The sequence below is a fragment of the Lucilia cuprina genome, chromosome 6 (genome assembly GCF_022045245.1).
Source record: "Lucilia cuprina isolate Lc7/37 chromosome 6, ASM2204524v1, whole genome shotgun sequence".
Classification (NCBI taxonomy): Eukaryota; Metazoa; Arthropoda; class Insecta; order Diptera; family Calliphoridae; genus Lucilia; species Lucilia cuprina.
Window position 1 is genome coordinate 19,099,758 of NC_060954.1, and position 72,089 is coordinate 19,171,846.

The 72,089-nt window shown below is 32.2% G+C and overlaps 2 protein-coding genes across 2 annotated transcripts; both read left to right on the plus strand.

Annotated features, from left to right (window-relative positions):
- Positions 1-17,073: 17,073 nt before the first annotated feature.
- On the plus strand, positions 17,074-21,288 carry LOC124420500. Its single transcript, XM_046953468.1, has one exon. It carries the CDS (start codon positions 17,074-17,076, stop codon positions 21,286-21,288), a length of 4,215 nt encoding a protein of 1,404 aa, XP_046809424.1.
- A 1,710-nt stretch (positions 21,289-22,998) lies between these two features.
- Positions 22,999-23,907, plus strand: LOC124420501. The gene has a single exon (XM_046953469.1). It carries the CDS (start codon positions 22,999-23,001, stop codon positions 23,905-23,907), a length of 909 nt encoding a protein of 302 aa, XP_046809425.1.
- The last annotated feature ends 48,182 nt before the right edge of the window (positions 23,908-72,089 follow it).

Sequence of the window (72,089 nt, forward strand, 5' to 3'; positions counted from 1 at the left end):
GGACAATAGCGGATTCATCAAAAAGAAGACAAAGCCGAATGTTTTTAATTATCGACGATACAATGTTAACACTCATCGGAGCGATTACTTTAGTGAATTAGTAATGTTACATTATCCCTGGCGAAATGAGGAAATCGATATATTGAAAAATTATAATGAAGGTTTTGCAATACTTACAAGGATGTCATTGAATCCAATCGAAAAAAACTACGCCTTTGAGAAAAGAGAACTTAGAAATCTAAGACTTGAATCTGAATTCGAAAATAGTGATCACGGATAAGATGACAATCTATCTATTGATAATGAGTTTAGAGTTCTTAGGGTCAAATCATTAAATTATAAGCAAAAAAATTATTTGCCCTATTTATTAGATAACATAAAATTGGTGCAAGCATTTTATGAAAAAAGTAGATTAATATCTGCATTATACCAGTTAGTGTATTACAGACAAACTTATATACCTGGTAATGACCCCAATACGATAAAAGTCTTGATTTACGCACCAACAGGAAAAGCAGAATTTAGCATAGGTGGAGCTACACTTCGCTCAATGTTTTCACTGCCAACTGAACTTAGACCGTTAAACAATGACACAACTAATGCAGCTATTGTATTCGAAATTGTTAAACTTAAAGCTCCTTATTTTAGATGAAATATGCGTTTGAATCGACTGAACCATTTGGAGAAATTTCTGTGCTAATGTTTGGAGAATTAAGACAACTTCCCTCCGTAGGTGATAGTTGGATATTTTCTCTACCCACAAATGATCCGTGTAGTGTAATATACGGATCTAAACAAAATAATGCGCCAAAGAGAATACCACTGGCATGCAAAAATTTCTGAACTAGATATATTTCTTATGAAATCAAGAGAAGTCCTTGAATCGTATGTTCCAGATGAAGCAATTCATTTGCTATATACAAATATTAAAGTTGACAACTGGAACACGATTACATTAAACAGAATAGCCATAGAATAGATAACATCATATGTCAATGATCAAGTGAAATCAGTGGGGCTATCACGAGAAGATAGAGGTCGCATTATGGAAAATGTTAAATGCTTTAAAACATCCGAGACTCAAGGATGATTTGAAGCTAAAGACAACTGTAAAGTACATGATTACGGTTAATGTCTACACTAGCGATGGCTTTGTAAATGAAGTCATTAGCCAGCTTATGCAAATTAACTTTGATAATAATCGAAAACCATTGACCATTTGTCGATTAAATTTCCTGATGCTTCCATTAGTGTTTTAGTTCGACCACAAAGGCGACATCCAAGCGAAGCTTTAATTTTAATTTAATTATGTATAAATATGAAAGTTATATATTTTAAAGTATATAAACTTATTATTTCTTAAAATATTACATTATTGAATATCTAAGCACTCCTATACTTTAAATATCTTCTTCTTTACAATTGCTATTCCGTCATGGTGACTATGTGGCGTAAGTTGTGGTCACAAATGTCATTAGTATTAATATGAGTTGTTTTTAAATTTTAATTCAAAACACAATCCTTGAGTCCCCGATGTTTTCATTTGAATTATTTGAGAATTCAATAAACTCCCTTTTCGTTGAGAAGATAAAAAAGTCCGTATTTTAATTCGTTATTATAAGCATTGACCTTAATTTCGTCGATGTATGTAAATGACTGAATGGATTTTTATAGACCGCAGTAGTTATAGTATTTTTTTAATACAAATTTGTAATAGGTTAGTTTCAGTTCATCTTCAAAAATGATATCTATGAATCTTATTTCATAAACAATTTTAAAGTCATGATTTGAAGATTAATTTTCGTAGAGATTCAATCTGCTCGTAATGATTGTTTTTATTTTTTAATGTTTTATTTTGTTTTTATTTAAATACATGGAATCAGTATCGGATTTTTTGAAATCTGTTGTAGATATCCAATTTTTGTTTTTATTTTGTTTATAATAAATTAAATTCCAAATTTGATTTGATTTTGCAATAAATTATATTCCAAATTCAAGAATTTTGTTTTTTAATTTCATCCTTACAAGTGATGATCAACGCTTTAAATATCAATCTCTTTTTTTGATTAATATTTTTCTAATTTTACGGACAGTGATATCTTTCGGCCATTAATCCGTTTCGAAGGACAAAATGCAACAAATGATACATGCGCTGTTTACAGTTAAGCATTGTAATCAATTTTGCTGATCAATGGTGGCAAACGAATTAAAAGAATATCTTGGTTATGGTCAATACTGTCATTATGTATGTTATTAATGTTGACATTGTTACTGATTTGTAACTCTAAACTCATCGCCTAAAAATTCAATAGATGATGTGTTGTCATCAAGATCAGTTTCGATAACATTTACCTCTGAATAATTTCTTCTAGTTCAAAAAATTTAAATTTTTACTTTATGGATCGTACACGTTTATTCATTATTATTATCTAGATGTTCTTCACGTATATTTCTCCATGGCAAATAAGTAAATCATCTCCAATGAATTGTAGTTCGCTGCAAAATAACCTCCGAACTACTGCACTGAGATAAATGCATTCCCAAAATATTATAAGAAGCTTCATGAGCTGAAAATAGAGCTGGAAAATTTCCAGCTCTAATATCTTCCATGACTTCTTGTAATATCCTGAATACTCCCCCGTTAGATTTATTAATATAGTAAACTGGTTAACTATGCATTAAGCAAATCTTGAATATTTTTAAAATTGTTTCTATGTCTAGATTCGTCTGAATTTATATCTTCAGGAAGTGCTAGAAAAATTTCGGTATTTTGCAGAATTTTTTACCACGAATTTCTAGTTGACAGAATCTGCTGTAATTGTGCTGTTTATAAGTAATATGGTCTTTTACGTCGTCTATAGTAGAGTCCATAGAAGTGCACCTATCAATAAAATTTTTTATTCCCGGAAAGGAATTCTAGATATATTTAATTGAGGAGAGTTTTCAATCCAATATATTCCCTCCAGATTGGTTGAGCCTCTTTGCTGAAAATATATCCCCAAAAAATATATAATAACATTATATTCGTCGAAAACTCCACCGCTAACTTTAAAATGTTTAAACTCATAACAAATCCGTTGATCAAAGTATCGAGAGCAGGTAATAGGATCCAAACGAATTCAGTTTTTCTTTTGTTGGAATGTGTAATTCATTACCTCTTCTTGGAAAAAATTACCTAGAGTTCTGGACACTAGAATTCAGCGGCTGACAATGTTATAAAGAAAGTGGGCAAACCTAATTGTCTAATCATAGTCAAAACTTTCTTCTTCTCTCCTTCCCAATGTGCTGGTGATGACCAAATCCTTTAACTATATAATTAACACGTTCTCCTGGAGCTATTACAATCCTACAATCGTGGATACTCCGCGGTTAGATATATTATAGTTAACTATATAACTAACACATGCATACGCATCCATTAAAAGTTGTATATCCATATTTGCTCTTTGCATAGTTAAGATTTTGGAATTGAATGGCTTTATATATTTGTCTTTAAAGGATCTCTTTAAAAATATGTTCGTCTGCTTTAATGATGATCTAAATGCCAAAATATAGTTCTCGTATGATATATTTTTTATTCTTTCATCAGATAAAAATCTTTTTAACGAATTCAATTCCTCCTCTTCCAAACTGGTTAACTATGATTAAGCAAATCCTAAATATTTTCAAAATTGTTTATATGTCTTCTAGATTCGTCTGGATTTATATCTTCAGAAAGCGGTAGCAAAATTTCGGTATTCAGTAGTGAGGCATGTGGTATTCCAAATCTGCAGAATTTTTTACCACGAATTTCTAGTTAACAGAATCTGCTGTGATTGTGCTGTTGATAAGTAATATAGTCTTTTACGTCGTCAATAGTAGAGTCCGGAAATGAATTCTGGATATATTTAATTGAGTAGAGTTTTCAATCCAATATATTCTATGCACATGTAGTGAACCTGTTTGCTGGAAATCTATCTTCAAAAAAATTTCATAACTTTATATTCGTCGACATGACAAATCCGTTGATCGAGAGCAGGTAATAGGATCCTAACGAATTCAGTTATACTTTTGTTGGGTGGTGTAATTCATTGCCTCTTCTTGGCAAAAATTACCAAGATTTCTGAGATTTTTTTCTTCTCTCCTTTCCAAAGTGCTGGTGATGACCGAATTTCTTTGAGGACAAAGTTGTCATCTAAAACGTCTCTTGCCGTGTAACTACTAGGTCCAATTTTTTGTTAGACAAGTAGAAATATTGCTCTTTATTCTGGATATCTCCAATTTGTTATATGAGAACAATACTTTATCCACTCGAGCACATCATCTGTCATAACTTCTAGCGTTTGACTTTACGACTTTTCCAATTGTGGGGATACAAGTTCTTTTTACGCCACAATATATTGACGGAAATGACAACTTTTCAGAGTCTCAAATCCAAAAGACGTTGACGTTCTCCTGGAGCTACTACAATCCTACAATCCTGGATACTCCCCGGTTAGATATATTATTATTATAGTTAACTATATAACTAACACATGCATACGCATCCATTACAAATTTTATATCCATATTTGCTCTTACATGGTTAAGATTTTGCAATTGAATGTCTTTATATATCTGTCTTTGAAAAATCTCTTTAAAAATATTTTCGTCTGCTTTAATGATAATCTTAATGCCAAAATATAGTCCTTGTATGATATAATTATTCTTTTATCAGATAAAAATCTTTTAAATTAATTCAATTCCTCTTCTTTCAAACTGGTTAACTTTGCATTAAGCAAATCTTGAATATTTTCAAAATTGTTTCTATGTCTTCTAGATTCATCTGGATTTATATCTTCAGGAAGTGGTAGCAATATTTCGGTATTCAGTAGTGGAACATGTGGTATTCCAAATTAGCTGCGATTGTGCTGTTTCTAAGTAATATAGTCTTTTACATAGAGTCCGGAACGGAATTCTGGATATATTCAAATGAGGAGAGTTTTCAATCCAATATATTCCATGCACTTGTAGTGATCCTGTTTGGTGGAATTCTATCTTCAAAAAAAATTTCATAACTTTATATTCATCGAAAACTCCACCGCTAACTTTAAAATGTTTAAAGACATGACAAATCCGTTGATCAAAGTATCGAGAGCAGGTAATAGGATCCTAACGAATCCAGTTATACTTTTGTTGGGTGGTGTAATTCATTGCCTCTTCTTGGCAAAAATTACTAAGAGTTCTGGGATTCAGCGGCTGACAATATTATAAAGAAATTGGACAAACCAAATTGTCTAATCATAGTCAAAACTTTCTCCTTCTCTCCTTCCCAATGTGCTGGTGATGACCGAATTCCTTTAAGGATATGGTAGCCTTCATCAGGTTGGATTAAATTTTGAACAAAGTTGTCATCTATAACGTCTCTTGCCGTGTAACTATTATGTCCAATTTTTTTGGTTAGACAAGTAGAAATATTGCTTCCAATTATTCCAATTTGTTATGTGAGAACAATACTTTATCCACTCGAGCACATCGTCTGTCATAACACCTAGCTTTTGATTTTATGACTTTTCCAATTGTGGCGATACAAGTTCTTTTTACGCCACAATATATTGAGGGAAATGACAACTTTTCAGAGTCTCAAATCCAAAAGACGTTGACGTTCTCCTGGAGCTATTACAATCCTACAATCCTGGATACTCCCTGGTTAGATTTATTAATATATTAAACTATATAACTAACACATGCATACGCATCTATTACAAATTGTATATCCATATTTGCTCTTTGCATAGTTAAAATTTTGGAATTGAATGTCTTTATATATTTAAACATATGATCGTCTGCTTTAATGATGATCTTAATGCCAAAATATAGTCCTCGTATGATATATTTATTCTTTCATCAGATAAAAATCAATTCAATTCCACTTCATTCAAACTGGTTAACTTTGCATTAAGCAAATCTTGAATATTTTTAAAATTGTTTACATGTCATATTCGTCTGGATTTGTATCTTCGGGAAGTAGTAGCAATATTTCGGTATTCAGTTGTGGAGGATGTGGTATTCCATATCTGCGAATTTCGCGTTGACAGAATCTGCTATGTTTGTGCTGTTGGTAAGTAATATAAGTAGTCTTTTACATTGTCAATAGTTGAATACGAAGAAATGAACCTATTGATAAAATTGATTAGGAGAGCTTTCAATCCAATATATATACATGCATAGTAGAGTCAATCCAATATATTCCATGCACATGTAGTGAACCTGTTTGCTGGAATTCTATCCTCAAATAAAATTTAATAACTATATATTCGTCGAAAACTCTACCGCTAACTTTAAAAAGTTTAAACACATGACAAATCCATTGATCAAGGTTATACTTCTATTGGGTGGTGTAATTCATTGCCTCTTCTTCTAAAATAGTTTTATTTTCAACAAGTTTGGCAGAAACTATCAAGAGTTCAGTCCACTGAGATTCTGCGGCTGGCAATGTTATAAAGAAAGTGAGCAAACCAAATTGTCTAATCATAGCAAAGACATTCTTTTTCTCTTCCCAATAGTAGACCTCACCACGTTGGATTAAATTTTAACAAAGTTGTCGTCTAAAACGTCTCTTGCAGTCCTATGTCCAATTTTTTCTTAGACAAGCATAAATATTGGTCTTTATTCTAGATATATCCAATTTGTTATATGAGTACAATACCTGGACCATTGGAGCACATCGTCTGACATAACGTCTAGCTTCTGTCTTTTCGAATTGTGGCCATAATATTTCGTTTTCGCCACAATTTATTGAGGGAAATGACAACTCTTTAGAGTCTCAAAACCAAAAGACGTTGACGCTCTCCTGGAGCTATTACAATCCTACTAAGTGGCATATTTTCTATTGGAATAACGTCTATTAGAGTCTCCAGAAGGTTTAGCTCAGTAACATCATCTGGGTCAGAATTGTCTGGAATTAATCGTTGTACTAATTCTTTGTCCCATATATTCGAAATGAAAGGAACTTTGTTATTTTGACAAATACAGTTTAACCATTGCTCTGAAATTGTAATAATATGACCTCTATATAAATCAGTGTTAAACAAATAACGAGCTATTGGGTATTAATCGTTTTTGTCATAAAGCTGTGATTAAATTCCAATCTTCGTCTGAAATGTACCTGAATAACTTCCGTCTTATCGAAAGTTCTTGGTAAAATATCTACTGTTTTCCCTAAACAAATTGGAACATTAACCACAGCTCCCCTTATAGCATATTGCTAATTATACCTTAAGGAAATTATTCTCATGAATGGTATTCTTGGAGCTACTTCTAAAGGAGTCAAATCTTTCAATTCGTTGGGATTTATTGGGAAATGTAAATATTAAAAAAAACATATTGTTGATACTTTACCGCTATTGGCAACATTATAACAAGTGTTGCAAAACTAGTAGATATTTGTTTCGGAAGAAAATTTGTCGGACAAAAAGAATACTTCGGATAAATTTGAGAATCATCTTAAAAGAATATCATGATTTATTTGGTTTGGAAACCAAAGACCTCCACAACATACACAAATATCAAGCGGGCCATTCTTAATTTTGCTGTCCTGCAGAATTCTATCAGTGTATCTTTGGGAATCTAATGTCAGATATTCAGCTCCTGATTCTGTGGACATATTACCTGGAGTTTCTTTACTCCCAGCTGCCTGTCGCTCGCTTTCCCTTGCACAATTATCGAGGTTAGTTCTGTGCATTATTATTATACAATTTTTTAGTCGCTTTAAGTCATGTTCCTGGGTTCTAGCTAATTTTCGGGCATCTCAGCACTGATTCGTATTATGAGCTTGTTCAGTAGTTAATGTTCCATCTTGAACATTAATCTTCTCCAATAGATCTTCTTATTCTATTGCATCTCTTCGACGTTCAGCTTCTCGACATTGAGAATCTTCGCGCATTTTTGCATTTTTCCTTTTATGTCTTACCTGCTCAATTGCGCGATGTTGTTGATAATCTTAATTATCTCGACGTATAGCATGTTCCAAAGTATTTCGCTCCTGTTCCATGCATCCTATAGTCTTTCTCCACTGCGTGCAATGGGATGTCATCTTCTTGTAGAATGATATTCATAGATTTAAAACATTTTTGAGTAATTTTCTTAAGAGGAGTATTTCTCAGCAGATATTTTATACGATTGGAGTAGTGTGTTTACAGTGAGTCAAGTTTGAAGGCAGTGTCGCTGGAAATAGGTTTAAGGAGCTTAATTATAGAAATTTACTACAAAAATAATTTCCAAAAAACATTTTTGTCTCTTTCCGAAGAGTTTCAGGAAAGAGACAGTAGTTGGACGTTAGTTCAAATAATTAAAATTGATTTAAATCTAAATAAAAATTACCAACTGAAGGGCTCAAGTTTTGGGGAGAGTGGCAAAAAGGTATGATGAGTTTTGCTTTAAATGGACTCTCGGCGATTGGAGATGTAAAAAAAGATGCACATATTACATCAAAATACAAAATAAATATTTTATCTAAACTAATAAGACTAAATGGTTACAATTTAAATTTTAATCGGTTATTCTTCCCGGTAAAAATAAAAGACATTTAAATATTTGAAACCAACAACCCAACATTTAGTATAAATGTTTTTGGGTATGATTGTAAATGCGATTTAGATTATGATGACAAATTGCCTTTTAAATATTTAGCATATTTAGATGCTAACAACTTAACAACTGAATCTTTACCAGTGGGTAACTTTAAGTGGGTGGCAGATGTCGCCAATATTAATGACATTCCCTTTAATTCTGATACTGTATATATTTCAGAGGTAGATTTGATATATTCAGTAGAAATTTAAAATAGCCACAACAATCTACCATTCATTTTGTGCCGATAACAATACCCCTTCAAATTTAAAATTTCAACAAACTTGTTGGCTTAGAAAATATATATCATTGATTAATTTCCATAGAACAAATGCTAAAAATGTATTCGAAAAAAAACTTTTTCAAATTGCTCAATAATGCGGTATATGGTTGACGAATGTTAAAATTGCGAATAAATGGGAAAATGTAGGTAAAAGACTAAGAGCACGCGCTTTAAAAGCAAGAGCTGAATTTTATTCGATCAGTATTTTCAAAGAAAATATGTTAGCTGTTGAGCTAAATAAAACATATTACTTTAAAAACAAACCTATCCCTTATCTACGATTTACGATTCTAGAACTATCCAAATGGCAGTTGTATGATTTTCACTATGATTATTTTGTCCTAAATACAATTCAAAAGTACAACTTAATTACGTGGATATCGACTCATTCATTTACACTATAGAAACAGATGATTTCTATAATGAAATTATAAATGACATCGATTTAAGATTCGACACTTTTGAATATTATAGTAATAATCGGTTTGGTGTACCAAAAAATAATAAGAAAGTTTTAGGTATGATGAAGGATAAAAAATGGTGTAGTTATGAAATAGTTTGTAGGTCTAAGGTTAAAGATATACAGCCGGTTTCTCTAAATGTGAAAGAACATTTTCATTCTTTTCATAAATTAAAAATTGTGTTTTTGTTTTCAATATATTTATAAGAAAGAAAATGTTGTTACGATATGGTGAAACAGGTAGATACTCATTCAAAACATAAGATCTAAAAGAAACTAAAAAGGCTAAAAGCCGTGATAGACGGTTGTCAGATCTTACAAAATTGTTAGTAAAATATTCAGAAAATGTCTAATAATTGTCGGAACTAACAAATTTTCTTTTGCAACGTTGTCAGAAAAAGCATTGCCTAAAATATTCTAAGACAAAATATGTAAGTTGACAGTATCATTAGACATTTTCTGCACATTTTACTACCAACGTTGTAAGATCTAACAACCGTGTATACCGTATATATAACATAAGTGTGTGAAAAATATTGTGGTCAGAAATTAAAGTATTTTAGACTATAATAAAATTGTTTATTTAAAATTATATTAAGTATTAAGTTATTGTTTTTAAATCTAAATTACAGGTTCTGTATGCTGCACATATAAATAAAATTAGTTTAAGCTATTTAGATAATAAAAGATTTATATGAAGTAATAATATAAATAGCCTTGCATGGGATCATTATAAGCAAGAATTTTTAAGAAATAATGGTGATCATTTTATGCTACATATAGACAAAGAAGATGAAGAAAATTTGTAAGAAAAATTTATTAATGATATAGATGGGGATAATTTATTTAAAAGAAATAGATCAAATTAAAGACTCGTCTATTAATGACTTCAATAATGGTGAATATTTTATGGAAACAGAGTAGGTATTAGGTTTTTTTCTGATTTATATAATACATAAAAAATAGTTATTTAAGCTTGTAGTTGCTTTTCGCTGGATTTCAAAAGATTTTCAATATAAGTACAGACTTTAGACAATCACCCTTATCGCCAATCATCATGTCATGTGAAATATGTTCCCTTTTCATTTTTTTAGTTCACTAAGACCTGGTTCACACTTGGAAACTTTCGTTGAGAAACTTTTGATTTTGTGTGTGAGAGAAAGAGATGGTTGATATTTTTTTCGTTTTCTCTCACACACAAAAATTAAAAGTTTCCTAGTATAAACCAGGTATAACTTTTTTGTCATGTAAAAATTCCCCTGTTGTTAAATTTGTTGATGGAATTTTGTAAACATTGAACAGCTGTTCCATACAAAATCAACTATTGTGAATGGGAAATGAAAGTTTCAAGGGAACAATTTTTTCACTTTTTTTTGGCGATAGGGGTGGATATGAATTTTCTTTTACACCACACAAATAATAAAGATATGGTTTACAGAGTTGTATCTTTTGGTATCTAGCCAGTAATCTATATAATGTAGTTATTTAACACATTACCTGGCAATGAGTGGTAGTTATGAATAACATTATTTAATTTTTTTAATGGGATTTATAGCCACTATCAAGAGAATTAGGCCAATTATCTAAAGCATCTATCCAATGTTTGTGGTTCGAATCATATTTGATATCAGTATAAACGTCGATTTATACTAATTATGTAAAAACTATTCCGGATAGTAATATAAAATGACTTGTTAATGGAGCATTGAGTAAGCGGAAAAACGAATAAATTTAAAAAATAACTGTAGAGCCAGATTTAAACCTGGGAAAGTTGAGTAAGTACATTGTAACCATTAATTTTTAGAACCTCGTCGGACATAAATAACTAGTTATTCACCCCATAAGTAAGTACTTCCACATTGCTTCAATGTTACTTGCCTGCTTACCGGGTAAGTAAAGTTTTTCCTGGGTAAATAACAATAAGCTTTGTAATAAAAACTAATAATCTTAAAAATTATCATAAACATTCTCAACAGTTTTAAATAATACAATCAGTTTTTATACACAATTTCTGTAATAGCTCCGGAGCTCCTCTTAGATGTTTGCGCAAAAGGTCTGCAATTTAAAATTCACTCCTAAAAAAAATTCTATAAAAGTTCCTCGGTAGAAAAATTTGTTTCTTTTGATTGACTAGATATCTATATGTAGCTTATTTTGATGAATTTAAGAATGCACCCTCGTAAATTATAGTGAACGAATATAATTCATTTTCCCATAAAAAGCTAATTCTTTTAGTTTTCAGTTTGTTTTTAGTAATAATATGTTCTAAATTGTGATTTTTCCTCTTTCTATCCACATGAATATAAATATTCATTGTATAAAATTTGTTTATGGTATGAATATATTTCAAATTCCACAGTCAAATATAAATCTGTTACATTTTTCAAATTTACATACTCGGCAGTTCATGGGTTTCGGTGTGTGTGTAGTTTATATTTCCTTGGGTTACTTATAAGGATTAACGATTAACGTAGGTCTCAATTTACGAAAAGTATTACTGGAATAATGAATTTTCCTAGAGTTCTTAATAAATTGTGGGAGAAACATTGTGACTTTTTATATAATTTTCAAAATTCATTTAATACAGCGTTGCGAAATATAAAGTTTGATGATGTTAACTGATAGATTTAAAACTGCTGGGTAATTACTTACATATGACCATAGTTATGGTCATATATTACAACATAGTTCTGTGAGTAACAATGTGTTAGGAAAACAAGAAAAAAATGTTGGCAAAAATGCAAAAAAAAAAAATACGAAGAGACACACTCCACATTTGGCAGGTTGTATCATAAATTTTGAACTATTTTCATACTTTTGTTCTACAAATACAAATACACATAGATACAATCATATATAGTACCACCATGTACGTTAATTTAAATACTGGAATTGTTTCTGAATGTAAAGCATTTGCAATAGCAACAACATGATCTATTTCCCCTTTAGATGTGTTGTGTTGGCAACACTGTCAAGGATTTATGACCACTACTGCAACTGCAATTTTGCATCATTTCAATTTAGTTCGTGTTTAGTTTTATTTTCTTTACTTGTTTTTTTCATTCTGCATTGTTTTATCTTGTATATAGTTTTTCTTTTTTTAAACTTTCTTCACTCTTAAGCCAAGTGTTATGCCGCAATTTCGTGTAATTTTCAGCTATCAAATGTGAGAAATAATTGCTGTAGCTATGTACGTCTGATAGATGGCATTATTGTTGTCAAAATTTTCGCGTTGTAGATTTATCTTGTAAATTTTCTTACTGCTGTCATAAGTTTTTTTGGTTTGTTAGTAATAAGTGGTTTTTTGTTCAAGTGATAAGCTCTTGTTTTTTTTATTAATTGCAATTTTTTCTAAATATTGGTTAAAAAATTTGTTGTATCCCAGCAGTTCGACAAAGAGTCAATGCATACGAAAAAGACAGCAATTTCCACTATTAGTTAACCACCTGGATGATCGTAATTCGTATGTTTTGGGTCATTCATCACGAATGTACCCTTTGTTATCGAGAATAAAGACAGTCGTCACTTTAGTGTCCTCTTTGTAAGCGGGAGCGGAGACAGTCGTCTCTTTACTGTCCTCAGGTAACCTAGAGATTACACTCTTAAAAGTAGTTTTTTTTGTTGTACTTCCGAAAGTAGTTATTTTACCCATCTTTTGGAGAAATGATTATTACTTTCTACTAATATGCCACCAACTGGTTTACTCAAATTTATATCTTTCGGTTCAATAGTCACATTATTGTCTCATAGTATTCTAGAGAGTAGACACTTAAAATATTTAAATTTTAGTTCCATTAATATCTTACCACCTGACTCTAATTCGTATGTTTTTGGTCTTTCGTCACAAATAAACTCTTTGTAAAGGAGAATGAAGACAGTCGTCACTTTAGTGTCCCCTTTGTAAGCGAGAGCGGAGGCAATCGTCTCTTTACTGTCTTTTTGTAGGGTGTAGAGTGACGATTGACTTCCTCGTAGGACAAGCCCATGTTAAAATAGTTGGTCACCTAGGTAGTCAGGTGGCTAGGGGCCACCACAAGTGGTAGGTTAAGTGGTCAGTTCGGGACTGTCCCGTCGAACTGCTGGGATAAAACATTTCTCTTCAGATTGCAGTTAACTATGTATATCATACATTGGCAGAGCGTAAAATTTTCTTCCACACTAACACTAATCCACTTTGTGTTTTTGTATTCCATGCACTGAAAAAAAGTTTCTAGCTCTAATAGTTTTTCAGATGTACAAAATTTTCTATTAAATATTCATCTGTCATATGAAAAACAGATGAATATTAAAGTAATTTGTGCAAAATTTTAAGTAGCTAGTTCTTTTAGTTTCCCAGATAAACATTGTTTCTTTAATTCATATGGGAGGTGCCAAGTACCCAATTAAAAATACTCCCCTCATGTATAGTCCGACAATTTATTACCTAAAATGTTTAAATTGATGCTATTCATGCAAAATTTTAAGATTCGAACTGTAATGGTTTCCAAGATAAAGGAACTTTTGTATTTAATTTATATGGGAGGTTTGACGCCCCTAATGCTAGTCCGCCTACTTTTTGTTCTAAATAATCACATTGACACTAACGTGACTCCGACAAAATTTGAGAACTCTAACTATTATATTATCTCAAATAAATGATTTTAAAATTTTCTTAACGTGAGCGTTACTCCTCGCCCACTTGAAATTTCAAAACAAAAAGTAGTCTATTACCTATTCCATACGATGTGTTTAACAAGAAAATCTGTTTAGCCGGCTAGAAGTCTACAATACATACAAAACGAGGGCGAATACAATCGTCATTTTATAGTCTCCAAGTAATCTAGAGACTGGACAGTTAATAAACAAACTTAGCAAAAATTTTCATAGTCATGCATTGACTTCTTTGGACTAGCTTTTTGATTGCTTTTAATTATCTATAGAATTATGAATAACTTTCTTGTAGTCCAAACACATTCTAACCCTAAATGGAAAGTTAAATAGGTAGTTCCGGACTGTCGCGCCCGACTGCTGGTGTATTTTCTTCAGTTATATTGAATATTGTTCCCAAATTTTATTAATATTTAATTAAATTTTTTGCAATTATTTAAAATATTGGAAGTCATAGTTGATCTATAAAAGTTGCTGAACAAGAAACCGTTACTAAGCAATATTCGCTCCACTCTTATTCAGACCTTTAAAGCAACAAGACCTCTATTAATATAAGAAAATGAGGTATTCTTAAATAACCAAATGTCAAAGAAAGACTTCTGATTTATAAAATATTAAAATAGGTACACATTAATTCAGATAGTTATCCTTTCGATGATTTAAATGTAAAATATTTATATAATTTAAATATAATCCTATTGCTCTAAGTGATATCTGTAATCTAAATGAGTAATATTTTTATCATAAATAATATTTTTATTAAATAATTATTTTGAAATCCTCTTTGTTAAATCTCAACTTTCCACAGCCTTACAGCATATTGATGATTATGTATCACCTATTACAAAAATTTTTCGTTGATATTTCAATAAAACAATTCTCATAAATGGAATTTTCGGAGCCACGGATCTATACTTATTCCAAAATTTGGCTTGTTTTTTTATATCTCATGCACCGGTGGAGCTTGAAGCTTTTTAAGAAAGCGAAAACAAAGCGACAGTACAATTCCAGATGAAGAGGTAGACGAAAGTGAGGTTATAGTAGATGTAAGGTGACGTTCAGATCGAGATCGGCGGCAAATAATTTTGTGAATAGTAAACAATTGGAGAGTGCAGGTTACACCCCAAGAATCTTTGCCCACCTTTCGACGAAAACGGGAATAGTCTTTAATATACCGGAAGAGATGTCAATGAAGGAACTATCAGCCATGCTATCATCACCAGTGCCTATAGTCAAATTGATAAGAATGACGAGAAAGAATGGGAACGAGAGAAGTGCTACTATGAAGGTAAAGATTGTGAAAGCTCCACGAGAGCTGGAAATGGCATCAATGCCAGAACAGGGTTCAAGAAACCAGGAAAAACTCCACTTGAGTTAAAAAGAGCTCCAAGAGAGCATAATGAAGACCGTTGCGATGAAAAGAAGGAGGTAACGGAAAATAAATATGATGATGAACAAACGGTGGTTGCCGTGAAAGACGATTATCTGTATGAGGAAGATACTGATCCTAAACAACAAATTGAAGAGTATACACAAAACACAGAAGTGTTTAAGAAGGTAACATTTAATCTATGCACGTGTTGCTGTCGTGGTGAACATGAATTTCAAGAAAGCCCAAAATTTGCGTCTCTTTCACATAAGAACAAATTTTTGGAAGATTGAAAAAAAATGGAACGATCAAGAGAAGGGATAAGCGGAGTTATAAATTTGTATAATTCTGTAAGCGATATTGACGAAAGAATTATAGAGTTGAGCAACTATATGAAGCAATTGAAATATTGCTATTCTCAGTGCGGTTCGAAATGGACATAATGATTCAGTGGCACAGATCAAATGTCAAATACGAAGAAGTACTCCAATTACTAAAGCAGAGGAGAGCTGAAATAATAAAAGAAGCAGAAGACGAGAATAATGAATCTTTTTTACAAATACAAATTTATTTTAACAATTCAACACTCTGAAGAAACCGATTCAGTTAGTGGTTTGTCTAATGTTCCTGTTTACATTTCCCCGGCAAGTGCTCACTATGGAAGATTTTATAATGGGGACAACACATACTTGGGTGCTTCTACTTACAATGATACTATAGTTGAAGAAAAAGATGCATTAGATAAACAACTCAGTAATATCAACACTGAAGCTAAATATGCCGCCAATAATTATTCTGATGAAGGGATTAAAAATGAAAATGGATCTATCGTTGATGAAACTAATGCTATTGATAACACGACTGAAGCCAATATATGCGATGTGTCTTCTACTAAAGCCAGTGCAAATGTGTGTATTAATACCAATAATAAAAATACCGATGATGACAATGATGCTGACTGTAATAATGACGATGATAAAATGGCCTGTGATGAACTTTGGGCTATCGATATGGAAGGAAGTGATGATAATGAATTAGCCGAAGATGTTACTACCGATACTGGTGACGAAACATTCTCTTACGTCAAAAAGTGTTCAAACTAATTGAACATACACACTTATACATACATAAGTATGTATACTTCATGTGTGTTTTACATAAAATAAACTCTTTATTAGGAAAATATGTTTGTAATAAAAACAAAACATTTGTATTAATAATGTTTGTATTTTCCTTATTCTTAAGTATTTAGTTTTAAATTTCAGTATAATATTATCTTATAATAAAAATAATGTGTGCATGGGTAAAATATATAAGAAACCCAAATCAGTTCACACTTACGGTCTTATCACATGTATAGATAATAAATTTGTTATGATAAGACATACGCATGTGCGTTGGGATTTTACACATGTGTAAAACAACCCTTATTTCTCGCACATGTGTTTAAAACATATATTTAGTTTAGTTTTAAGATTTTTGTTCTTAGTTATTAAGTTTTTGGTTTTATAAATAAAGTGAGTGTCTTACAAACATTCAAAGCGAAAAGTTATTTCGTACATGGTCCTTCGACAAAAAATTGAACCAGAAAATAAAATAAAATTAGGTTTTTATTAACAAATTTATTTTTGAGAAAAAATAAATACAAATTAAAATAAGCGTTTATCTTGGCTTTAACAAAGATAAGTTTAAGAAAAAAAAAATATGAAAGGAAACACAATCATCATGGCAGCTATTCCTAAAATTTTGGAACGTCAAAAGGTTATTGGGGACGAAATTGTATGTATACATACAAAATTGGACGATCGACCAATTCGTCTACCAAAATTAAATGATTTTAAAAAACGTGTTTTAAAGTTCAAAGATGAATTTAGAGCCAATAATGAAATGTTATCAAAATATGGAAATAAGTCCGAAGATTACTTCACACAAGGATATTTTGACTACATCACAACAATCATCAAAGAAATAGATGAAATCATCATAAACGAAGAGAGTAGAACTGAAAAAGCGACTGAAATATCGTCAATAAATAAGGACACAAAAATAATGGAAGTACCTTATGTGACAGAATATGCGCAGAAGCACACAATTAACGAAGAGTTTTCTAAGATGGCAAATTCACTCAAAGAATTATGTGATGAGCTGATCACAAATATAGAAACACTATCTATAACCAGTCTACCAATAAAGCAAAAGCAGTTAGAAAGTAGATATCAGCGCATGTTGAATAAATTTGAAAAAGTTCCCGAAGCAATGAACATAGATGAATTATTGACAGAAACCGAGGATTATTATTATAAAGCTTTAATAATAATTAATAATAAAAAAGGAGATGCAGAAAGCACTCCCAAATCAGCAAGTAACATTGATTTTTCCAGTTCTGCGAACCTCTCAAAAATAAAAATACCCGAATTTGAAGGGAATATAAACGACTGGGCATCATTCTACGACTTATTTAAAAGTTTAGTGCATGATTGCCATCAGCTTTCCGACGTAGAAAAAATGTACAGGCTGACGACCTCACTTAAAGGCGAGGCAAAAAAGTTGATTCAGCATTTAAATATTACTTCCAATAATTATGAAGCTGCGCTGGAGATCCTTAAGCAAAGGTACGAAAATAGAAGATTGCTGTTCACTAACCAGGTTGATATATTGCTGGATCAACCAATAGTGGATAGTGAATCTTCGGCTAGCCTTAAACAACTGTTGGATACAACAAACAGTTGCATTTACATTCTTAAGGGGATGAATCTAAAATTAGAGGATGCCGAACCTTTTATAGCCCGCATCATTATCAGGAAATTAGATAAAAATGGACTGCGGCGTTACGAGCAAAATATAAAAAAATCCAAAGAAATTCAAAGTCTAGAGGATGTGATGGATTTTCTGGAACAAGAGGTTCAAGCCTTGGAAGCAGTTTCGAAAGGAAAGTTACAAAATAATTTCAAAAGAAAAACAAGTGAAATGAGCAAATCATCAAACTCATTTCACTCAATACAAAAATCATGCCTTCACTGCAACCTAAACAACCACTCCACACCGGAATGCAGGAAGTTTTTGGCTTTGTCTACGGCTGAGAGACGAAAATTAGCTTATAACAACAGATGGTGCTTCACCTGCATTGAACATAAAAGTAACAAGTGGTGCTCTAGCAAAATAAAATGCTGTCATTGTGGAAAAGGTCATCATAAAATTCTTCATCTTATCGAAGAAAATAAAGACAAATCCCAAACATCATCAATGACCACAAAAGGATCTACTACAACATCAGTACTTCTGGCAACAGCACAAGTTAAAGTACAAGCGGCAAATGGGGAACAGTTGATGTTGAGGGCGCTAATTGATCAAGGTTCACAAATAACAACATTGTCAGAAGAGGCATCTCAACTTTTACGTCTACCAAAAACCAGATGCAAAACGGAAATCCATGGTCTCGGAGGTGCAGTAGTTGGAGTCTCAAGCGCAAAAACAAAACTAGTATTAAGGCCAAGATTCTTAAGCAACAACTTGGTGGAAACGGAAGCATTAATACTGCCTCGTTTAACAGGAGCTCAACCAAGTCAATCATTTGAAAATGACATCGAGGAATGGAAGAACTTTATTCTTGCAGATCCTTCCTTTAATGAATCAGATAGGATAGATATTGGCGATATAATTCCACATATCATTAAAGAAGGCGTTCATAAAAAAGGGGCGTGTTGGCGCAATCAACAATATTTGGATGGATACTCTCAGGTGTTATTAATAAAAAGACAAAACCTGAAAAAGTCCACCACCAACCTAGAACGCTTTTGGGAAATAGAAGAAACATCATTAGAATTCAATAACCATGAAGAAGATGAGTTTTGCCAGGAACTATTCAAAACATCAACCAAAATTGATGACTCCAATCGGATTGTGGTAAATCTACCGATTAAAAAAGATAATAACGAACTTGGTGAGTCAAAAAAGCAGGCAGTAGCTAGACTGCTCTCTATGGAGAAAAAATTTTATTCAAATCCTAAATTGAATGAACAATATATACAGTTTATGGAAGAATATGAAAGATTGGGTCACATGAAATTAACAACAAACAACAGTGGAAAATATTATCTTCCTCATCAAGCTGTAATCAGAGAAAACAGCTTAACCACAAAATTAAGGGTGGTATTCGATGCATCAGCAAAAACAACAAATGGTAAAAGTCTCAATGATGTGATGTATACGGGACCAAGGCTGCAAAAAGACATATTTGATATTATTTTAAAATGGCGGCTATGGAGATATGTAATGATGGCGGATGTTGAAAAGATGTATAGACAAGTGAGAGTTGCAGAAGAAGATCAAAAATATCAACACATATTATGGCGAAAAAATAATAACGAGCTGATAAAGGAGTATAAGTTAACAACAATTACGTACGGAACAGCCTCAGCTCCATTTCTTGCAGTGAGGGCGTTATTTTATATTGCTGATACCTGTCCAATTCCGGAGATTAAAAATATTATTAAAGAAGATTTTTACATGGATGATCTCATAACAGGAGCCGACACTATTAAGCAATGTAAATATATTCAGCATAGTGTTTTAAATCATCTTGCAAGTTATGGTTTTAAATTGAGAAAATGGCTGTCAAATGAAAAGCAAATAACTGAAGACGTATGCAGTTCCATAATGATTCAAATAAAAGATGATGAGTCAATAAAAACATTGGGATTGCAGTGGGATCCAGTTTTGGACAACTTTAAATTTGGTATCAACTTTTCAAACAACGATAAAATTACAAAAAGACATGTTTTATCAGAAGTGGCTAAGATTATTGATCCTTTAGGGTGGTTGTCACCAGTTACAGTTCTTGCAAAACTGTTTATACAAAAATTGTGGTTGCTGCAGAATAAATGGGACGAAGTCATACCCGATGAGCTAAATAATGAATGGCAAGTGTTCAAAAATAATATATCCTCTCTACAAGAAATTCGTGTGCCAAGATGGGTGCAGTTAACAACTAAGTCTAGATTTGAGCTGCATGGTTTTGCGGATGCATCGGAAAAAGCATATGCAGCTGTAATATATATAAAAAAAGAAAACTCGGTGACGCTTCTTACCGCCAAAACAAAAGTAAATCCAATAAAAAATAGGAAGACTTTGCCGAAATTGGAACTTTGTGCTGCACATCTATTAGCAAAACTACTACAAAAGGTATCTAACATTGTTAAAGGCCAACATACGATATATGCTTGGAGTGATTCAACAATAACTTTAGCATGGGTCAAAAATAAAACAAACAAAGATAAATTCGTCCGAAATCGGGTAGCAGAAATAAACAACATTATACCTAATGCGATATGGAATCACGTAAGCAGTAAAGATAATCCAGCAGATATTGCATCACGCGGTATTTGTGCTTCACAATTTAAAGCACATTCTTTATGGTGGAATGGCCCTCAATGGTTGAATAAATCATCAGAGTATTGGCCTTGCAAAGCAGAAAATTCTGAAATAGTGGTCACTGCAGTCACAAGGATAAGGAGTTCTACCTTGCTAATGGAGGTGATCAACAAGTATTCAAATTATACAAGACTTCAAAGAGTGGTGGCATACATCTTAAGATTCATCAATAAGCTGAAAAAGAAGCCCCATGAATCTCAACACTTATCTGTAGGCGAATTAAAAGCAGCAGACAAAATTATAGTAAGATATCACCAAGAAAATGAATTCAATAGTGAGATATCAGATCTTAAGAGAAATGGAGTAGTTAATAAATGCTCCAAAATAGCGAATTTATTTCCTTTCATAGACAATGATTGTTTACTGCGTGTGGGTGGTATACTACAAAATTCGAATTTACCATATAATCAACAACATCCAGTCATATTGATGAAATCATCCTTAGCATCAGCAATAGTGCATATTCAAGGTGCATATTCAAACGTTGCATGGTGGAAATCGCATAGTTGAAGCCACTCTAAGGCGAAATTATTGGATTATTGATATGAAAAATATCATTAAGAAATTTATAAGAAGCTGTCCAACTTGCATTCGATACAGTCAGGAGAAATCTAAACAACTGATGGGGAATCTTCCTGAAGCAAGAGTTACTATCTCAGCTCCATTCAAACATGTCGGTATAGACTATGCTGGCCCTATTCAGATGAAATATTCTAAAGGCAGAGGACAAAGGTCATATAAAGGTTATATAGCTGTATTTGTGTGTATGACCACTAAGGCTATTCATCTTGAAGCAGTAAGCGACCTAACTTCAGATGCGTTTCTGGCTGCGTTAAAACGATTTTTTTCAAGAAGAGGTGTTAGTTCTGACATTTATTCTGACAATGGAACTAATTTCATTGGTGCAAATAGAAAACTTGACAAGGATTTTAAATCTGCAGTTCTAAATAATAAAACAGTAATACCAATACTAGCATCACAAAAAATTCGTTGGCATTTTATTCCCCCGGCAGCTCCTCACTTTGGAGGAATTTGGGAAGCTGGAGTCAAGTCAGTAAAGTTTCACTTAAAACGAACAATAGGGGAAACAAAACTAACCTATGAAGAAATGAGTACGTTGCTTGCTCAAATTGAAGCAGTATTAAACTCCAGACCTCTGGTTGAGTTACGCGATGATGAGGTAGATCGTATTGATGTATTGACTCCTGCACATTTTCTTATTGGAAGACCATTAAATGATTGCCCGGAACACATTGAGGAATGTAATATAAGCTCACTGAATAGATGGAAGTTAATCCAAAAAAATAAGGAAAGACTTTTGGAACAGATGGAGAGATGAATACCTTACTACTCTTCAACAACGCAATAAATGGAAATTTTCTGAAGAAAACTTAAAAGAAGGTGCAGTCGTTATAGTCAAAGACGATAATACTCATCCAGCTAGTTGGTCGCTGGCAAAAGTTATAGAAGCTCATAGCGGTAAAGATGGAAAAGTACGAGTTGTTTCATTAAAACTCCAAAATAACATTTTGAAACGACCAATAAATAAATTATGTCCTTTAATGTCTACATATGAACAGAAAGAAAAGTTACCACCAGTAAAAAAACTGCTTCATGAAAGCAGAAAAAACTAAGAAGGAAGAGGTATGCTGGATAAGACTTTTATTAGTCTTAATGGTGTTGATAAATCCAGTTAAAAGTCAGCCGATAAGTGGAAAAGATGCAGTATCAATCAAAGAGCTATCTCCACATACAGCGATTTATCTGGATAAAGTTGGTCAAATAAACTCCATTAATTCAAAATGGAATCTTGTGGTGTACTATAACTTGTCACTGCATTATGAAGAAATCACCAAAATCGGAATAATAATAAAGAAAGTAAAGGATGAATGCCCAAAATTGGAGATATACAAGGAATCCTGCGAGATGGTGATGACTGCAATGGAGAGGAGATACAATATTCTCACTCAAAACAATGAACTGCTCATTAACAAACAGCGAATTAAAAGATCTCCTTTTGAATTTGTTGGATCTATTTACAACATTCTGTTTGGTATGATGGATGCAGAAGATCGCGAAGAGATGGAAAGAAATATGCGGAGTATCTTCAGCAATCAGCAAGACCTGAATAAGTTGATGAAAGAACAAACTTCCATAGTCGATTCAACAATAAATATTCTAAAGAAAACGACAGAGGACGTAAAAAAGAGTTTTAAGCAAATGCATAGTCAACTAAAACTCTTTTGTGAAGAAGTGAATAAAGAATTAATTACGCATAGGTTGACAGTATTCTTTAATGTCATGACAACACAATTGAATCTAATGATTGACGAATGTTTCAACATACAATCGTCTATAATCAATTTGCTGATAGATGTCAACCACGGTCATATAAATACAGATTTATTGACACCCTCACAACTTCAAAAGGAATTAATGGATATCGAAAAAATATTGCCCAATAATCTTATGCTTCCCGGAAAGGCAACTGGAACTGAACTAAAGGAGGTTTATCATGAACTGAAAGCAAAGGGTACGATAATTGATTCGCGACATGTTGTTCAAGTGGAAATACCTCTAATACAAACTCATAGTTCTGAGGTGTACGAGATAATAATGCTTCCTGTAGATAACGAAGTAACCGCTGTTATGGCAATAGTACAAGATGATTTTATTGTATACAATTTTGCAACGAACATGTACTATTTAATGTCTCAATCTCAACTTAACAAATGTGAGAAGAATCTTCAAGGGCAGTACAACTGTTTAGGAAATATGCCTTGGAAGCCAGCTATTGAACGTGCGTGTGAAGTGTCTGCATTAAAACAATCCCGACATGCTGATTGCTCTTTTAAAGCTGTCCCAAGGAAGAGTGTCTGGAAACAACTATCTTCAGAGAATCACTGGATATTTACAGTATTTGATAACTTAATTCTCACTGTTGATTGCGGACTAAGTAATCGAAGTTGGATTACATTACCACTAAAGGGAATATTACAGTTACCATACGGTTGTACAGCTGCATACGAAGGTATAACATTAACTGCATCGAAACAATTTACTTCCGAAAAGAAAACAACGATTCAATCGTCATCATGGGAACTGGATTATAAGAAAATAAACAGTTAGTTGGTGAAGCCTTTTGATGTCACAATTATAAACAACACGAAGTATATAGAAAAACTTCAGAAGGATGTCGAGATAATGAAGGCCAAGAATATTGAGTTAAGAGAACTAAATTTTCACACTGCACCTGGACATGCCTCATTTATTATAATTCTAATAAGCATCATAGTTCTCATCTTTGTTTACATTAAGTATAAATGTTGTAATAAAAATGCAGTTGTTAAATTAGACTTTTCTCCTCCGGTGTCTTATAGCGCCCGGCAGAATGTTCAAACTAATTGAACATACACACTTATACATACATAAGTATGTATACTTCATGTGTATTTTAGATAAAATAAACTCTTTATTAGGAAAATATGTTTGTAATAAAAACAAAAATACCAACATTTGTATTAATAATGTTTGTATTTTCCTTATTCTTAAGTATTTAGTTTTAAATTTCAGTATAATATTATCTTATAATAAAAATAATGTGTGCATGGGTAAAATATATAAGAAACCCAAATCAGTTCACACTTACGGTCTTATCACATGTATAGATAATAAATTTGTTATGATAAGACATACGCATGTGCGTTGGGATTTTACACATGTGTAAAACAACCCTTATTTCTCGCACATGTGTTTAAAACATATATTTAGTTTAGTTTTAAGATTTTTGTTCTTAGTTATTAAGTTTTTGATTTTATAAATAAAGTGAGTGTCTTACAAACATTCAAAGCGAAAAGTTATTTCGTACAACAAGGATAATAATCCAGCCAATGAAGAAGAGTATCTTGATGGACATTTAGAATTGAAGAAAGCGAGCCGGGAGAAGAGAGCTAAGCTATGGTTGTGGGTTCCTGGCTACTACTGCTACAAGTATAGGAAGAGGAATTCATGCCAATGATTCTGTACCGGTTTTTATACTTAAGTATTCATAAATTGCTATTATATATTTAGAAAAAATAATTATACATACATATATTTAATATTTCCCCTGGCAGAATGTTCAAACATATTTGAACATAGTTTAAAATCTTATTTTGGTGCATGTGTTTGGTCATAAAAACTATTCGATTAGTTCACTTGAGTTACAAATAAATATTTATCGCTTAGTTTTTTATGACAACCTTTAGTAATGATAAGAATGCTAGTATTAAGATGCACATTAATACTCTTGTTTATGTAGCGCATAGACATTATGAGATATAATTAGAAATAGAGCATATTCTTATCACCAGCGCACTTGAAAAAATGGGAATATGAAATTGATAAGATTGAATGCATAAAAAGAGTGCATGAGGTCTTATCTTAGTTAGTTTTAAGTTTTTTTTTAATAGTTCTTAAGTTTTTAGTTTTAAAAATAAATTTAGTGTTATTCAAGATTCGCAAGAGTGCTTTACAACCACTCGCGGTCTTGTAACATTCAGCGGTAAATTTTGTATTTTTACTTAATACATTTTTTACATTTGGTCCTTCGAACCGGATCAGTGCCGTGGCCAGGTTCACTGTTCGTGAAAAAAGCGTGAATCTCGGCTTCGACAGAGATTAAATTAGCAACAGCTAATTATAAATTTAATATATATGAAAAGTATATTAAAAAATAAATAAAAAGTATATAAAAAAGTATACAATATGTCGACAACAATAGAAGAAGACCTAGAAACATGATATATCCATTGAAGATACGATGAGAGATAAGTTGAAAAGAGCTCTAAGAGAGCCTGAAATGCTCAAAAAGAGCAAAAAGTTCCAAGAGAGCTAAAACAGGCTTCAATGTCAAAGAGGTTCCAAGAGAACCGAGAGAAGCTTCAATAGAGCTAGAAGATGCTCCAAAGAAGGACAAGGCGCCAAAGGAGGTTCCAAGAGAACCAGTAAAAACTCCACTAGAGTTAAAGATGACTCCACGAGAGTCAGAAAAGCAAAAAATCTCTATAAAAAAAGAGATAATGAAAGCTCCACTAGAGCTGGAAATGGCATCAATGCCAGAACAGGGTTCAAGAAACCAGGAAAAAACTCCACGTGAGTTAAAAAGAGCTCCAAGAGAGCATAATGAATATCGTTGCGATGAAAAGAAGGAGGTAGAAGAGAATAAACAAAATACAGAAGTGTTTAAGAAGGTAACTTTTAATCTATGCACGTGTTGTTATCGTGGTGAACATGAATTGGAAGAATGCCCAAAATTTGCATCTCTTTCACATGAGAACAAATTTTGGGAGATTGAAAAGAAAATAGAGAGATCAAGAGAAGGGATAAGTGGACTTATAAATTTATACAATTCTGTAAGCGATATTGACGAAAGAATTATAGAGTTGAGCAACTATATGAAGCAATTGGATTATTGCTATTATCAGTGCGGTATGTTTGAAATGGACATAAAGATTCAGTGGCACAGATCAAATGTCAAATACGAGAAAGTAATCCAATTACTAATGCAGAGGAGAACTGAAATTAGCAAAGAAGCAGAAGGCGAGAATAATGAATCTTATTACAAATACAGATTTATTTTAACAATTCAAGACACTGAAGAAACCGATTCAGTTAGTGGCTTGTCTAATGTTCCTGCTTACATTTCCCCGGCAAGTCCTCACTATGGAGGATTTTATGATGGTGACAAGACATACATGGGTGCTTCTGCTTTCATGATATTCATGGCTGTTATGGAATCTGATTGCTCTCGGAATCAGATTTGAAACCGACCAATATTCATATTCGAACCAGAATTGTAATCAGAATTTGATGTCATAGAATCTAATGTTATCGTTTTTTGTCAGAAATAATCCGATCAGCTGACTGCTTACAGATTTGCAGTTTTCTTTTGTTTTTTGTTTTGTTAGTTTGTGTAATGTTTGTCAATTATTTTTGGCACAAATAGGGGCAAACATAGAAATGCAACACAGAATGCATTAATTTTAGAGTTCATGGAGAAGAACCCAGATATAGCAAAAGGTTTCACAAAACGCGATAAAGTTTTAGTGGATTCTCTTTGGAAGGAATTGAGGGTTTCTCTAAAAGGCGCTGGTCCGCCGAATAAGTATGTTAATGGGTGGAAAACTTTCAGTATACGACTTAATACAACTGATACAGTACTTCTGCCTAGACTTATGGTGGAATCGTTTCCAACTGACCTTTGGTAAGAACCTTCTGCTAAAAATCGCAATGTTGCAGCCAGTTGAATCACGCAGGAAATGGTTGATGGTAACAAATGTTATTTTACAATGTCCAACACCATTACGAACGCTTCTTTATTCAGGCGGTATTGTTCAATGAATCTGCAAACCACTAAAGTGTTAAAACTACTTCCCGGCCAAATCAAAATCTCTACTTACACAGATTCTGTCAGTTCCAATGGATTGCTGTGATCACCTAAAATTTTCCGATTAATTCGTTGACCACTTTCTTCCCCCATAAATAAAAATGCAACTACTGCCTCAACCATTTCAATTTTTTGTATAAATTATTTTAAAAAAATGTATAATACGTCAACTTCTGAAAATTAAACTAAACTAAAAATGTAAAAAAAGAAAACAGCTGATTTGAATATGGGTTTTGTTTACTTTCGAAAGTAGGCAAAATCAAGACGATTTCATGACAATTTCTGATAAATTGCCAATTCTGACTTAGATTCCATAACAGCCGTGACTATAGTTGATGAGAAAGATGCATTAGATAAACAACTTAGTAATATCATCACCGAAGTTAAATATGCCACCAATAATTATTCTAATGAAGGGATTAAAAATTAATCTGGATCTATCGTTGATGAAACTAATGCTATTAATAACACAACTGAATCCAACATAGACGATGTGTCTTCTACTATAGCCTGTGCAAAAGTGTGTATTAATACTAATAATGAAAATGCCGATGATGACAATGATGCTGAAGATAATAATAGTGATCATAAAATTGCCTGTGATGAATTTGGGGCTATCGATAAAGAAAGAAGTGCCGAATTAGCCGAAGATGTTACTACCGATACTGGTGACGAAACATTTTCTTACGTCAACAAGGATAATAATCCAGCCAATGATGAAGAGTATCTTGATGGGGATTTAGAATTGAAGAAAGCGAGCCGGGAGAAGAGAGCTAAGCTGTGGTTGTGGGTTCCTGGCTACTACTGCTACAAGTATAGGAAGAGGAATTCATGCCAATGATTCTGTACCGGTTTATTATACATAAGTTTCATAAATTGCTATTACATATTTAGAAAAAAAAAATTATACATATATTTAGTATTTCCCCTGGCAGAATATTCAAAAATATTTGAACATATTTTAAAATCTTATTTTGGTGCATGTGTTTGGTCATAAAAACTATTCGATTAGTTCACTTGAGTTACAAATAAATATTTATCGCTTAGTTTTTTATGACAACCTTTAGTAATGATAATAATCCCAGTACTAAGATGCACATTTATTCTCTTGTTTATGTAACGCATAGACATTATGAGATATAATTAGAAATAGAGCATATTATTATCACTAGTGCACTGGAAAACACACCCTTAAATGGAAATATGAAATTAATAAGATTGAATGCATAAAAAGAGAGCATGAGGTCTTATCTTAGTTCTAAGACAAAATGGTCTAAAACCGAAGCAATAAGTGAGATCGAAAGGAGACTACACGATGAGTGTGAGAGAGAATATATCGATCTAAGTCGTGCGAAAGGTCCGGAATTCGAAAAAATATTCCTAAGTCACCTTGGGAAACCTTGGTTCAACCATAATTCCTTGGGGATGAATGCTATTCAGATAAGACAGTTGAACAGGATACTCTCAGGCCATTCCTTCAGTCCACACACTTTGGCTAGATTACATGTTTTAGATGATGACACTTGCCTTTTGTGCAATGAAGTTGACGACGACTCACATTAAACTTTAGAGAACATTGGACTGAAATTGTTGGTGGCGTTTTATCCCTTTGGACCAGCCAAATAAATCTCCCATCCCTTGATTTTTTTAAGGGGATACGGAGTAATCCCAAAATCGACAAAAAAAATATTTACCTAAATTATTATTCCTTTACTAATCAAGAATCATATTGGTGGATGGAGATGCCAATACGAAACTTTCCTACCAGAGGCCTAAACCTACTACCGTAGCAACTTGATCATTTTAGTTGTCCCTAACGACCCCTACACACTCATGATAATGTCACCCCAATCACTTACCTTATGAACTTAGAAGCTCTCCTTATTTGTGATCTGGACTATCAAGTCGTTAAATAACATTCATCTGGAGGAGGAGTAGCATAGGTTTTCTGTCTGTCCGTTATTTGCCCTCGTTCGGTATTTCAGTAAGTAAAAATAATAAAAAAAACTTTACGAAGAACCTTTTAAATAATTAACTATATGTTTTTATTTCATTTCTGTTTTCTGTTTTTTTTGCTATTAAGTGGCAGTTTAATTTTCTATCACATTTTCTGCACCATGTGATCGTACTATTTTCGTCTTGCGACGTTGTTAGAAAAAATGTATTGTCAGTACAGTGTCCCCCGGGGGCCAGTTGCCCGCACTGGCCATCCGTAGGCGATGGTAGACCGTTCTCAAGTCTACCCAGTAGATGAAAAAGACCACCGTGAGATAAGGCCGTCAAGGCAGGTGCTCACGTTGAAACTCTCGACATTCCTGTCATTACATTGTAAAATAATAATATTGTCAGGCATCTAACAACCGTTTATATATATAATGTTGCTATTGATAGATAACTGACAATTTACCCATTACAATTTTTCTTTTTCAGTACTTTGCTAGATCTGGCAACACTGTATGTTCTGCCAATCGAGTAGTTTATCAACAGTTTTAAATATTAAACAAATGTCATACATTTTGTTACAAGATATATTCGTTCAAACTTGATAAAATGTTTCCTTATTCAAGTGATCGTCAGTGTATATCTTAAACATTTTTTATATTGAAGCCTAAAACTATACTATGAAAAATTAATAAAAACTTAAAACCCTTATTGCCAGATTTCTAGCGTTTTGCAACACGATTCTTGGATATTTTGTGAACATTTTTCTGCCAAGATTGTAAGATCTAACAACCGTTAATACGTAGCTTTCGACATTTTGTGAACATTTTCCTGCCAAAGTTGTAAGATCTAACAACCGTGTAAACAACGAAATAGTTCTTAATGTTTCAGTATTAGCCTTAGTCCTCAAGCAAGTAATTTATATTTGTTTCTAATACAACACCTTTTACTTTAGCGAATTACATTTAGTCATATAAAATGACAATTTTATTTTTATATTTTTAAATTTTTATAGTGCAATAAATATTGCACATTTTGAAGCGATAAACATACACAAAACACATAATATGCCCTGTCAAGGCATATTATCTGTGTTGAAAAAGAAAAAATAAAAAACAAAAACAAAATTTGTTTCTTGTCCAGTATAATAAAAATACTGCATAATGACAGAATTTTATTTTGATTTACTTCCATAAAGATTTTGAAATTATTTTTAGATAAATTGAAAATAAAAAAACAACAACAATACATGAAATAAACAAAATAATAAACTTTTTACTGGCCATTGAAAGGAAGGAATAAATGGGTTTTTTGTACTACTGCTCAGCTTGAATTGTTTCATCAATCATTCTTTTTCGACACTTTTTATATGAAGCAAATAGAAACGTTTTGTTGGTTGTCATGACTGGTATGGCAGTATTTTTTGGAACATTCCTTAATATTTGGAGAATTTATGTGAATATTATATTTATATGTATTAAACTAGACATACATACATATTAGAAATTAAATGAATGTGACAAATACATTTTATGTTGTATGTTTGTATTGTCCATTTTGTATGGGCAGTATTTAATCTGTATTTATTTAATCTTAAGCAATGTATACACGGTTGTCAGATCTTACAACGTTGGCAGAAAAATATTTAGATAGTGTTTAACAACTGTGTATATTTATAACTTTAGTCTTCCAACGTTGTAAGACATAATATTGACAGTATAATGTAAAACATTAATATTGTCAGACATTTAACAAACTTGTAAACATATTACATTATCATTGCCAGATAATTGTCTGACAATAATTGTTAAATATGTGAATGTTATACATCTGTCTATGGAACTTTCAGAAAATTCTTTTCTTTTGGCAAAACGATATACCATAAGAACATGCATATAAAAAAAGATCTGTCAACTTTTTTCATACAACAATATGACATCAGTGTAAACTGGTATTTTTTGTTAGCAAATACATTTATTGTTTGACAATGAAATTGTAGAGTTTTCTTACAACTGTCTGACCTATTGCTAACAATTTTCTATTGTCAGTACATTGTCAGATCTGCATTGTAAGTTCTGACAACCTTGTATACATAGCTATATTATACACATAATATTTGAGTGTTACTAACATTAGTCCAGACTTTTAATCAATAGTTTGTTCAACGTTTTAAAATCATACTCAAATAAGAAGTTTAAAACAGCTATAAGAAAATAAAACAAATAAAATAAGTGACCTAAACAACAATCAATTGTAAATAAAGTATTTTATTTAATTCCTTTTTTTAATTTAATTTATGACTTTTATACTTATCGAAATAAACTTTTATTATCACAACAAATGTTCTTATTTATAGAACAAAACAATCGAATGAAATTATATAAGAAATATTATTTTTAAACAGGTCAAGACAGATTTTAAGGTACCCTGCTCTTAACTGGAATTTATAACCTTTAATTTTCAGTTTTATCAAAGTTTGTCCCTGTATTCCACTACATTCACATGGTGGCTTAAAACTGATGCTGTTCCAAATAGCTGTGGGGTAACAAACAGCTACACAAACATATAGTGCCCTTCATAATATAGTGGTGTAAAAAATAACACAATAATGGCAACAACAATATTTAGCAATAGCAACAAGAATTGCTTTATTGCGTCAATAACAAACAATAAAAAAAGAAGCAGTGTGATTTATGATTTAAAATTTAGTCTAGTCTATAGAACTATTAAAGACTTAAGTATTATACACTTTGATTTAACAGTGGGACACATATAAGATTCAATACTTAACTACCATTTTAGGAGTTATGAACATATTTGCTTTTGTTATGTTAGATTGGCAGTAGTTCGCAATTAAATGATTTAATCAAACATTCGAAGAATAAAAGATAGGAAATTATCGGAACTCTTGATGAGAAATATTGGTCGAAAACTTTCTTGTAGTTACTTAAGTATGTACAGTAACTCAGTTTTATGGACGTAATCTGCTATATCCGGAATAATGTAGTTTTCACGACATTTGGGTCTAATATTGGCAAATGCGAGGAAATTACTAACTAGCGATCAAATTTCTTCGGCAGAATAGATCCTTTTTGACTCAGATATTAAGAGAAAATCCGGCATCTGGTAGGTTAATGGTTGTTGATAAAGGACTAGACAACAGGCCCAATGTTTTAAAGACCAAAGGTTGTGGATTCCCACCTGAGGCACCGTCTGAGTGTACTAACTAACTAACTAACTAACTAACTAACTAACTAACTAACTAACTAACTAACTAACTAACTAACTAACTAACTAACTAACTAACTAACTAACTAACTAACTAACTAACTAACTAACTAACTAACTAACTAACTAACTAACTAACTAACTAACTAACTAATAAACTAACCAACTAACTAACTAACTAACTTATTAACTAACTAACTAACTAGCTAACTAACTAACTAACTAACTAACTAACTAACTAACTAACTAACTAACTAACTAACTAACTAACTAACTAACTAACTAACTAACTAATTAACTAACTAACTAACTAACTAACTTACTAACTAACTAACTAACTAACTAACTAACTAACTAACTAACTAACTAACTAACTAACTAACTAACTAACTAACTAACTAACTAACTATCTAACGAACTAACTAACTAACTTACTAACTAACTACTTTGGTTATAACGAATTTCATCGCTACATATGCTTCTTAAAGGCATCTATAATTATTTTCTGAACTTAGAGTCACTAATGGACCAACCCTTATAATATTTGTCAAAGAGATTTAGGTTTATCTAAGACATGTTTTTGACGAATTTCGAATTGACAAATTCTTCGCCATGACAACCAGTGTAGTCACCTAGTAGTTATTCCCTACACCACCATAGTGGGTAGGGTGTTATGCGATTGCGCTGATGTTTATAACACCCAAAAATATTGATTCTACACCCACCTTAAATAATATCTGTCTGTCTGGCTGGCTGTACATGTAAACCTTGTGCGCAAGGTACACGTCGCAATTTTCGAGATAATTTGAAGAAATTTGCCACATACACTTTTTTTGGCCCAAGGACGAAGTCTATTTAAAATTGATAAAATCAATCCATTATTTCGCCTAGCCCCCATGCAACCGTACCCCCGAATAGGGCTTTTGGGCTCATAATTAAGTTAAATGTTCTATTATGTCAACAAAAGTCGCAAAACTTAGTTTTATAGAACATTTAATGAAATTACTGATTTTTGTAATGATCACGCCCCCATACAAACTCCCTTCAAAAAATGTCTTGAAGGACAAAATTCACCTATAAACACTATAACACTTTTAAATTCTAAATAGACATTTATAAGGATAGGCCCATATTTTCCCATACTCCCCTTTAAGCCCTCTTGTAAAAAATCTCTTTTTTGCCAAAAATTAGTAAAAATATTCCGGAATAAAGTTAAAAAACAAATCAATTGCTTTTTTATATAATCCATATCATATAGTCGGCTATGCCCGACAATCATACTTGTTTTTTCATTCATTAGTGCTTTTTTTGGAGAACGTTCCTGTATCAAGTTTATGATCGGCAGATCTATTGGTAAATTCCCAGATGGCGTTCAATCTTTCCTTTTTATGCTTAATTGTAAACGATATAAAATGATACGATCGCGAGAGTATGCTGCGAGTTCCAAACAATTTCGGTTTATTTCAAATCAAGTAAATGACACTGCAAGAGATCACATATGAAGAGTAAGAGTTTTTATCCATCATGAACATTGTACAATATTATTTATTATAAAAAAAGAGTTTACGAAATATTACGAAATATTTAAAACCATATAAAATTTAATATGTTCCACTGTGTTCTCACATTTAGAAACTTAAATAAGAAAATATTTATGTATTGAAAAAAAGTTTTTATAGACTCAAGTAAAATAAAATATAAAAGACAGATTAAAGAGTCTCCGTCCTTTTGTAAAAATATTAAATGTATTTTCCTTCTATACAAAAAAACAAAAAAAAATATTCATTCCTTTACACGAGTTAAAAAAACAAGGATTTTAAATGAAATCCCTACAATATGGCGGCGGCACCTTTTGCCATCAATTTCGTGTTTAACGTGTTACATCATGTGCGATAATTGCTTCAAATTGTATGACCGACTCTGGCTGAACGACCTTAGCATAGAGAAATTAAATAAATAAAAAGAAAATAACTTTTAAAATAAATAAAATATAAAAACCAGCAACAACAACAACAATGAAAAAATTGGAAACTACAAACAAACGAATTAAACAGTTTTTCCAATTCCTGTCAGGTGGAAAACAAGAAGTGTTTAACGGACTTTTCAGACTTTGATTTACCACACTTTATACACTGAGCTCGTAGTAGTTATTCTTTTGTTTTCGGTCTTTTTTTATTATTATGTATTTTTGTATTACAATCGGTGTTTTATTTTCTGTAAAAATCGTAAAAAAAATATATTCTACAAAAACCACCTTAACAAAAAAACAACAATGGCGGATATAAAAGTTAAAAACGTTTTACCAAAATGTTGGAAAAAAACCGGCACCAGTAACAAAGAATAATTTTTATTTACACCATCCCTCGAGGTGACCATACATGGTGTACAATAAAATTTGTTTTAAAGTTTGTAACACTTTAAAGGTCGCAACTGTTTAAGTTACAGCATACTCTGTAACATATTATATTTTCTACAATTTTCAATACTTTTTATAAGTTAGATGCTGAGGAATCTAGTGTAAATATGGTATTGTTATTAAACGTATTAGGTTGAGTTTATAATGTGATTTTTGTCAATAATATAAATAGAAGTGGATCATGCAATACTATCTTCAGCTTGTTTTTATTTACCATATTTTATGGCTCAGAAGTGCCGCACTATGAAGAGTCGACCAGCATCAGCTGCTGTTTCACAGAATTCACTCTTTAATCGGTGTACGTTGGTGAGATAGGAATATCATTGTTATTGCGATCAGTAAATTCGCTGAAGCCGAGCCAATCTGCTCTGTTTTGGTATATATAATATTGTCGTTCAAAGACGAGAAAGTTGATGGGTCGATCCATACAATCGATTATGGCTAGAGGAACTAATGTCCTTCAGGTTGCGTAGTTTATCAGATTTATACTTACTATTACTATGTCGAGGGATCTGGCGTCATCATTCAAGGTACAGAAGGGGGCTTCATCAATTTGTATCGTTAGTGAAGCGATTTAGCGATTCACGTTTAAGTCACCAAACAAAAGAGGCATGTGTCCATCTAGTAGGAAATCTGATTGGTTTCTTGCGGAATTTAGTCATTATAAAACTCAAGGTAGATTTTTTCCGATCTGACTGCAATTCCTTGAACTTCAAGCTATTGGATTCTAGAAATGAGTTCAAAGGAAAGCTTTGTGCTGCACTGTGTGCAGTATCGTCACAACTTTGCAGACTGCTATTACTCATCAGTTTTGTCTTCTGGAGCGCAGAGAACTTTTACGCCAAAAAATCTGGAGAATGATGTTGAAATTGTTGTATGAGTGTTTGTCACCCTAGGCGACCATATTACACTCTACACCAATCAGTATGTTAAAAATGAGGATTATTTAAAAAAATCTAGCATTTGATTTGTTCCAGAATATTTTTACTTATTTTTGGCAAGAAAAGAAACTTTTTACAAGAGGGCTCAAAGGGGAGTTGAAGAAAATATGGGCCTATCCTTATAAACATTGGTAGACGAATTCACGTCTACATCAAAATTATTTGTGTAGAATTTAAAAGTGTTATTTGTGTTTATAGGTGAATTTTGACCTTCAAGTCATTTTCTGAAGGGAGTTTGTATGAGGCCCGAACATTTAACTTATGATCCCAAAGGCCATATTCGGGTGTTACAGTTGTATGGGGGCTAGGAGAATAAATGGAATTTTTTTTATAAATTTTCAATAGGCTTCATCCTTGGGCCAAAAAAGAGTGTGTGCCAAATTTCATCCAATTATCATGAAAATTGCGACATGTGCCTTGCGCACAAGGTTTATAAGGATAGCCAGCCAAACGGACGGACATAACTTAACCGACTCAGGAAACGACTTTAAGCCGATTGGTGGGTATAGGAGGAATATTTTTGTATGTTACAAACATCAGCGCAAACTCAATATACCCTCGCCACTAAAGTGGTGTGGGGTATAAAAACTGTTAATACACTACAGTATTTCTAAGTCGACCTGAAAAGACTAAATTAGTTCAAAGGCTAACAATGAAACTGCTAAAACATCTCTCTTTCGAATTTATTTAAATTGTATAAATCATGCTGTTGTAATAAAAAACACACATGAGTAAAAAACAAGTGTTATTATTATCACTCCTGCTAAATAAAAACTTTTGTAGGTTTTTATTTTTCGAAAAAAAATATGCTAAAAAAACTTCTAAAAACGAACATTTCACTACCGGACTTAAGTCACGAAATGTGATATTTAAGTAAAATCTTAACAGAATAAAAACTATAAAAAGTTTTATTCTTGTTTTTTATTTGTTCCTATAGTTCGTAAGAATAGGGAACAAAACTAACACTTTTTTCGACATTCATGTTGTTTTTTTATATACTTTTAATTCACGTGTTTGTTTTTTATATTTTTTTTTTATTATTTTAATTTCTCTATATAAACTGTTTGTTCCTGGTATAAAAGAATTACCTTTATACAAAGCCAGACATACATACATGCATATGTATATTATCACCCAGCGAAAGGAAACTTTTAAAAAAAAGTAGTATAATTCACTATTTAACCAGATCTATAATGGCAGATATAAGATTATCCTTTTTTTGAGAGCATGTACTTGAGGTCTTGTTAAAGGGACTGACATATTTTTAAGAACCTTCTCGAAAAGTTTCATATACAATAAATGTATAAAATCGAATCGGTTAAGTTAACAAGTTAGAGTGCTATATTCGACTGTGCCGAATCTTAAATACCCTCCACCAGCTACTTCTATGTTATAACTTTTCTAATTGATCAAATATTTGTAGAAATAAGTTTTCTCATGTCTTTAATAGAAAAATCCCAAAAAGTTAAATCTATTATAATTCTAAGATTTATTGAACATTATAAATTTAGCAATTTGCATGTATGCATGTGTGAAAGATTTAGAGATTTTCAAAATACAAATACATATATAATTCTGTTCTACACAAAATTTTGTTCAACACAAATTGATAATGCTCTTTAAATACGGTTGAAGCGCCTTTAGGGGCTGGACCTAGTATAGGAGAAATAGAATTTTTGTAAACAAAACTAATATTTTCGCCTAATTATGTATCAATAGCTTTGTTTGGTAATAAGTAATGTGCGTTTAAGAAATTTTCGTAAAATGACTTTGTATGGGAGCTATGTCCAATTATGTATATATAAAGACAAAATTTCAGAATTCTGTATCTATATCATTACTTAGTAATAAATATTGTGAATCTAAGTGATTTTCTCGAACCAGTATGGGAGCTATGGCCAAATATGGACCAGTCGTAAAACAATTTTATAGTAAATTTATGTATAGAGCAATATTTTTGATAAATGTATGGATATAAATATCTGGTTATGAGTTATGTTCGTTTTTTCTGATTTTCGGAAGGGAACTATGTATGTGTTTTTTTAAAATGGACCTTATATGGGAGCTATGATCAATTATGGACCGATCGGAAAAACATTTCACAATATTATTTCTCTGTATATGAGCAACATTTGTGCCAAACTTAAAATGGATATCTTAATTTAGTAATGAGTTATGTGCGTTTAAGTTATTTTCGGGAGGGGAACTTGTATGGGAGCTATGACCAATTATGGACCGATTAGAAAAAGATTTCATAGTAATATTTCTATATGTGAGAACAATGCTTGTACCAAATTTTATATGGATATCATAATTTATTAATGAATTAGCTATGACCAATTATGGACCGATCCAAAAAAAAAACTTTCATTGTAATACTTATTTCTGTATATAAGAGCAATACATGTACCAAATTTTATATCAATATCTTAATTTAGTAATAAATTTTGTGCGTTTTAGTGATTTTCGGGAGGTAACCTTGTATGGGAGCTATGACCAATTTTGGATCGATCGAAAAAATCTTTCATGATAATATTTCTGTATGTAAGAGCAATACCTGTGCCAAATTTTATATCGATATCTTAATTTAGTAATGAGTTATGCGCGTTTAAGTGATTTCCGGGAGGGGACCTTGTATGGGAGCTATGACCAATTATGGACCGATCCAAAAAATCTTTCATTGTAATATTTCTGCATATAAGAGCAATACTTGTGCCAAATTTTATATCGATATCTTAATTTAGTAATGAGTTATGCGCGTGTAAGTGATTTTTGGGGGGGGGGGGGCCGTGTATGGGAGCTATGACCAATTATGAACCGATCCAAGAAATGTTTCCTCTGAATAAATTCTATTGTCATAAAATTTAAATTTCTAAAATTTTGTGAAGATATCGGCATTATGACGGAAGTTATTTACAAAAAACAAAATTTCCGGGAATATGTACTTTTGTATGGGAGGTATATGAAATTGTGAACCGATTATGGCGATTTTCCACAGAAATTAAGTTTTTGTGTGGAAACGAATGTGTGCCGTTTTTTATGGAATTATCTTGCATAGTTTTCGAGAAAATTACATCAGAATGTGTAAAAATTCGAGTTTGTTTAAAATTTTGATTCATAACTTTTCCCGATGTGAACCGATTTTGCCCATTTTCAGTACCAAACAACTTAGGAAAACTAAGAACATTTTGGGTGAATTTGGTTAAATTCTATTGCTTCGTTTTATCGTGAGCGTGTTTTACACAGACAGACGGACAGTCGGACATAGCTAAATCGACTCATATTTGATAAGGACCCAGAATCCTTGGTTAACGTAGTACTCGAAAATTACAACACAAAATATATTGCGAAAAAATAAGACATGGTTATTTTTATATTCTACACCAATATAATGAGAAGGTTATTATAAGTTTGCGTTGATGTTTATAATACTCAAAAATACTAATCCTACAGCACATCAATCGGCTCATAATCACATTCTGAGTAGAATTAGCTATACAGAGATGACACTTTTGACATTTTAAAAAGGCAAAAATCAGCTTTTGTTTGAGTTTGAAATTGTTTGGTTAGAAGAGGTATATAAAATACAGCTTAAAAATTATTAAAATCGTTTTGTGCGAAAGAGAGGGAAATAGTTTTTTTACTCAACATGCCTCTGTATACCCTGTGTCTGTATGTGCATGTAAAGATTGTGCACACGTTACAGTTCGATTTTCCAAATACTCTTCTTTTGGGTCTATAAAAATGGTTTAAACCAGTTCATTATTTCGGCAAAAGTATTCTGGAATTCATGATCACAATATTGCAATCTGTTTGGTTTTCGTATTCCTTGTCTGGCTTTATGATTTTTAACATCAGAATGATATTTTCCAAATGCGTCTCCAGTATTAGCTTTGTTATTGATAGCTACAATTTTTCACTGGCCATTTTCTCATTAGCATTAGTTTTGTCATCGATAGCTCCAATTTTTTACTGGCACTTTCCTCATCATTATTACTTTCTTTATCTACAGGTTCTTCCTTAAAAGTTTTTATTGTATTCCTCAGCAATAACACGATACTTATCTTCTTTATTGGATTTATTGTTAATATTAGTATCCGGGTCATATTTAAATTCGTTATCATAAGCATTGACCTTAATTTCATCGCCTGCAGTGACCTCAGTAAAAACCTAAACATCTTTCTTGTGATCTTTATCACGTTCTTCTGTGGCATTAATTATTGCAAATTTCTCTGATAGAGTTGTTTGTTGATGTAAATGACTGAATAGATTTTCATAGACCGCAGTAGTTTTAGTATTTTTAATTGATAAAGAGTTTTTGTTTGCAACAATAAACGCTTGAATCATTTGTTGCATTTGCAATAGAATTTGCTTTTGAAAAAGGCTGCAACTTTTCGTCTATGTTGCTAAATTTTTCTTGCTCATGTACTTCTTGCTGTTCAGGTTCGGGTTGAATTTTGCAGCAATGCAAAATTCTCTGAAATACTGGTCGACATTGACCCCATGGGCTTCCAATTTCGCATTGTTTAATTGGAACTTTTTTCATTTTCTTTGAATACTCTTTCTTGTCTCCCCAATGGCAGCCTTCTCCGACAGCTTTCCTTTTAATTTTTTCGGAAATATTATTAATTTCCTTGTGAATTTGATCATTAACTTTGTAAAGATTCACTCATAATGATCAGACCATATTTGAGACCCCATATAAATCTCCATACAGAAAATTACTTAAAGTCAAAATTCACTTACAAACACTAATAAAACTATGAAATTTTACATAAATATCTTTAAATTTTCCATTTTTAAAGTACAACCTTACGAATTACAATATTTTATACAAAACGCGAGTCAATCGAAACCTTGATCATGTTTACAGTTTGGCCCATTTTATAATAACTTATTTTTTAACGTTTATATATGTATGTATGTATGTATGTATGTATGTATGTATGTATGTATGTATGTATGTATGTATGTATGTATGTATGTATGTATGTATGTATGTATGTATGTATGTATGTATGTATGTATGTATGTACATATATACATATACATTTAGAAGTATCGTGCACCTGAATAAGTTGTATGAGAATTTTAACAGCTCACATTTTGCTGGCTGCACGTAACTCTTTATTTAAAAGCTTATACTTATAAAAAGCTGAATTTAATTATGGTTTTAATATTAATATATTATACTTTATTATGTATTTGAAGTTTTTATTTTGCTTATAACCAAAGAAACTTAATCTAAATATAAAATAATGAAAAGCGCAATCATTATGTAAAAAACCTCTTACCAAAAATACAACATACTACAATTCTTTGATGGTTTTATATATACTGAATAAATTTCAAACTTTTTTTTAAAGTGATAAATTTTTTAAATAGCTTCTTCTAACAACATGACAAAGACATTTAAACTCTATCAAGTTTGCATAATATTATTGATTATTTGGCTACTATTAATAAAAATTAATTAAGTCATTACATGGTCAAAATTGCACTAAATGCAAACAACCAACGCACTAAAGAATATCGAATTAAAGCCATATTTGTAATGAAATAAAAAAACTCACACACACACAGGCAAATACATACACAAATATTTAAAACCTCAATTGGATTGCCAAAATATTGAGGAGTAAAAAAAAAAATAAAAACTGAACACAAAATGACTTCATATCTGCAATGTAAGGTAATAAACTAAAAATTGTCAGCATAAAAAAAATTTCTTTGAAAATTTTACAAAATCAACAATACCACACAACCACAAACGTGTTGTATATTTTAGGTAAAATTACGTATACGTACATACACTGAGTGATAAAATTGATGGAATGTGTTGGTTTAGACTACCTTGAGACAATTGACATTATAAATAAAAGGTATTGTAACAATTCTTCTTTGTCTTTGTATGGCACCTATAAAGTATCAATTAAGAGTAAAGATCCTTTTCCATAAAACACTGGACTAGAAAATTTAAGATATTCTAATTCAGAAAAATCGTATTCAATATCGGACTTAAAGTATAATAATTGTCATTTTGTGTTATGGAACCCATATCAATTCCTCATAGAGTCTTCTATATTGGGACATAATAAGATCCCTAAACCAATGGTCAACGATATTCCACTGTCGTATCAATAACATGTCTTCCAGACTACAAAATAGTGCTGGTATTAAGAAGACTGATATACATATGTATATATCATCGGAAAACTTTCAGTGTATATGCTACTCGGTTAAAATGCTGTCATAAGTACTAAATTAACCAAGGCTTTGAAAACGTTGCTAGAAATTGCATGCATTAAAATCTATATAAGGTATGAGACAGTACTTACAGCCGAACGGTTCAAAACTCAATTCGAACTTATCATAATCTGTTGCAGAAAACGTCATTAATGTATACTGGACACATTGAAAGGTTGAACATAATTCTTGGGAACATTGAATCACAGATCCCAGATATAACGTCATGGTCAAGCGGAACATAAGTGCCAATACCCGTAGAAATCTGTTTGGAGAAATCATACTGTTAAAAGCTAAAACCCCTATCGTTGACTGTATATCCAACTATATAAAATGTATAACAGTTGCAAATTTGAAGTAAATTTCACAATTTTCTTGATATTATCTTAGATGTGTTCCTCTGGAATTGGGAAAATTGTTTCTGACATGGCAAAACGTAGCGACCCTGCAGAAGGATATTTTTTAACTAAATATGTCCGTGGATATTTCTTTTTACTACTTCTTTCTCTTTTCTACTTCTCATAATCTATCTTGATAGATCTAACACATTGTTTTGCATAATAGGGGATCAGTGATGGTCCAAGGAAAAAATATATCACCTTAGAGTCAAAAAGAGACCCATAATTAAAAAATATACTTTTTGACTGCAGTGCAAACGTACCACCGAAGGACCATAACAACTTAATAACAAATGCTTATGTGAACGTATGTACGTTTAAATATACAAACAAGCCAACAACTACAACAAACAAGTAAGCAAATATTGCGCAGGCAGGTAATTTTAATTATGGTTACACAAATAATAAAACAGGACAATTTCTTCCTAGTTATGTTGTTATAGTTTCTTTTTTCTGTGGGTTTTTTTATAAATCCACTGGAAAATGTCCATGTTATAAATATTGTATTGTAGGTTTTGTTTAGAATATGTTGTGTGTTTGTGTATGTCTGTATTTGGTTGCATGCGACATGCCAAGCCAAATGGGATGCAAGCCAATTGCAGATGGACGCAAAGACAAATTACATAAATTAGACGAAACTAACAAATGCAAACATACTTAGTATACACGCACACATAAACACACACACACTTATTCACCTAAACTTACATATACTTTTTTTGCGATACAATTGAAAGAGAAGTCTTTCGGCGAGTAGTACATTATTATTTGGTGATGGCGACTATTATGGTGATGATAGTGTTTTGTGGCATCACAATCGAAACCCACCAACTAAAATTGGAATAAAAAAAACTAACCGAGAAAAACAATAAAAACAACAACTGAATTGAACTGAATCAAATAGAAACCCACAGCCAATAATACCAAAGGAATTGATTCAGTCAAAAGCCATTACAATCATTGCCCATCAATGTGAATATATGAGAAATTTGCACAAACATACACACAAACTGTTTTGTAAGTAACTATGTGTGTCTGTGATCATACTTTGGCTGTGATTACAAAATCAAAATATACAAATTTAATACACTCCTGTGTAAAACATCGTAAATAAGATACAATCTCTGTTGGCTGTAACTCGTCTGTTGCTGCCACCGTTACTGAGGCTGCTGCTGCTGCTGATTTCTAATGCCACTAGAATTTCGATTGCATACAGACTAATATAACGAGTATCAACTCGTAACTGTAGCTACTTACCTGGCTTTCTCTTGCTGTTTTTATTTATTTCCATTTTTTTGTTTGGGGTTTTATCTCGTTTTCTAAGGACAATACGCAATGTTTTACGACAACAACTATTCAACCAAAAAATCCAAATGGAAATTGCAAAAAAACGTCTGATTTCATTAAATTTGGTTATATAAATTGTTGAGGAACAGTGATTTTTGCATTTTAATTTTGAAATAAAAATTCTTAAAAACCTAAAGAATAGTTGTAATTTAGGAAAGCAACAAGCAACTAATCATATATGACGAAGAGTGTTCAATAGGAAAAATCAAGTAGTAAAAGTAAAGAAAGAAACGTCCCTGCAATCATTATTTCAAATATGACGTATTCAATTGAACTTTATGTTCGATTACTACATGTTCCGAGAGCAGGACAAGCAGATAATTATAGTTCACAAAGACCTAGTGATGGCACAAGAATACTCCTGTGACCAGTTTCTATAAAATGTTTTTGAAATATGAGTCTTGGTGTTTGAGAGTGGAACACGTTTCTGATCTTAACAGTTAATTGCCAATACAATTGGCATAATCACATTGTGGCCCATGACCTATGTGTATGATAGTATTTTAAAGTATTTGAAAGTCTCGCCATCATATTTAAAGATTCCCAAAATTCTTGGAATATTTTATATATGATCAGAGTATGCTAATTTGGTCCAAAAAAGATGACAGAACCAACTGTTTAATGTTTGGGATTTCTTAACAAAATGCAAAACATTTTACAATAATACTGTGGTGGATTCCGTTTTTAAGCTGCGAACGTTCGATTCGTGATAAACTCAACGCAATGGTGGACTAAGACCACCTGTAGCCTAGGGAAGATCATGTGACCTTTATACAATTCACAAAGATTCCAAGCCTTAATACACTTTTATTATATTATAGCAAAGGTAATATGACACTGGACTTTTTTCCGCAAAAATTAAGATGATAAGGAAGGAGGGAGTATTACTCAGATTATATACTGAACACGATAAGTAGAAACTTTCTATATAATTTAATGAATCTATCTAAGATAGACATTCAAAAGATAGATTTTTTCATTCATATGACAAAATGGTTCGTAACAATTCCAGATTTTCTCCAGGATACCTTTTTTATCAGAAAAGAAGTGGCCTCCGGTGGGTTAGTGTTTTACTCTGGTAGACCGGAAGTGCTGGGTTTGATTCCCACCTGTGACTCTGGTTAAGGAGCGCACAGCAGGCCCGATAGAGACCTAGGTGTATTTCTTCGGATTTGATATGTATACATCCTCCTTTCAAACTAACTAACTAACTAACTAACTAACTAACTAACTAACAGAAAGGAATAATTACGATAGACCTAATATATAGTAATATGAAAACTTAACCTTGAGATTCCTTATTAGAAGATTTCAATAGTGCCTGTCACCAGATCACGAGACCTCAGCGATTTCAACGTCAAAGGACACAGCATTTCAACCGTATTATTTACAAGGCGAAAGCTTTGAGAGAATGGTCGACGTGTATCAGAGGGCGTAATTTTGAGTCTGAATTTATGTTGACCAAGTTTAACGTAAATAGCTGCTTCCAAAACTGTAATCATAAAAGTGTTTGAACAATCTATTTACTGACACCGTGTCGTCGAAAAGTACGGTATTTGTAGCCCCACCTATTTGGGAGATTATATCAAAACTGAGTGCAGAATCTGTCTGCATCTACAAATGTGCTCCACCTTTTTTTCACGTTGTCGAGTTAGTTTCTGTACTTTATACAAAACGGACTGATGCATCAGTCCGTTTGAAACATATATCATGGTGTGAAGTTCTCAACGTCGTCTACCAGACAAGTGATCTATAAATTAAACAAGGTATTTAAGAAATGTGTATGGATTAATAGCCAAATTCTTTTCGGAGATTAGTTTGGTATTAACAGAAGTCACTTAGCACCTTATTCATTCTACTCTCAGTATAACGATTTCACAAGAATTTAGAGTCTAAAATCTCGCTAAAATATTTAGCATTCTCTAGAAATTCTAAAATTCTAACATCTCTGTTCCAAAGCTAATAGTAGTGACTATTACGTAGTACTATTTAACGGATTTTAACTTTCGGTTTTTACTTACTACATACATATTTGTAGATGTTTAATGCAACAAATTAACATTTTAATGTGTTAAACTTGTCAGCCCCAGAATTTACATTTGAGTTCTTGTTAACCTTGCAACATTAAAGAAAAATTCAAATTAAATGGACCTTGTGGTCAACACACTGTGCATTTAGTAGTTATTTGTTTGTCTGTTTGTTTGTTCATATGTTTATGTGTTTTTTTATATTCTTTTAATATTCTGCCATTTGGAGCCAAAAACAATATCAACGCTCTAAATATTTTTTTGTTTGTTTTTTAAACTCATACACCATCACTGCGTATACGTAATGTGCGAGGTACGAGATGAGGAATATTTGTTACATATTGCTGCAGTTTGGGAATTGGTTTTTGCTTCAATGAATGTGCATTCCATTTCTGTTAGAATTGTTTGGGTTTTTTATTTTCATTGCTCACCTCCTTCATCTGTTCAACTCGTTCTCTTTGCTAGGGATTGAAATAAAACACAACGTTTGGAGTTCTTAGGTTTACCATTCAAGAGTGTTTATTTTATGGCGTGTTACGCTTTTTATTTTGTAATACTTTTCAGATTGTGTTCCATTTTTTTCTATTCTGCCATCAGTATTTCACCTTAAATGTGTTTGTAGTGGTAGATATGTATGTATGAATGTGTTTTTTATGTGTGTTGCATATAAAAAGACACAGATACATTATGAGGAAGACTATATGCATAAATGTTTGTAAGCGGTTGTGATATTTTGTTTATTATACAATTTAAGGGTTTTAGTGTTAGAAATATTGGGTAATCCAATAATAAAGGATCTATATAATTAAATTAATACAACACCAAAAATTATAGTTATATAAGTGAAAAAGCTAAGATATATATAATTTTGTTTTTTCCATCGAAAGGCTGATTATTGATCATGGGAATTAAATTTTTAGGAAATAGTTGCGTTTAAGGATGACTTTTTAATTGTAAATCCACTCGGCGGCGTCTTCTTAGTTGTAATAATAAGTGAGTGAAATTGATAAGTAAAGATCATTTTTTGATGGAAAATGATGCAGTGCAATAACCATGCATCAAGTGTCAAAAGAATTTCGGACATGGTAACATCAATGTTAAGGCTTAATTGCTGAACAAGCTGGATTCAGTCTACAGCCTGCGTGTAATTGTGAAACACTCGGTTTTGGTGGTGCTAACAACTATATCTATGCTTCAGAGACTTCGAGAAATAGGTATTCGGTAAATTGAACAACGAAGTGATTTGTAGTACTTTGGCATGTAAGAAAAACTCTCTTAATAAAACTTGATCGATTGCGAAAGAAAGCGGTGAGCGTTGGAATAGGTGTCCTTCAGGAAGGTGTCCTATTACCATTTCTATTTAATAAAGTCCTAGACCCGATCTTTGGTTGAGCCCGTGATAACTGTAAGCGGATAATGTGGAGATTAGAGGGAGACTTAAGCGATCTGTGTGTTGGTGCACAGCTACGCAGAACAAACGGCAAACTTGCTAAGCGTGACTATGGCCTCGGAATTATCAGACTTGGAAATTAATGTCGTGAAGACAAAATATTTCCACTTCTGTAAGGATGTGAAACTTGGAACGATATATTGATATTCATGAAATTCGTAAAAAGCTTGTATTCTTGAGTTTTGGTCTAGAACCATATCTAACTAAAAGCTCTGGCGTGGAACTGGCGAACAAACCATATCCTATGAAATTAGGAGACACAAAATATAATGAATTGGACACACTTTTAGAAGACAAACTAACGACATCACTGGAACAGGAAACAGAAGCAAGGGACGTCTAGTACATACAAGTTTCCAACCCAGTTTTCTTTTTTTGTTTTTTTTTAATTCGTAGAATGGATTTAGAAAAAATATAGTTTATATATAGATTTGGTACTTTTGGTATATCAAAAGCTATCTTTAAATCATTGATGGAAGATCAGAGAAATTAAAAAAAAAAACATTTTATTCTTTTCGTAAAGATTATTTTGTAACTAAAAGCCAGCCCACCGAGTGGAACCCTAATAATTTAACAGAATCATCGTATGTATGTGAGTTTTTTTCTATTCATTTTTGTTTGTGTCTATTTTTCCCCAATGTGGTTTTTCGAAGATTTTTGCGCATACTTTTTGTATATTCTGTGTATTTCTTCTATTTAATTTTTTTATTATTTGGCAAAAGTCAAAGGTTGACGATGTTTAAAAAAGATATATGCACCTGTATACACACATGCATTTACACATTTGAATGAGTGTGTGTGTGTTTGTTGAATTGAAAGGAGTGTATACATATGTCTATGTGTAGCACGCAGTTGATAAAGGTGCAGTAGTAGATGTGTGGCATCATCATCTCATGACAATATTCTCTATGTTTATGTACGTATGAGTACAAAATAGTGGCTGTGGCAGCAGCTTGGGGTAATTTAATTTATGATGCAGTAAAATTGAAAACCCTCATGGGAGTATGTGGCTGCTGCAAGGCATGTTAGATGTACTATATGTTTACTAGTACTTTTTCCCAAATACACACACACACACATACACACGCATATAAATACACCGGATATCAAAAGAAATATTAGTTTTAGGTTTTTATTCCTGTCACATGAGGATATTTTACAATGGTATTAAATTATTAAGATTTGTAAGTTATTTTCGTTGTAGAGATTTTGATGGCTCTACAAATCACAGATTTTCGGATGATGGATTTTTAATAAATTTAAACAACATAGTAAGTAAAACATGGAATAAAGTCAGTAAGTACATCTTACTTTATAGTTTAAAAGTAATAAATTTCTTTGGTGGAGGATGGTTGCACTTTTAAAGGATTTTTTTTGGCTTATTGCAGTTGTATGTATGCATTATTTTTAAATACTTTTAATAAGAATACAGAAATTTATGTTATAATAATTACCAACAGGTAATATATTTTAAATATTTATTCTAAGGCATTAGTTTTCAGTTCTAGTTAGTGATAATGTCAGAGACTTAAAGGTTAGATAAACATTTACAAGGTATATGTATGTTGCAATGCCCTAGCTTGGTGATCTCATCCTTGTGTTTAGAACAACTGGTGGCATGCTCCTCAATCAAGGGGACATCATTATAGAGATTTTGGTATGCTTGCCTTATTGTGCTGTTCTTTTGGAATTCTGCTCATCAAGCATAACATATATCATCTCAGAGCACTTTTATATCCTTATCTTTAGAAGCTAAGTTTTACAGCCCATTTGTAATTTCTATAACATAATTTTCCAAGTACGGTGTCTATTAAGCCAAATGCGTCTGTCTGTATGTTTGCTGAAATAAATTTTCTGAAGACCCCAGATACCTTCGGGCTCTAGATTTCCAATGATTCTGTTAGACATGCTTTCCAGAGTTTTTAAATTGAAAATTAGTAAGATCAGTTAGCAAATAAGGGAGATATATTTAGCGCTGTCGAATTTAGAACTCATTTTAATTAATCTTGAGTTTATTAATATTTTCGGGAGATCTGATCCATTTTGCTCCAGATATCAATAGCTCTGCTATGCTATCACACTTCACCGTTATTTAGGGTTTTGGCATATTGCTATTATGATTTCAGGATTTAGAGTCAGAACTCTCACCCGCATTTAAAGGCTGAGGTTGATTAGAGAACACTACGAGTACATCCTTTTTATCTCTGAGTTTTTATTGACAGCATGCTTTATATTTGACGTATTGCCCGAACGGAAAATTGACACATTGAACATAATTAGATGTTACAAATTTATTTCGAGACAAAAGCTAAATTCTTACTGATATTCAATATGAACATTAATCTTCCTAAATCGATCTGCGATATAAAATTTTTGTAGACAATTTCAGACTTCTAGCTATTTACTATATACATACATATACTAACTTAAGAATACATGATCTTCAGCTTTATCTAATAAATTTACCTCTTAACTATAATATTGCATTTAATAAAATTCCCTGGAATTTCTTCAAAAGACTGTTAACCTGATTGTCGACTTCATTAATAACTATATAAGAGCTTCACAACATACATACAGTATTAAATTAATACAAGACTTAATTTAAACATGTATGAATTCTTTTGAAAATCTAAAGGGTCACCATTTATTATTAATCTTAAAATATACTCATATACCCTTTCATTTAATTTTTATTGTACAATCCTTACCAATACGATTGTACATTTACATTTGTACTTAATGTTATTTTTATATACTTTCTACTTTTATTTCGCTTTTATCCTTTTTTTGGGGGTATTTTTCATAAGATTTGATTTTTGTTTTTATTTTGGAAAATACTAATTTGACTGATGTTTTTTGATAGTATCTCTGGGGTAAATTTAATTATTTCAATGGAAAAAATACTGCAGTTTATTAAAATAAAGCTCCCTATTGGTAAGATACGAAAAAAACATTCATAAACCACTGCCACAAAAATGAAAATTGAATTTGTTCTTTATAGAAACAGAATAGAGGCGAAATATAGTAGTGAATTAAGATATAATTTAAGTGAAAGCTAATTTGGAAAGCATAGCAATTTATCGAGAACACGCGTCTATTTTATCTAATGTTGTTCCCATTTGAAAGTATCGAACTTTTGATGATGTTTGTACTAACTATCCTAAATACATATATTACGTAAGCAGATAGAAGGTATTCGTATTTATAATCTATCAGGGCTTTTGCGCCAACTGATGGATCACAGGTGCTATATTTGTACAGGGGAAAGACTTATACCTCATTTCTGACTAAAATGCAACTCCATATTTCACCTTCGAATGCTTCTACAACTCAGTGTTGTTGGATGAGATCACGAAATTCATTTATTTCAGCTTTGCAGTGTTGCGAATAAATTTACCCCGATCATATAAAGTCTCGATGACTCATTGTGTTACTCAATGGCTGAATTTAGTCCATGAAGATTGGAACGTAGATATCGGATGGTATACGAATCGAATCAATTTTTCTATTTTTTTGATAATTTTCTTGGAATAGCAGATAGTACTGGAGATTAATTTGCACCAATTATAGAATATTTTCCTTGCTCTTTGGCCAAAACAGCTGGTGGTTGTCCATTAGCTAATCTTTTCAGCATTCTATACCATGCCGGCAAATTTCCTGCATGCTGGAAGATTGTCAATGCAACGTCAATTCCTAAAAAGGGAGAGGCTAATAATCCTGAAAATTACCGTCCAATAGCAATTTGTTCAGCACTTTCTTAAGTTATGGAAAGTATGATCAATTTCCATCTTGTCAAGTATTTAGAGACCAACAATTTACTTAACGACCGTCAGTATGGCTTTCGTAGAAGTCGTTCTACGGGAGACTTACTAGCCTTCCTTTCGAAGCAAATTTCCTGGAATTCCATTCAGCATTTTGGCGAAAATAAACTGGAGGCTCTAGATATTTCAAAGGCGTTTGTGGCATGGTACACATATATCAAAACTTCTTCAATTTATATCGAGCTTTCTCAGAGATCGCACTATACGAGTTGTTATAGATGGGATTTCATCAAACGAGTTCAGGGGTACCGTAAGTTCTTTCCCCGACTTCATAAAAATCTCTGATCATGACTTGATAAAAATGTCAATAGGGACTCAATGTTGCATTTGAACACATAAACGATTGGCAGATATTCTTGTTTCATCTATATATATGGGTGGTGTAAATGTTAAAGAATCAGAAACTCTTGATGTTCTGGGCATGAAAATTCAGTGCAATCTCCGCTGTACTAAACACATTTTTCAAGTGTCGAAAGAAGCATTCAAGTGTCTCGGTTTTTTGAAACGGTGTAAGACATTCTATACTCCATCTGATCTTCTTTACACCACTTATGTCCGACTGAAAATGAAATACAACTGTCATGTATGGATCGGAGCTTCGAAGTCTATTTTGTAGCTACTCGACTGCGTACAGGAGAGGGTGAAGGTACTTATCGGTGACAGTTGGGTATCCAACTCTATTGATTCTATAGATACTACAATGGAATGTGTTCTTATTAGGGAACTTGTTCCCCTTACTCGTATATTCTTGCGTAACACACGATTTGCCAGTGGACCGCATAACACATTATAGGGAAAATTCAGCAGCACTGTTCGTATCTGGAATAAAATTCCTGAAGAGGTATTCCCTGCCACTTTCGATATAAGAAGATTTAAATCAAATGTCCACAAACACTACTCCCTCTATCCTCCTTCCAACAACCTATTTTCCTAGCTCTAACAATGCTTCCCTTAAGTAGGAGTCATCGTCTGAGTGCTGGCCAAATTCTTTAATTCATGCTGGTCTTCTATGCTTTAATTCAGCCCATATGTGATCACACCTAGGAATTGGATCTTTTTTAATAAATCCATGTTCCTGGTTCCATGATCTCATTTAATAGCCCAGTCTGAGGCCATCATGTCAGTAGTAGATTTTGAGAAAGCTTGTGCCTCGTGCTCTTACATCCGATGATCGCTTTGTGGGGTAAAATACCAGGTAAAGTCGACTTCTACAATAGTAGTATTCAGTATTTCATACTACAACTTCGGCATGCGAAGGCACCAAGATAATCATACTTATTGGGTACGTCTTCGTTAAGAATGCTCTACGTCGGATACTGGTGTAAAGCTTTACTGCTTTTTAGGGTTAAATTCCAGGTCCAGTCGACCTCCACAATATTTATCACTACTACTTAGGTATGCGATAAGCATGGTTGCTTTTATTCTTGACAGACACGAAGATGGAGATTTCCTAGATATATCCATCTTCGTGTATAATAGAAGTATTTAAAGTTTCTTTAACTAGATCTTTTCCATTAAAAAAATATAACCAGTGCTCTTGCAATAAACACAATTGTCAATTTCGCGATAGTCAAAAGATGACCGAACATACCAATGCAGTAGAATTAACCATGACCGTACGCGTTTTGTTAACCAAAAAGTAAACACTGGTTGCATTCATGTTCTGACACACAAATGCAATAATGGAATGGACCCCAAAACAAAGTTAAAAAGTAAAGAAATGGAGAGCCAAAGGTTATTTCTTGTAAAAACATTGTAACTTACACTGGTCACAAGCAACCTGATACAAGTACATCCTCTCTAAAAGATGTTACAACCAGCACACAGTGGCAACTACAAATAAACGGAGCGGAATACAACAAAAAAGGCAAAAAAAGCAACAATCAACAACCAAAAAATAAAAAAAATCGTATTCAATTTACACAAAAGCCAACTCACACATATACACATAAGAACAAGATTTAAATGCAGTTTAAGTGAGAAAAAAAGAAGCAACACAAACACATTTACTTACACAACCAAGTTGGATTTTTATGACCTAAGAATGCATAAGCTGGTCAGGATCTGGTCAGTTACACCTATTTTTATGCGTTTGTTTTTCTACATCTTCTTTTTTTTATTGTTGCTTCTTTTGTGCAACATTACTTGTTGGTGTTGGTAATTGTACAACATTTAACGTTACATGTGTAATTATTTTACGAGATTTATTTGCAGTAATATTGCATGCTATACTGAAACACACATACAGTTATATGTTAGTTACACATTGGGCTACTACTACAAATATTTTAAATTATTATTCTTTATAACTATTTGATTATTAATAGTATTAATAGAAATTTACGAAAAATATTATGTATTATTTAAAATTAATGACTCTCTTAAAATCTAAAGAGTTTTGATCATAATTAATAAGGTTCCCTTTTAATCGATAAACATGTCTTCGGATTTTTTGATGGGTTAAATATTCAACTCTGTTTGTTTTTATTGTCACTTGAAATCGACTCTTTAATCGAAATAATCATTCCACTCCCAATGTGCATCGTTTGCTTATGTTGCCTGCTGCAAGTCAATGCGAAGCAAGTAAACAATGTACTACTTCACGTTGTACTCGTAACTGCAATCATGCATTCATTCCGTTGGCCACAAGTGCTTTAAAGACTTTGGGCTCTGTGGGGGTTTTGTGGTCACTCATCACCCAATGAATGGGCAAATGAATGAATAAACGAATGGATAGATGGACGAACAAACGAACGCATTAATGAATGGATTGGGGTGATTAAAGGAGAAGAATGACGAAATGATTCGTTGGTTGGTAGAAAAACGCGGTTGTAAATGCGACAAAAATTCCAATTGAAGCGAAAAAAGTGAACATACCGCAGAGAACAGAGCGACAATTGAATGAATGCATGAAAGCTAATTCTTTATGCAAAAGTAACATTTATCTGACACCTTTGTGATGTACTATATACTCAAAACATACATACACCAACACAAACATCTGTATAGACAGGCATGCATGCATGTATGTATGCAAAGGCCAAACATATGAATACAAAATAAGCATTTTTGTTTGTTTGCACTTTTAAGGATAACGAAACTTAAAACCTCAAGTGACCACCAACGTGTGATAAACATTCATCTTTTCTTCATCTCATATATTTTAACCACTTTTGCCTCGTTTAGCGATAACGCACGTCTGTTTTAATTCTTAGTTGGGCATTATCCTGCGGAGATGTATTGTATTTACCCAACACCTTAAGGATTACTTTAGCGTACGCAGAAATGTGATATTTAAAACTCAATAATATAAATATTAGGTTGGTACTTAAAAATAACATTTAATTTGTCATTTAGACAAATTAAATAGTATTAAAATGTTATGATTAATGTCACCTGACACACTCCGTCAGGTGTTCATTGATCGTACATCCAATCTCTCACATCTTTCTAGTTAACGACTTCCAATAAATATCCCAATAGCGAAATGAACTGGGTCAAATAACAATAAGAACGTCTACATTAACGGTACGGAAAACACAGATGACAAAAAATTTTAAAGTCTATACTGATGGAATTTTATCGAACACCACACTTTGAAAGAGCTGTAATTCGGAAAGCTAATAATATAGAACGAAAAAGTGTGAAACGAATTATCTCTAACTCAAAGGCTCTTAGCCCTGATAGCCTTGCTATGGGCTACTTGATGTGTGTATGTTATTATGTTTCCAGCTAAGGAGTTGCCCATCAAAACACCTTTTATACCATTTGAATATGATTGCTGAATGTCTCGCTATCCTATTTAAGAATATCCGACATTATTGGATCAATTAGTATGTACAAATATCAGCGATTTGATTGCAGTTTGGTCGGTATAAATTTGAATATCTCTGTTTGATAGTATTTAAAAACAAGTCCAGTTTGATGCTCATCTGTATAAGCTATATTTGTTTTGGTATTTTGATCCTGAATTCGATAATAAAAATGCTACTCTAACTGACCCTCCTTTTTTGGAACCATCATAGAATACTGAGATGTTGATGAATTATGCATTCTGGTGAATGGTTATCTCCACGAAATACATCAATTCTTCACTGCGCGTAACCTGCAATTATCACCAGCGAAGTCGTCAACAACACTTTTTACCAACTGGACGAAGGAAGTAAACCTGAACCTTAGCATCGTGGTCGATGGGGTCCAAATTCCGACTGTGCACCACCCAAAATTTTTGGGGGTCACATTTGATAGCCTCTTTACTTCTTCAGCTCACGCCACTGTAATCGCGCACAAATTTCGAAATAGAAACGAGGTCCTTAAAGCCCGACTAGCACTTGTGGTATGGATAAAGAAACCTTGTTGGCTACATATCGGTCGGTCAGTGGTTAACTATGCTGCTCCAGTGTGGTCACCTTCGCTAAGTGATACCCAGTGGAGAAACATCCGCCCTAAGGACTGTAACGGGCTACTTGCAAATTAAAAATTGCACAAGGAAATGAAGGTCATTCCAGTCAAGGAACACAATGTCATGTTGACTAAAGAGTTCCTCCTGGTCATCAGAGAAGTCATCCAAATTTTAACATCACACAATTGGATACTCCCCCGAGGCATATCAGGAAGGATCTTCGTATATGCGAGGAATGATATGTGCGGCATCCACTTGATCAGTCCTCGTATTCGGCAGCTTTGAACGACATTCATAGAGACGTCATAAATTCCGCGGTCGCAGGATACCGCATGAATGTCGTACTTGGAGGACGCCCACCGCCAATAGCAGACACGGAAGAAAACCTGCCGCGGAAAACAAGAGTAGTTCTGGCACAACTAAGATCGGGATGGAGCAACAGGCTCAATACCTACTGGCCACGTATAGACCGTGTCATCCCCAACGAATGTCTTGCATGTGGTCTGGATCCTCATGATACCCATCACATATTCAACTGCTCAGCCAACCCTACTTCACTCTGTCCAATGGATTTATGGACGCATCCAGTTGAAGTAGCTCAATTTTTAGGCCTGGACATTGATGTAGAACCCCCCAACTAGATTATTGTATAGTTTTAGCTGTTATAACAACAACTGAGATGTTTCTGGGAGCAGTCTCCTTCAAATGTCGAGTTTTCTCTGAAAAAGGGATTAGGAGTGCAGTAGTCGATAGCAGATACATATATTCTCTATAATACTCTAAGTTTTGTTTTTGTGTTTATTCTTAAATTATATTAGTTGTAGTAATCGTCTGCTGCCGACAAATTAATATATCATTTATTAGAAATCTAATTTATCCGAATATCCTTTTCAGATAAAAAGGTAACGTAACGATATGTAGAGTTTAGTATGATGCTATAAATTGTAGGTGAACTAACATGGTTACGTCTCATCTATACAAAAGTGGACATGCGGATTCTGACAAATGTTGAGGATTCAGATAAGACAATGAAATTCTGGAAAATTTTCTTTGTCATTGCCAGGGTTTCTATGATATTTGGTTTTAAACTATTTGGAAGGAGTTTGGTCAATTATACACATTATACATAACCAATGGCAGAGCCATCTTAGAATAAAAAATACTAGATGTTATTTATAAAACCAAAACAAAATCATATGCAAATGTGGCAGTGGATGCACACATTAATTAACACCTGTTTTTGATCTCAATACGTGTGTCATAATCTAAACTAACTAAATAAATGACAAACATATTTATACACTTGTTTATATACATATATATAAACAAATTTGATATAATAAATATAATTATTATTATCATTATTATTACTAGTATTACTATTTGGTCGACAGCATTTTATGGATAATTATTATGGATAATTATTATAACAATATTTGAAAACTTTAATTTCAGCGGTTTTTGTGTTCAATTGCAAAAAAATTACTTTTGATATCAATTTTACTGCAACCATAATGTGGTTAAATTTTCAAATATTTCATAATATGTAATTTCAATAATTTTCACTTTATTATTGGTTTTAAATAACATAGCACAAGTAAATATAAGAGAAATTATTTAATGTTTGAAAAAAAATATTTTAAAAATTTCACTAAATTACCACTCAAGCTGCCACCCACACATTTCATCAATACAATTTGATTTTATGGAAGTTTACGTGTATAGTGGTCATTAGATCTGCCCTTAAAAATATATAATTTTTTTGATAAATGTAGGGTAGGGTTCTATAGTTGAAACGAAAAGTCGACTTTTAGCATTTTATGAAAAGTAGATTTTTCGACTTTTTTCATTTAATAATTTTCGACTATTTTCGACTTTTTTCCGACAATTTTTTGATTTTTTTCGAGATTTTTCGACTATTTTAGAGTTTTTGACTTTTTTTCCACTTTTTTCGACTTGTTTCTACAATTTTCGACTTTTTCTGACTTTTCGACTTTTTCCGAATTTTTTTCGACTTATTGACCTTTTTCGGCTTATCGACTTTTCGCCTTTCAGACTTTTCGACTTTTATTAACGAAGTCGACTTTTCGACTTTTTTCACAGCCGATAATCAAGTTATCGACTTTTTTGGAACAAAATAGTCGACTTCGACTTTTCGACTTTTTTTTGACAAAAAGTCGATTGTTCGATTATTTGAAAGTCGATTTATAGAACCCTACTAGCTAGTATTAATGTGATCAGTTTATTTCTGATTATTTGTCTAAGCCCGATTGATTAATATGAGATTCCTCGGCAACTTCACTTTCTCGAAAGATCTCTTCAGATTTCATCTTTTGTACATTCTTGATCATGATGGCGATTTATACAACGGTTGTACTTATATGGATAAGGATCATTGTAATTCTATTTAAATCATTCTTTAACGATTTATCTGAACTGAACATTACTTTACCTACAGGTATCACAATTAGGCCATAAGAAGCTACAAGTGTTTTGTTAACTAATTTTGTTACCAAAATTTTTTGTTCGAAATAGGACATCCTAATATATTTACAAACATTAACATGTATTAGGTTCAAAGAAAAGTTCTCTTTGTTTCTTTGGCCTCTATGATATGTTCTTAATTTCTTTTGAGGTTAGTAAAGCATTCACAAAAAATCTGAAGCATAAGTTCTGATGTACTGAGTGAAATCGACTACATTCAGCTATTCTGGATATATTGATATAAAGAAGGCTCTGTGCTTTACTTATCATATAGACCTATGTATCTCTAAAATTTCTTATCATATCAGTCCCGTTGCCTCCTAACCGGCAGTATATAGATCATATCTTAAACATTAAAAAATTCGAGACTTTGTTCATACTCCTAGTGGATATACATACCTTGGGAAGGCTAGAATTAATAGAGTAATCCGGCAATTTACCACGAAAAAGAATGGAATATTATCGATAACACATGAATATGAATACCGTACATTTATCAGCATTTAACCCATCATACAAATATTTTATACGACATTTTAGTATACGTATACGGATATAGTTCGATATAAGATAAAATTTAATAGCAATGTTCCTATACAGAACTTGAGTGGTTTATATAAACACGATTGTACTATTTCAACCACAGGGTAAGCTAGTGACGACTCACTACTACTCCTATGTATCTTGCAAAGGAGACACAGTTGAAAATTATTGTATAAGCTTCTATCGGTTCGTGTACTATTATTTAGCTTCAGAGCTGTCTAATCTCTGACAATTACTGTCCTGTTTCCGAGAAGCAAAGCAACTTCCGAGATGCAAAGCAATACATCCGTATACAACCACGATGAGATGTTTTTCGTTGATTAGCAGCTAGAAGTAATAAGTAGATTGAACTAAGAATCCATAAACTACACCACAGACAAGTTTCTTCTTTCAGAGACACAATATGAGACACAATAATCTATAAGGAACAGAATAAAACCAGAACATACCCTGAACAGTAAAGAATGACTTCACTTGTATAAGATACTTTACATCCATCGCCATTTAACCCAGCGTCTTTGCATTCATTTTAAAAATATCAGATACATTTATTCTAGACATACAGGTTATTCATTTGACACCAATACATTTCCAACGCTTAGTCCCACAGTCACTTCTCTTAGAGGTATTTGTTGACTTTTCAGCAATAGCATTTAACTTATCCCGAAATAGATATTTTACAGTGTATCTGTATTTTAACCAACATTCTCTTTCCACGAATTTGGATTTAAATCACAGCCAATAATTGTATCTATTCAATAACGATGACAAGCCAAGGTGTAAAACAGTGCCATGCCGTCTACCAGATCCCATGGTTCTATGTTCTCAAGTCGAGGATACTTTTAACACCACCAGTAAAGGTACTGGAAGCACCTTATTGCCGTGCATAAGGAAGAATGTTTCCATACAGAAATAATGCTTTTCACCGATTATGGATTTCTTTAAGGTGTGTTGATCAATAAAGACTCTTTATAATGATTTAATTTAGTAGGCTTATAATCCTTCTCAATGATTTTCTCTCCTAACTAATAGTTTTGTCATAATTGTTGCCGTTAACAAACTTCATTATCGTTATCATCACATTTATTGAAACAAGTTTATTATCATCAACATTATTGTTAGTAGCTTTATAATATTATTTCAAAAAAATATAAAAAAAGAAATACATTTTCATTTACCAAAGCTGTCATATTTACCAAAAAAAAGCAACAACAAAAAATCATTCTCATCAACAACTCGACCAATTTCAATTTTTTTGGTAGCAATATAAATTACCTATAGAATGCCATTCATATATGGATACACACATACATATGTAAGTACGTACGTACACTCTTTCATGCAACAATATTTTAATTTAAACTTATTCTGACCATGTTTTGTGTTTGGTTATGTCTGCATTTTTAATAAATTTTTCATCATCGTCATGATCACCATCATTATATTGGTACCACATAAAAATTAACTTTGTTGCCACATTGTTTGCTTGTTTGTTTGTATGACAAACTCTGGACTTGGTCTCACATTGTTTGTTCGTTTTTCTGTGTTCTGTTCCAACCCCTCCAACTTATAAATATGTATACTGAATATGAATGTGTTCATATCAGTTTGTGAGTCTATGAACATATTACGATTGCGGTCAATATGTCATGCAGTCAGTCTTTACCACACACATACACATGAAAAACAATTTCCAACAGTTTAGCAAATAGTTAATGTATCCCTTTTAAATAGTTTTTTCTTTTCAATTGATATTTTGTATAATACACATATGTAAATACATATGTACATACATACATACATACATACATACATACATACATACATACATACATATTTATTTCAAAAAATTTACTATTTTTAGTAAAGATGCTGCCAAAGTTTCTACACCCCCAGTCACCTTGGGATAATACAAAAATTCGAAATGTCCTAGGAATATTGAGTCTCCAATTAAAGAAAAGTTAACACTCAGACGTCAATGGCAACAATCGCGATTTCCAAACATAAAGGTTAAACTTAATCAGTGTCAAAGAAGACTTCACATCCTCATAAAAAATAATAAGGAATCTAATCTGAGTAATTATCTCAAAAACTTAGACCCTACTAAGAAAACAGAATATAGTCTCTGGAAAGCTGGTAAATATATACAATGCCCTTTTGCATATGAGCCACCCAAACGCCTCCAAAATGGACAATGGGCGAATGATACCGCTTTTTAAGCATACATGATAACCCTCCAATAGCTTCTGAACAACTCCAGCTTCACATCGGCGAATTTGAAAAGTGGCTGGACAAATGGAAAATAAAGGTCAATGCAACAAAATGTACTCACGTTACATTTACTTTAACAAAGCCATGTGAGATATCTTGGTATTCACCTTGACCGCCTCTTAACATGGACTCACCACATAGAAGCCAAGGTTACACAAATAAAATTAAAGTCAGCTCAAATGTACTGGCTAATTGGACCACGGTCAGCCTCTAGATATGGAACACAAAGAGCTTTTGTACAAAACAAAAACAGTTATAAAACCGATATGGCTATACGGCATTCAACTGTGGAGAACAGCCTCCTCATCTAATGTTGAAAAATTACAAAGAACGCAGTCAGCACTGTTCAGGTTAATAACAGGTGCCCGTGGTACATTCTCAATAGTAATATTCAAAGGGATGTCAAAGTCCCCATAATACGCGAGGAGATCAAATTCTCTTGTTTAACCTACTTGTCAATACTAATTGATCACCCAAATCCCCTTGCCAGGGAGTTGCTGTCATTTGAGGGTCATAGACGACTGAGAAGAATGGAAACATAGGATAATCAAATTATCGAGAATTTTGCATCGGCAATAACAACGTTAGTTATATTTTAGGGAAAGATTTTTTACTTATTGTAAAGTTCTACATAGTGTAGTAAGATAGTCATTTATTATAAATAAATCAATTAATAGAAATAGTCACTCCAAATTACAGGGTTAACCTTAATTGTATCTATGTGGATATACATATGCTTGTTGAATATGTATGTGTGTTTGTAAATATTGTAACACATTTGCAAACATTCATTCATAATTGTATAGGTTTTTGTTTCAATACACTAAATATAAAGTACTAAATTTAACACACCCTTTCCAAATATTTCATCATTCGACGAAGTTTATAAATAGTAATATTAAAACCAATGCAGTTAATATGAATTTGCATTATCAGAATTTTATTGACACATCCCAACAGTTCGGTTGGACAGTCCCGAACTACCTTCTTAGCATACCATTTAGGTTTACGCTTAAACGCCACCAAACATCCAGATGACTGACTAACGAGGAAGTCAATCGTCATCCCAGCAAAAGACAGCAAAAACCATTTTAAGTTTTACTCTTTCGTTTACACTAAAGTGACGATTGTCTTCTCCCTTATTTACAAAGAGTATATCCATGACGAAATAAAGCCAAACAGATGGTTAGGCGTAAATGGAAATCACTATATTTTTCGAATGCTTTGAATCTTTGTCTATCTGCTGGGATAACATTTGAAATATAGATAAGCAAACAACTAACAAAAATTAACAACATTTTAATTATAATTATTCAATAAAAGTATTTTGACTAAGCCTTAATAATTTGGTGGATCCTTATTGAATTCTAAGACGTTTTAGCCATGTCCGTCCATCCGTCAGTAGAAGTCATGGAAGAAAGAGCTAGAGGTATTTCTTACAGTTAAGTTTTGTTTGGTGTTGCAAAGGGTCGTAGCCCCCATTCACGTGGCCTCCTAAAATATACATATGTATAGTTTAAACAGTCATAAAATTGTTGATTTTTTATCAAATGTAATGGAATTTAGAAAAACTTGGTTTGATACTAAAATTTATGAGGATTAGACCATGTTTGATAGTACTTCTCATAAAATTTTGCCCACAGAAATTAATTTGCTAAAAATACCTAAATTGACTCAGAAAGTGATTCTTAGTCGATTGGTATATCTTAAGAAGGGTGTAGGATCAATATTATTGATCCTCTAATCTATTAATGATTTCCGCAGCAACTATACAAAATTGGATGTACGGATTTAGACGAATGAACAAGATGAGGAAAGTACATTAAATCTCTGGTGTACTGTATTTGCTACTGTCAAGCATTTGTCAAAGTTAGATTTCCGATGTAACATTTCTCAAGAATACTGATCCGAAAATTGTTAGAAAACTGAGTGTGTCAACATTGATATTGATATTATATTTATTGAACCCTATGGGGTTATTATGTAAATCCCTTCTCCTCACTTCACTGCCTTTTTCATATAAACTGTTTTTATATTTTCAAAAATTTTTATATAACAAAATAACGGATGTATGTTTTTTATCAACAAACATTTTTTTTCATGAAAAGTAGTTTATAACAAGTTCGATAGTGGCCTAAGTGCACTCCTTCAGATGTGTGTAATCGATTAATAATTTGATTGTTTTAATCACCTTCTTAATTAATTTAAAAAATCTCTACAAAACATTTTAAATTATTTGATTAATAAGTTATTAAAAATCAATTTTATATTTATTAAATAATTAATTTATACAATTAATGAATTAATCAATGTTAAATCTTGTCTCAATTATTGACAATAAAAATTGGTAAATTGTATGGGGATAAGGTGAAGTAATGAACCGATGTTAACCATTTTTTATAAGCTTCGTTCTTTGCAAAGGGATACCAAGTAAATGGGATAGTTTTAAAAATGTAACATACCTGATGTTTTGTGCTTTGCGGATCTCTGATTATGTACCTAGTGGATCCATTAGGTCCAATTTGTTAAATTAAACCCTTTCTCTCTGCACATGTAAAATTATGATCGCACAACATGTTTTGAAATTGCAGAACCACTTTTTATTTCTGCACCACTGTGCGTTGTTCTAATGTTTAGAAAATTATTGCTTTTTAATTGAGGAAATTTATTAATACACTCTATTAAAATCATTTATTAAATTTCTATTGCAGTTTCATTCTACACTGCTGCATTTTCAGTTTAATACACTAAATCTTTAATCATACATACACACATATGTATTTATGTCAAAATTTTTAGTTGTTTAAAAAATAAACCTGCCCAAAGAATATGTTTTTATACCCTACACCACTATAGTGGGGATGGTATTATACGTTTGTGCTGATCGGTTCATTATTTCACCTAGCCCCCGTACAACCGTACCTCCCGATTTGAACTTTTTATGCCATAATTACGTCAAATATTCTATTATCTCTCTGAAAATTGGCACAAATAAGTTCTATATAAGTATAAATGACACTGCAGATTTTCGTAAAGATCGGCCCTTATTTGACCCTAGCCCCCATACAACCGTACCTCCCGATTTGAACTTTTTATGCCATAATTACGTCAAATATTCTATTATCTCTTTGAAAATTGGCACAAATAAGTTCTATATAAGTATAAATGACACTGCAGATTTTCGTAAAGATCGGCCCTTATTTGACCCTAGCCCCCATACAAACCCCCCTTCAAAAAATGTCTTAAACGCCTAAAATTAACTTGTAACCATTTGTATCGCAATGAAACTCAACAAAACTAACTGTTATTTAAAAATATATCCTTTCCCAAATTTACCGAGGATCGGCCCATATTTGACCTATATAAAGCCTCATTTAGAAATTTCAGTTTTTTTATCAATAAATTGCTTAAATATTTTGGAATTATGGTAATATTCAACGTAAAAGTTTCTTAAAAAAAATAAAAATTTTAAAAATATACTCATGGTGTAGGGTATTATATGGTCGGCCATGCCCGACTATACTTTCCTACTTGTTTGATATGCATTATAAAGTTAGATTTTTTACTTAAATTCTAAAGCCATTTAAATATTTTAGGAACAGGTCTAATGTACATACACATAATTTGGATGTTTGATTATATACATAAATACACACAAAGTAATAATATTACATATTGTTTTACTAGCTTTATTTATATATTTTTGAGGCTTTTAATACTGTAATTTAAGGTAATCATGTTGTAATTTATGACTTTAACTAAATTCAATTTGAACATATTACTCGTATAATTTAAAGTTCTTTTGGTGTTTTTGTTATTATTATTATTTTTTACATTGCCGGCCTTTGAGTACTGATAGAGATAATAATTATGCCCAGGATACATCATTTACTATATTTTAACTAGTAGCATGGATAAAGAGGTTGCAGTGGTATAATCAAGTTAAATACATATTATTTTCATCAAATAAGTTAATACATTATGATAACTCAAAACAAAGCCATGTATGTATGTATATGTTTTCTTGCTGAAAATTTAAGTTTAGTTTTGATATAATAACAAATATGTCGAAAATGATACTAATATAAACTTTCCTTAGCTCTTAATTTTCTATTGACCCAGCTTAAGCTTTAACTCAAAAGCGAACAACTGCTGCCTAGTTTAAATTATTTCCAGTTGAATTATATACACAACTAAATCAATACAGTTTCCACAGAACTTAAATTTTCGAAATTAATATTTAAAGCACACACACACATCCACATAATGCGAGTATTTTTAAGAGTCGAGAGTAATCTTCTAATAGCAAATTCTGTAGATATTTACTCATACATGCACTGCCGCATTAGTCTTTTATTTTACAAATATACGTCAGCATGTCGCCATGATTTTTTTGTTGTTTAACTTTACCACCTATTTTTCATTGGCAAATATTAAAAAAAAGAGAAAATTCACTAAACTCATATATTCAACTCTGTGTATTGGCTCTAACGGAAACGGAAGTGCGAAACATTATTTTTTGTAAACCACTTCAAAAAATCTCTATTGCACACTTTAAAATACATACATACACAGATATACACATACATATTTTTATACATTCATATCTCGTTTATGAAACCTAATGAACATTTTTTACACTCGCCATCATGAAAGATAGGGAATATATCGTTTTGTCTTTCCGTTTCTAATTAATCGAAATCTTCATCTAAGACCCATGAAAGTATATATATTCTGGGTCCTTATTGAATTCTAAGACGATATAACTATGCCCGTCTGTCTATACGTTGAAACCACGATAGAGTCCAAAGAAGTAACTAGTAGCATAAAGTTTACTTAAATATTTTAAGCTGATGGGTTATAAAGACCAGTGACATAATGTCCATGGACGTTAAATAGTTAGTTTTAATTCGTCCAGAAAACAAAAAGTTTATGAGTATCCACTGTCAATACTGTCAAACTAGACCGACCCATGGTGATAATAGTACAGTGGTGCTCAAACACATACTGTCGTAGACTATCATAGTTTTATTTGTATTGGTAATGCAATAGAGAACAGAATTCAATTCAAAGGTATAAAAAAAACTCTCTCATGTTCTCCTACATTAATTCGGCTTTTTCACAATTTTGTTTTTGTATTTCAAAAACGTCGCGCAAAGACATTGCTTCGGCAAGTGCTGATCAGCAACTGATTTAATTTTGATATTCAAGTTGAGAGCAGACCAACTGATATTGCTCACTATGCTTTCCTTTAGCAATGTCTCATCGAATCTACGACCTCCGTTCGTACAGAAAACAAATAGTTTATGAGTATCCACTGTCAATACGTGTAAGTAACTAGCCACATGGTAATAATAGTACAGTGGTGCTCAAACACATACTGTCGTAGACAACCATAGTTTTATTTGTGTTAGTAATGCAATAGAGAACAGAATTCAATTCAAATGTTTAAAAAAGTCTCTCATGTTCTCCTACATTCGGCTTTTTCAAAATTTTGTTGTTGTATTTCAAAAACGTCGCAACTGATTTAATTTTGATATTAAAGTTGAGAGTGAACCAACTAATATTGCTCATTATAAAAGGAAGAAGAATTCAACTTATAGTGTATGTGTATCAAGTTTGCGTCAGCAGAATTTTCTTACCCTATCACGCGTGCTATGAAATTGCAATCTTGAGCTCCTCTGTAATAGTATAAATTACGAAAGTTACCTGCCTTAATTATATTAAACGTATGTCGTCGCTGATTAGGTAAAAATTTGTTTGATCAGTTCGGCAGAAGGTCGATATCAGCTGTAACCTACCATTTAGCTAAATAACAGTTTTGGATATTGTCATATTGTGTACTACCTATGACTGATCATAGAGTATAATATTAAATATCATCCTTTTATGGCTCCAGAGTGTCTTTCACATACACATCTATGTTGGAGTTCTCTTTCATTATTATGATTTCTAATCCCCTGGAGTATGTATACTGGACACATTTGAAGGTTATACACAATCATCGTGCCTCATCGCATACCAGATACAGAATATGTGGGAATCTTTAAAACGCTAATCCCAAATAGAATGTCTTGGTCAGGAGGAAAACTAGAGCAAATATCAGAAAGAATCCGTTGTTACCGGGATGGCTATAAGTTGGGGGATAAAGTGGGCCTGGGGTTCTATATTGAAGACCCCGAAACAGAAATATGCCAACGTTTACCTAATCATAAGACAAGCTTCCAGACAGAAGATTGTAAGAAAGCTTTAACTAAATATTCTCCCAAAGGTGAGGTTTACATCATTTGGGTACCAGGTCACTCAGGAGAAGTCAGCAACGAAAGGGCTTTAAAAGGAAGGGAGCTCGAGGTAGTTAACATGACAAACGCAAAACCATTTTACGCAACAAGCTGAATTAAAAATGTGGGTGAGATAATCGCATAAGGCCTTTATGAATAATGAAACGGTGGGTAGAACCATAAAAATCCTATGGGGTGACCCTGATGAGAATGTCTGACACTGTCAGACATTCGTCGAAGTGAGATCAAAGTATTTAGATCTGAAAAGGTGATCGGATTGAATACATGACGTCATGAGAACTGTTGTTAAAATTACCTGCAGATGTGTTTCCGAGTCAAACTGGGCTCTAAGGAAATTTTTAAAATAAAATTTATTGCTCAATTTTTAGACAGATCGACGAAAATGCCCATTGGGTTTTGACTACCATATGAATGTATGAGTATGTTTGCACAGGCCCATATAAATTTACTATAATAAAAATCCGTATATACATATTTTTTTAATTTTTATTTGAATATTTTTTAACATGCGTTTCGTTCATACCAAATCCATACTGTTTTTTTGCGAAACTATTTTTTTTTCGGTTCTCCAACAACAGTTGTTTATCATTTTTTATGGCTGTTGTTGTAATATTTTTGTTGTTGCAGTTGGGGTTTTTTTGGTTATTCTATAATGGCAACACTGCTCAAGTACTTTATCGGTATGTGCATGTGTATATTTTGAAAAAGTATCAATGTATGAACATTATTATACTTTTGAGCCCAGTGTATAAAACTTGAAAATAAAATTTACATTGAATTACATTTTGTTGTTAGTTCTTGTTTTATATATTTTTATACATCTCGTTGCAAACCAAAAAATAAAAAAAAACAAATTGTATCCACTTGTAGTCTCCAACTCTTATTATTTTTTACTTTGGTCAAGGTTCATAAATATTCAAACTTTTTTGTTTCGCCATAGTTTTTTTAGTCTTTCTTTTTTAAATCCCATACGTTTATTTGGTGAGCCTTTTTGCATAAATATTAATTTATAAATTTCGTTGTGACAATGTTTAAATTTAACACGTATATCGTCCATGAATTTAAATCTTAAAAAAATAATGTTAATTTTATATTGGGTTAAATTCAATTTTCTCACTGACTTAATTAAGCCAATATTCAAACATGCATATGGTGCGAGTTATGTATAAGTTGTTGGAAAATTCTGGGTATTTAATTTATGTCGGTAAATATTATATATTTTTTTTTGCAAAAATTTTAAACACACATTCACATTAGTAAAAAGAATTAAACGATTTAAACATATAAATTTTGTTTTTTGTGTGACCTCTTGTGTTTGACACCTAAAATATGGAAGAACTTGAGTTGAATTTCTTTTTGCAAAATAATATATATATATATAGAGATGGTTGTTGAATCATGTGAAAGTATTTCCAAATTTCTAAAATTTTTTTCAATATTAACCTATTTAAAAAGTTCTCACTTTTTAACTTTTTAAGGCGAAAGTAGGACCATACTTGTTTTAATGGCACTTTCTTGAATGGTATCAATTTATATATATATATTGTTATTATACCCTTCACCATCTTCAGTCAAGTCATTTCGTAAATTATCCGGCAATTCGGTCCGAGAGTCCCGAAGTACCTTTTTAACATACGGGGTTAGGATTACCCCTAACCCCGATTGTCCAGGCGATTATATATTTTAACTTTCGATTTCACTACTAGGATGTCAATCGTCACCTTATTAATTACGAAGAAATATGCAAAAAGCTTAAGTTTGTTTTTTAGGTGTCCACTCTCTCGCCTACAAAATGACGATTATCTTCACCCTCGTTCACAAAAAGTACATCCGTGACAGAAGATGAATTAGAGCCAAACAGATCGTTAGACGTTAGTAAACCACTCCCTTTTTCGGTTGGGTATATGGATCCTAAATAAGTAGTAGAAATGAAAAATGGCATGGTTTCCAAATTTCTAGTGGGCAGTGGTACAACTAGTATTAGATTAGTTATAATCTTGTGATCGTGGGTCATAAGCCAAATGAACCCGCAATGCTTTATTTAGATATGACTAAGCACCGACCACTTGTGATCTTAGATATCATTTTTTGTACATGACGAACACAGGATCATTTGCTCTATATTCAATCTGTCATCAGATCAGGAATGCTGTTAGTACGACTGTTATAAAAAATCAAAAGCAAGTTTTAATTTAACGGAAACACTATGACAAGTCTGTTGTATATATACATCCCAGGAACACCGTACTTCTATTACTGTTTAACTCATCGTACAATTCCATTATCAGACACATTCATAGAGAAAAAAAGTATGATGCAAACCTTTTGTATACTTTAGACTTACTCTCAACATTAAGCCCCACTGATTTTAGCGCATATCAGTCTTTTAACCAACATTCTCTGCCTACGATCTCTACAATAACCTCAAAACAAAACAAAGCCGAAACTTTGTCCTGCGTGGCACCGTGGAACCAGAAAGGTTCGATTCTTTGGTCAGTTTATTATTTCTGCAGATTAGGTATTAGTAACACCTCTATAGCACAGGCTTGTAATAATAACAACCGCAGGCAACCGCAGGCAACCACAGATCAGGAAGTTTATATTCTAACCGGAAATATTAGGTTCTTTGGTCAGACTGCTAGTCAAATAAACTACCCCCAGTGAATTGACCCGACAGACTAAAAGTAGAAACTGGTAAGAGACTTAGCTATGCTCGTTATTGCAATAACGTCATGGAGTGAGCGTTAAATCTTATACGCATCTTGCGCTATTATCTCAGTTTTAAGGATGATATATTTATCATTAAGTGTAAAAGAGATTTTGTTTCAATATTTTTAAATGAAAATGCAACTAATCCCTTTATCTTAGATTCAAAATAAAAATATAAAAAAATCTATATATAAATTAAGTTACTTAGGATACTTCATGGATATATAATACTAGGATTTTCTCTTAAAAGATTTTTTTTCGAAATACTCTAGACAATATTATTATAAGGGTTATTATAGTTTAAAATATAAAATCCCCTGAAACTAATTTTTCGTTTATCACCGTTGCTCAATTTGACTGCAGGAACTGTTTCTGAGTCGATATACTTTGGTAAAGTAAGAATCAATCTCTTCAAAATAAAAGACTCCCTAACATTGGAAACAAATCATGTATTATGTTCACTCTTTAGAACCCTAACTGTGTAGATGACAAAGAAAATTCTTAATATATTTTCAGCAATAAAACTATCCAAATATATTAACACTAAATTATCCTTTATCTGTCACTAATAAAAAAAGTTTTATCTACTTCGATTTTATTTATATTCCTCATAATTATATAAGAACTTTGTACATTTTGAATTTATTTTTTGTTGAATGAAAAACTTACCTTTTAATCTATAATTTTACTGCACTAAACACATGCTCTTAAATGCCACTCAAAATGTCTTTTAGAATCTTTACAACTAAATTTTTCAAGAAAAGAAATGACAAATGACAGTTGTTTTTTACTTTGTGTAACTGCAGTCATTTTAAGTACAAACGAAAAAAAAAGAAACATCTTTTATTTTCCACACCGAAAAGTAAAAAGTTCGGGTTGTTTTTTTTGTTTGTTTGTTAAAAGATAAAAATACTAACAACAACAAAGAAATCATTCCAAAATAATGATACACAAACAAACGGTACGAATAAGTAACTGCCAAAATATATTTGAAAGTGTGTTTTTCTTCTACTGCCACTGAAACAAACACACGCACACACAAAACATAGTAAATATTTATGTTTAGTATAGAACAGGGGGACTAATGATATGCAATACAGAAAATTAAATATTTTGAATTAATAATAGTGAGAATATCGGAACAGGACCGATCATGTTTTTAAATATTTTAAAGAGAAACTATATATAAATTATTTTATCTCAGTTTGTAAATGAGTAGTAAAATTTTTATGTCACTCTGTAAAAGGATTCACATGTGTGTTAGTTTGTGTAATTGGAGCATATGTGTTTGAAGCAATTGAAAACTATTAATTTATCTTTCAACTTAACGTAAGTTGAAAGAAGAATTATTTTATTCTTTTTATCGAGGAACGAAAGTTTTTTTTTTGAAGATTCGAAAATGACTACAAACTTCATGACATCATGCATCATGGTCATCAAGACCTTATTTATGTGTCTGCGAAAGTATGACGTATGTATATATTTCATAGATATTCCAGTTGGAAAAAGTTTCATTACAATAGTTCAATAATATCAAATTATTCTCTATTTATTAAGCTATTCTGCCAGCAAGCCTTCTTTGCATTTAAGGACAACTCACGACTTTTCGAGCAATCTTGTTATTTCTATGGTCTCAGAATAAAGGATTTACTACATCATATCATAGAGGATAGGATCAACAAGGGATGTCGGTACTGGGGTTTATGTCGTGACACTTGACACGTTGGCTTTATAAAAGTGTTATTAGACTAATTCGAACTAAAGCTTCATAATATGGAAGACTGAATATGGACAAAAAGATGTAAAATCAAACTACCACAGGGTGTTTAGGTTGGGTAAAAGTGGTGCACTTTCCTAACTAAGACTTGCGAAACGTGGCTGGATATTTAACCCTTTGCGACATATATTTTTGTAAGATAATAAGCGGCACTTATCTCCTGGGCCATAACTGTACTGACCAAAAGCGGATATAGAACACGTCATCAATGTTTACTGAAAACATTGCTTTACACAAGTATCGGATGTACCCGGTAGCATACCAACAACACAACATATTTGCAAACCTGATCGCAGATAGAATGTCATGGTTAAGCGGAACATTGGGAGACAACACGGGCCTGGAATTCTATCTAATTACAACACAGGCTTCCAGTTTAGTTGATTAGGATAAATAAGGGGTCAGCAGGGTTTAATATATTTACCGACGGAAATCAATTAGGGCGATATCTGGTGATAAGGATAGGTTAGGTTGATAAGAGGATGTATACTAAATGAAATCCGCAGAAATATACCTAGGTCATTATCAGGCCTGTTGTATGCTTCTTTTCTTGAAAAAAGAAGAAGAAAATAAAAATT

Bases quoted from the DNA above. Each gene is read 5' to 3' on its own strand.
- LOC124420500 (XM_046953468.1), top strand. From the start codon at position 17,074: ATGGCAGCTATTCCTAAAATTTTGGAACGTCAAAAGGTTATTGGGGAC.
- LOC124420501 (XM_046953469.1), top strand. From the start codon at position 22,999: ATGCATAGTCAACTAAAACTCTTTTGTGAAGAAGTGAATAAAGAATTA.